Source organism: Gymnodraco acuticeps, unplaced genomic scaffold (assembly GCF_902827175.1).
Source record: "Gymnodraco acuticeps unplaced genomic scaffold, fGymAcu1.1, whole genome shotgun sequence".
Taxonomy (NCBI): Eukaryota; Metazoa; Chordata; class Actinopteri; order Perciformes; family Bathydraconidae; genus Gymnodraco; species Gymnodraco acuticeps.
This window is the reverse complement of record NW_022990884.1, coordinates 44,855-116,943: the sequence shown is the minus strand read 5'-3', so window position 1 is coordinate 116,943 and position 72,089 is coordinate 44,855. Positions and strand designations below refer to the sequence as shown.

Here is a 72,089-nt window from a genome sequence, read left to right as displayed (position 1 = left end):
TATAGCGGTCCCATGCGTCCAGGCAGGGGTAGAGGAGCGGAGGGTTTTCCTACCTCTGAGAGTGAAGGTCATCCTGGCTGCAGGCTTGGAGGTCGCCCTCGGTCAAAGTGTGAAGGCGGGAACATAATGTAAATAAAGTTTAAATAACAAGAGAAGCATTCTTCCTGTGAAATGTGTGAGGCTCTGCTCGGAAACACACAGCTGCAGTGCAGAGAGGTAGTGCGTTTGACTGCATTTTTAAGCTCCACCCCCCAATAAGCATTAACCAATCACATGTGTCTTAAGTATGTCTTTAAAATGACATACTTTATTTATTCATTTTTTAAAGGCAATTAATATTCATATGGAAATCGCCAGTATTCTGAGAGGAAGGAGTACATTTACTCAATGTGGAGGAAACTTCTGTGTAGCAATGCAGTGGGAGTCACCGACTCATGAAGGAGACACGGGACGAGCAGGAGTTCGATATGGGGTCAGTTCAGTCTCAAAAATAAATAAAGGCACACAAAAGGATACACAAATGTAATTCCGGATTTATATATAAATGTCTCCGTCCACAACACATATTTTTCAATGCACCACACAAACTTATCATTTTATAAATGTAAAAAAGTTTCACAAATATATTTCTCATCCACACACAAATAGTTACATCAAAAACACATTTGAGTGTTGTTACATTTATATAAAAAAACGCTTTCTGTGTGTGAATCTCTGCATTTGTGTGTGGATTTTTGAGACTCCCCTGACGCAGCTAGATTCACACCACACACTTTTTTTAAGAGGCGAGTGTCTTCGGCCAATCAGATGTCTGCTTAATTTTAAGACAATCACATGCGTGTGCCCCCACGAGGGTGTGCCTAATGCGTTTCCAACGTAGTGTAACATCTACCCGATTTGCGGAGTCTGGGGGTGTGAAAGTTCAGCGTTCATCTCCAACAACATGGCTTCTGGAAGTGGCGCTCCCGAGATATATATATAGGCTAGAGCAGGGGTGCCCAACCTTTTTTGAACCAAGAGCTACTTTTAAAGTTGCCAGTCTGCCGAGATCTACCAGACCAAATAGAGAGGCGTAGCCATTACTGACAGCTACTATTTACTAGGTAAATACACACTTCTACTTGTATAAAACTGACCTTCGTACGATTAATACTTCATAAAATAATGCCTTTATCTTACCTCTTTCTAATCTACACACATACAAGTATTTAACTGAAGTTACACAACAGTGTTGTTGATACAGAGTTGGTGTTTATTCACACGTCACGTGGGTAATGTTTTCAAGAAACATTGAACAGTGCTGCCTAGTGCTGCGTACCGGTACGCAGCACCGGTACTGGACTTGTAAAAAGTTTCGGTTCAAGTCCGGTTAAAACCGGAACGTCGGGAACCGGTACTTGGTACGTTTAAACATTCCCTGATAAACGTTATTCAGCGTCAATAAATGAGTGCTAATCCCAGTGTGCTCAGTGTACAACATCACATGTCATTTCACCTTAGATTCACGGTTTGAAAACGTAGCATTTCGCCACATGCTAATGCTAACCGGAAGTGAATAATTTTCAGAATAAAAGTATTAAGTTAATAGTGTGAACTTCCGGTTTTTTCAGAATAAAACTGATTTAAATTAAATAGTGTATTTAATTCAAAATTACGCTATATCAACATTGATTTTAATTTCTAACAGTATGTATGTACATCACTATGTATGTAGTATGTACTGTATAATGTACACATGTAGAGTTGTAGAAAATACATAGTGTACAGACAGTACAGTACAGTACATTTGTACTTTGTAGAGAAATGTAGACACAAGTTGGAAGGGAGCACAATAAACCTGACGAGTTTGAATTTGAGTTGATTATGAGTTAATTTGTAATTGATAATTAGCTCACAATAAGTTCACTTTAGTTACTCACACAACTTGACACAAGCCATGGGTTCAGGTCCGGACTTATAAGTCCGGACCTGAACCTGAACCTCTGGACTTGAGTCCAGACCTGAACCTGAATGTGAGTCCAGGTACGCAGCACTAGTGCTGCCACATGCCACAGGAAAAAAAGAAAAGACTCTGAACCCTTTATTAGCCATTATATAAAAATAGTGTTGCTACAAAAGTATAAATTAGGCTTAATAATAATAAGACAACTCAGATCTGAAGCTACACAGGAATCTGCTGCAACAGTGCAATAAAAAAGACAAAATTAATAGAATCAAACAATTTTTTTGTTGCATTTTAGTAGATTATAAAAAGAAATGCCTTTAAAATAGGATGCAAGAAACACTAGTTTCTTAACCTGAATTGATAATAGACTATAATCAATTTAAGTTTGCATTCTTATCTTATACCATTTTGTACAATAATTATAATGAATAAGTTCAAACAAACTAAAACTTACAGCTGATTAATAACGTATCTAACTTGAGTTTTTATTATATCAAAAACCTGTTGAAATGTTACTGTTATTTTTACTGTCCCCCAAAAGCGCATCGGCAGCCTCCAGGAATGCTTATTTCACAACTTCGCAGTCTTTGAAAGACTTCATGTGTTTCGCAAGAACGTGACTGACACGTTAAGATGCTCTGGTAGCAGCCTTGCTCTTGTTGTTGGGCCTGGTGAAAATGGACTGCTGTGCATTTAGCTGTCCTTTCAGGCCCCTCCCCTTTTGGAGCGTAGGGCAGAATTAGGAGGGAATTCCGTCTCGTAGCGTTTGTGCACTGTTTTGAAATGCCGCTCCTTAATTACCCTTCTTCGATAAAGCCACGCTCGCATTGCAGATGAGACAGATGGACTTTCAATTGGAATAAATACAAAAATAATCATCCTCCCACTCGGAGTTAAAATTATATATGTTAACTTTTGCTTCTGCCATAATTGCGGTCTTGTTTGTGTGCGTACTGTCACTCCTGTTGATACGGACAACGTTAGCGAATTAGTGCACTGCCCACTAGCCACGCCCCGACACATGTGGTCACGGCGGCCAATCACAAAGCTTTGATGCGTTCAAGTGCATTATTCTGGCACAGGAAGATTATGTTATAGGACATTAACGATAAAACAGAATATTGTTGTTCTATTTTTAGACACATCTCGCGATCGACTGGGAATCTCCCCGCGATCGACCGGTCGATCGCGATCGACTGGTTGGGCACCCCTGGGCTAGAGAGATATATATATCTATATATAGATTGATATATCTAGATATAGATATATATCTATATAGATATATATCTATATCTCAACAGTTTTTACACCTGCAGCTTTTTTTCTTTAATAAAAGAGTTTTGGTAGAATTATTTTTAGCTATTATCATTGTTACACTTTTACACTTGCCACTCCCTTGAACACAAGCAGTACATTCAATGATGTTCTTTATTATTCATATAGTAAATCAAACTCAATTCAGTTGCTAAAAAAACTGTATTTGACAATTAAATATTTAAAGTAGCCTTTGGTAAACAAATTATTTTGTTCCCCAGATTGAAACAACGCCGCTTTCCTTTTCACGATGAGGTTAAAAAAGGTTGATAGCTAATTATTATATTTTAAAGGGACACTGACCAATTATTGTATTCAATACTGAAAGGGGATTTTTGGAGAATTATTACATTAGAAATGTATAAATCATAACCATGTACTCCTGATGCAGCACCTGCCATTTCCTTAACAGTACACATGATATTATCCTGTCTTCTCACATGACAGCTTGCTAATTACAACCTTTTGTTTATCAACCTACAAATCTGAGAGACTCGTTTAGCGTCTCCTATTACCGCCAACACCTCACTGAAAAGTGAACTCTTACATTTCTCTTTTACAATTCCAATCCAGCAACTGCAATTTGAGTTAAACCATTTTAATTTTAAGTTGCAAGTACAATTAAGGACAATACATGTTGATCCTCATTATCTGGCTTCAATGAGGTTCTCAACGTATTGGACAGTCTCGAGATAAATGTCAACTCCAAAACAATCCGATTCTTGTAGTGGATCGATTGTGTCCTGCAGCAGCATCATTTCAGGATCTGAGAGAGGACTTTCCAGTGTAGGGACATTGACCCCAGGATGATGCTGATTTGAAAATCCACTCTCTTCCCACTGGATCTCTGGTATGAGAATACCCTGACAAAGACAAATTGTGTGTATATATATATATGAATAACCTTTCATATGCATTAATACATTAAACAAGCACCGTCATTATCACAAATTAATACAAAATAAGATAAAGAAAAGGTTATGCAATGTTCTATAATTACAAGTAATGATTGTGGAATATGTGAAGGTTATTATGGAAAATACTTGACTTTACACATGTGGTGAAAAAGAACCCTAGTCTTGATTGCACCAAGCAAAGGCTTTTTGAATGCAAGGGTAGTGTGATTATAGTTATGTGTAGAGAATAAGAACCTAAATGTAAGGATGTTTGTTTTTTTATTGATTGAGGATCAACAAGAGATTGTGATAAGATTTTTTAACACATTTGGAATTAACCTCAGGATCAGGATCTGCCACCGGATGCAGGGCTTGGCCCACCTGCCACAACTGGTTTGGAGTCATGTTTAGCTCTGTCCTGATTGGATGGTTGGCCCATGCCTCAGTGAAGACATCAAGGTTGGCCTGGATGCGTGGCAGGAAAACATAGTGGCAGCAGAATATGTGCAGGATGCTGCTGATGTCAAGCAGGTGTTGTTCCTCAAGAGAGTGCAAGGTGTTGTAAAACACACCCGTAACACTTGAACACATCACGCCAGAGACGTTCAATTCTGTATTTGAAAAAAAAATGGTCATAAGTTGTAGTTACAGATGATTTGAACAAACTGTTCAATTTTCAAAGTTGAAACGTAATATTGTTATAATTTGGCAATAATCCATTGAATGACACAAGAGTCAGTGCACCATCATAAAGTACATTTTGCTTGAAAATGTTCATGACCTTGGCCTTTAAATTCCTTTTAAAATTAGAATTTTCTTCTGAAAGTTTGTTAAAGGGGATGTTAAGAATGAATAGTCTCAAAAGCTTCCAAAATTAGGTTTGACTCACCGTTGGTTGTGTACGCTTTTCCCTGCAATAAAGCTGTTAATGTCAGTTCCACGAACTGAGAACATTAATTCTGCTACTCTAACATTTTCCCCTCCATGATCTCCTCTCACTCTGAAAAACAAATCAATTATATGCTTCAGGAAAATTACACAATTAAAATATATGTAGTATATAAAATATATGACACTACAGTATACTCCCAATAATGTAGTGCCATAAAAATTGAGGAGAGGCCCACAGTTTTAAACCCCTACTGTACACAGTTGTCATCTTTAACAATTATAGTTGTGTCAGCAAAGCTAATACATGTTTCCGAGCACACTTTAGAGGCCTGGAAAGGTATGTGATGGCTATTGTTTTATCTTGTCGGTTCAAACATATGTTCAAAATATGCCTCTTTTAACTAAGAAACAATGTGCAGCTATTTGAGGGGAGCATCTACATACTATGGATAGGTCCACAATCACAGTAAAAATTACATTTGGAATGATATGAATACCTCAGTGGATACCCATGCTCGTTCACAGCTTCATTGAAGAAGACCAAGTGGGTGTCAGACCGGTTGTTGTCTGCTACCTTCAAGTACATAATCTACATACAAGTACATATATAATTAGGGCCGGGACTCGATTAAAAAAATTAATCTAATTAATTAGAGGCTTTGTAATTAATTAATCGAAATTAATCGCATTTTTAATCGCATATAAATATTTGACTTGAGAACAGTGAGAAGCAATTTTTTTCACATGGATTTTAGTATACCATTAGGCGCATTCACACCGCAGTACTTTTCCCACAAAGGTTCACGAGAACTTAGTTCATGAGAACAAATGAAGCCGCTGACGTCACTTCTTCTTCTTCTGCTTTGGGTTTACTGGCAGGCCGCAAACCACTTCACGGCGTATACTGCCGCCCAAAGTCCCCGGCCGGAAGTCCCCGGAGTTGGGGACTGGCTTCAGTAGAAGCTGCTGGGAGTCCCAGCAGCCTTCCGAGTAAATCGCCAGAACGCCGACACCTCCTCATCTCCACCGCTCCCATGTTTTATTTTGTGTTGCCATAAGTTAGTCTCTCTGCGTTTCTGCGCTGGGCTAATGCTAATAATGCTAATGCGAGGATAATAAAATGGCGGCTTCACCAAACTTTTTGGGAGTTTTACGGGGCGTGGTTTGCAATCCGCCCAGCCAATCAGAAATATAGCTCTTTTCTCACAAAAGAGCCGTACGAAAGTCCCTGCTCTCTAGCAGCTCTCTGCTCTCTAGCAGGGACTTTCGTGGGGGTAAAAAGGTTCTCATGAACTAATTTTAGTACCGGCTCTTTTTGGTGTGAACCATAGACTGTATGGTGTGAACGCGATAAAAGAGGCTAACGTCCACGCTAGCTGCTATATGTTTTGCATTGAGGTGATACTTGAGGCTTGATGTGCTGCGGTGATATGCGAATTCCTTTTTGCATAATTTGCACACAACCGTGCTCTTATCGACGCTTCCATCCGTCCGTTTTTTAAAACAATATTTCCCACTGTTGTTCACTGTGGTTTGTTGTTGTCTGAAGTCATGAACGTTAGTTGGTGCTCCAGTATAATCGGTACGCCTGAAACTCATCCAGTGAGAAACGTTCCGCGGTGCAAAAATAAGTGCGATTAAAATGCGTTAATTTTTTTAACGCGTTAATTTTTGTGTAATTAATTAATCTTAATTAACGCGTTAAAGTCCCGGCCCTATATATAATATAACACATTATCAACTTGATCAATTAGTATTCATTGCAACATAAATCAACTGACGAATGACATGAAACGGTAAGAAAACTAGACACCTCAGATGTCTGCTTAATTTTAAGCCAATCACATACGTGTGCCCCCACGAGGGTGTGCCTAATGCGTTTCCAACGTAGTGTAACATCTACGCGATTTGCGGAGTCTGGGGGTGTGAAAGTTCAGAGTTCATCTACAACAACATGGCTTCTGGAAGTGGCGCTCCCGCTAACAGTGGAAGTGAAGTATAATACTTTCACATCTTGTCGTTAGTCATGCAATAATCTCGAACTATACAATATTACTTTTGCTTAATTATGAAGCAATATTTGGAACTTGTTTAGTAGGTTTAATTGTGATGTAGCTAATAAGCTAACATTAGCTAGCGCTGTTAAGTCTGTCTAAAGTTTCTGTATGCTAAATTGGTTGTACTGCTATCAAGTATTATGTTGGCGCAGCAGCCATTACCAGCAAAGGTCTAGATAGCCTTGGACTAATACTACGGAGGAATAAACGACGCCACACACTTGCATTGTAGTTCACATGACACTGACTGAGTTCTAATAAAGGGATCATTGCTGGCTCACTCGGAGAACTCAGTCAGTGTCATGTGAACTACAATGCAAGTGTGTGGCGTCTTTTATTCCTCCGTAGTATTAGTCCAAGGCTATCTAGACCTTTGCTGGTAATGGCTGCTGCGCCAACAGGTTATGGGCCCAGAAAGGATTTTGTAAACCGATGGAATCGTTTGTGCTTTGACGGAGATGAGAAAAACTATGAGTTGTGGGAAACAAAGTTTCTTGGCCACCTGCATCGACAAAGGCTGAAAAGCACCATATTGAAAGAGCCTGACAGTGGCGGAGGCGAAGAGGATGCAGAAGAAGCCGCGGTAAGAGCCGCAGAAGACGCTGATAAAAATGAAGAAGTCTACACTGAACTTATTCAATTGTTGGACGATACAAGTTTGTCTCTGGTCATGAGAGATGCAGCGGACGATGGGAGAAAGGCGTTGAAGATTCTGAGGGATCACTACGCAGGTACAGGAAAACCGCGTGTGATCAGCTTGTATACAGAGCTTACATCTCTCCAGAAATATGCTAATGAAAGCATCACAGACTATATTATACGAGCAGAGACTGCTATCACAGCACTGAGGAATGCAGAAGAGATTTTGAGTGACGGCGTATTGATAGCTATGATTCTGAAGGGGCTGCCAGCGTCATTTAAGCCGTTTTCTATCCACACTACACAAAGTGATGAGAAGATCACCTTCGCCGAGTTCAAGACCAAGCTGAGGAGCTACGAGAGCACTGAGAAGTTCAGTGGGAGCTCAGTTGATGACAGCGTGATGAAAGTAAGAGGCAAAGACTTTGATGTGAAGCTGCTGACCTGTTATACTTGCGGCCAGAAGGGTCACAGGGCCCGCGAGTGCAAGGCTGCTGGTCACGGGGAACAACAGAGACAGTGGTGCCGTTTTTGCAGGAGTTCCACGCACAGAGATGAAAACTGCAGGCGGAGAGGACGACGAGACAACGTAAAACAGGCCATGGACGAAGAGGACCACGACTGAAGGTGACGATGGACTGAAGCAAAGAGGGCTTATGGTCGACACCGGTGCTACATCGCACATAGTGACTGACATGAACAAATTCAAAGATTTTGACGAGAGTTTCGAGCCACGAAAACATGTCCTGGAGTTGGCTGACGGAGTGAGGGCCTCTGGCATAGCGCTGAAGAGAGGTGCAGCCAAAGTTTGGCTGAAAGACAATACGGGTCGATAGGTGGAGACGATGCTGACGGGGGCGCTGTACGTCCCATCCTTTCCCCAAGACATTTTCTCGGTCAAAGCAGCAACGACCAATGGAGCCACGGTCGTATTCAAAGAAGGACAGAAAAAGCTCATTCACGAGAACGGTACGACATTTGATATTAAGGTGTATGATAGATTGTTTTATTTAAACACAGTTAATGATGAAAATGTTGATGAATGTTATGGGTGTTATGATATCAAAACATGACACGAAATTCTAGGTAACTGTAACTACGAAGATGTGTTGAAATTGCAAAAAGTCACAGAGTATATGACAATTAAAGGCAAAACTGATACATCTAATTTGACATGTGAAGTGTGCACAAAAGGGAAATTTGCTCAGAGCAGGAGCAGAGAGCCAGATGAAAGGGCAAAGGCTGCACTGCAGCTTGTACACACAGATTTGTCTGGACCTATAGATCCTACAGCTAAAGATGGGTTCAGATACACATTAGCATTTACTGATGACTATTCATGAGCAGTTTTCGTTTATTTTTTTAAATCTAAGAGTGACACAGTCAAGGTTACTGAGAAGTACATTGCTGACGTTTCACCGTATGGAAAAATCAAATGCATTAGATCTGATAATGGTACTGAGTATACTTCTGGTCAATTTCAGTCATTGCTAAGTAGAAATGCCATCAGACATGAGACCTCAGCTCCTTATTCACCCCATAAAAATGGGACAGCTGAGAGAAATTGGAGAACATTGTTTGAAATGGCAAGATGCATGCTAATTGAGAGTAACCTACCAAAAGAGTTGTGGACATATGCAGTTATGACTGCTGCTGTCATTCGAAATAGGTGTTACAACAAACGTGTAGGACAGACTCCATACTACATGTTGAAAGGAAAGAAGCCTAACCTTTCAAAAATGAGAACATTTGGGTCACCATGCTATGCTTACAAGCAAAACAAGAAAAAGTTGGATTCAAGATCTGAAAAGGGTATTTTTGTAGGCTATGATAAGAACAGCCCTGCTTATTTGGTGTTTTATCCTGACACAGGAAAAGTACTCAAAAATAGGTTGGTCAAATTCATCACCAAGTGTCATTGAGAGTCAGACTCAAACAGAGCAGGAAACGGATGATGAAGACTTCAGTATGAGGAGAGCTGTAAACCACCTACCAAAAATTGAAAAGGCAAATGTAATCCCAAAAGAGTCACAGGAAAATGAGACTGAGATTTGTGATAACATTCAGACAGGTGAAGGCCAAAGTAGCCAGAGGACATCTTACCCACAAAGGGAAAGAAAACCTCCTCAATATTTGAAGGATTATGAGTGTAAAGTCGAATCTGATGACCAAGGAGAACTAATCCTTGATTACTGTTATAGAGTTATTTGTGATGTGCCCCAAACATTGAAGGAGGCTATGACATCACCAAATGTTCAATGATGGGCTAAAGCTATGGAGGAGGAAATGGATTCACTAAGGGAAAATGACACATTTACCCTTACCACACTGCCAGAAGGTAAACATGCAGTGGGGGGCAGATGGGTTTACACAGTGAAAGAGAACCCAGTTAAAACATGCAAAGCCAGGTATGTAGCAAAAGGCTATAGTCAAGTGTCTGGTATTGATTATAAGGAAACCTTTTCTCCAACTGCAAATATGACATCTGTACGTAGTCTAATGCAAATCGCAGTACAACATGATTTAGAATTGCATCAAATGGATGTTAAAACGGCATATTTACATGCTCCTATAGACTGTGAGTTGTTTATGGAACAACCTGAAGGATTTGAGGTTAAGTCAGAGAAGGGGGATAAACTGGTCTGTAAACTTAACAAATCACTGTATGGTCTGAAACAACGAGGACGGAATTGGAATAAAATGCTCCATGATTATCTAAGTGAAAATGGTTTTATTCAAAATCCGGCTGACCATTGTGTTTACAGTAAACTAACATCTAAAGGTGAAAGGATTATTTTTGATAATCTGGGTTGATGATCTTATCATTGCAGGAAGCAACAGTCAAACAATCCAAAATGTAAAAGACATTTTGGGAGCCAAATTTAAGATGAAAGATCTTGGCAAACTTAAGAACTTTCTAGGCATTGATTTCACACAGACAGATGGTGAAATAAAGATGAACCAGAAAAGGTACATCATGAAAATATTGCAAAGGTTTGACATGTCTGACTGCAAGGCAAGATCGACTCCATGCGAGTATAAACAACAATTTGACAATGAAGGTGAATCTGTTGATCAAAAGAGGTATCGTGAAGTGGTAGGCAGCTTGATTTATGTGATGACATGTACTAGACCAGGGGGGTATACTACGAAGCAGGATTTCCGCTTAGCCGGCTAAATTCAGGGGAAACTTCGGCTTTCCGGTCCTACGAAGCTGGTTCTCTTTTTAGCAGGCTAGATCTCCATGGTAACTTATGCTTAGCGGCTAACCTGGTCGGGACCAGGTTAGGTTGCAGGCTAAGAGCTCAACTCAGTGAAAGCACCGCCTGCTGACCAATCAGAGCTCAGTGTGCGGAGTTTAAAGCGATCAAGTCATATTACAGGAGAAAGGAAATACAGAAAAGCTGCCGTCGCAGGAAAGACGGCCGGCAAAAATCACCGACTGTGTGAACGTGAACATTAATAGAATATCACCTCCATCTTCAGAGCAATCTGACTATTATAACATTAGCGTTAAGAACACTTACCACATATCTACCACAACATAAGTAACCGGATCAGAGTAACATTAAGTACAGTCCGCGGCATATCACATCATAATGTATTATATATTTTCTTATCTGAGTCAGCTGAGCCGTATCTGGCCGTGCAACACTCACAGTGTCACATACTGTATGCAGAAGTATTATTTTAAGCAACACATTAAGTTGACGAAACACTCGAGTCAAATGTAATTAAAGTCAGATCGTGTCTTAGACGGGGCAGTGATATCATAAACCTGTTAATGTATGCATTCAAACACTTTTTCTGTTACCAGCTGTATTCACCTTGCAGGTGCAGCTCTGTGGCTTTGATCCTGGATAAAGTGTTTAAGTCATGGATGTTTAAAGTTTAACTTCTTCATATGTCTAATATTATAGTTGACTTTTCATTCAGGAAGTATGACGCTGCGCTGTCAGTGCGCTTCTCCATGTTTGTGATTGGTCGAATGCTCCAGATACCACCCCTTCTATGTGAACGCGCACCTAACTAGATAGGACACGGCTGGCTTGAGCGATCTACTTCATAACCAGCGTCGTAGTACAGTTTAGCGAGAGCGCGTATGTTTTGGATTAGGCCAACCGGCTAACTCAAACATATCCAGGTTAATGTTGAACCAGCTTCGTAGTACAGGCCCCTGGAGTTGTGTTACAAGAGAAGTGATTCAAAACTAAAACTTGTTGCATATTGTGATGCTGATTGGGCAGCAGATCAAAATGACAGACGGAGCACAACTGGGTACTGTTTTAGTCTAAGTCAGACAGGACCTGTTATTTCCTGGAAATCTAAGAAACAGCCTACAGTTGCTTTATCCACATGTGAAGCAGAATATATGGCATTGGCAGCTGCTACACAGGAACGTTTTTATCTTGTGCAATTATTAAAAGGAATGGACAGTGGAAATGATTATGCACCAGTGACAATCTTTGAGGACAACCAAGGGGCAATTGCACTATCAAAGAATCCTGTGTGTCGTCAAAGGTGTAAACATGTTGATATCAAATATCATTTTGTTCGATCTGCAGTTAGTGATGGAAACATTATTATTGAATACTGCCCAACAACAGAAATGGTAGCTGATATTTTAACCAAGCCTGTAACAAAGGGCATGATTGAAAAGTTTGTGTATTTCATTTTTGGTGTTGAAGGTTAAAATGAAAAAAAAGTGTAAATGTATGTCAAAGGTTGTCAGAATAAGATCAAGTGGGGGTGTTGAACTGTTGTGAACGATTCATCTCATGAATGCTCTTATGCTGACGTCATATCTGTCAATCTGTCAATCACACAGCTGGTTCTAATAAAGAGATCATTGCTGGCTCACTCGGAGAACTCAGTCAGTGTCATGTGAACTACAATGCAAGTGTGTGGCGTCTTTTATTCCTCCGTAGTATTAGTCCAAGGCTATCTAGACCTTTGCTGGTAATGGCTGCTGCGCCAACAGTAACATTACGTCGCCTACAGTCCGCGGCACTGTGAGTGCAGACGTCGATATGTTCCATTATCATTCATATCACATCATAATGTATCATATATTTCCTTATCTGAGTCAGCTGAGCCGTATCTGGCCGTGCAGCACTCACAGTGTCACATACTGTATGCAGAAGTATTATTTTAAGCAACACATTAAGTTGACGAAACACTCGAGTCAAATGTAATTAAAGTCAGATCCACTCGTGTCTTGGACGGGGCAGTGATATCATAAACCTGTTAATGTACGCATTCAAACACTTGTTCTGTCACCAGCTGTATTCACCTTGCAGGTGCAGCTCTGTGGCTTTGATCCTGGATAAAGTGTTTAAGTCATGGATGTTTAAAGTTTAACTTCTTCATATGTCTAATATTATAGTTGACTTTTCATTCAGGAAGTATGACGCTGCGCTGTCAGTAGCTTCTCCATGTTTGTGATTGGTCGAATGCTCCAGATACCACCACTTTTATGTGAACGCGCACCTAACTAGATAGGACACGGCTGGCTTGAGCGATCCACTTGATAACCTGCGTCGTAGGACAGTTTAGCGAGAGCGCGTATGTTTTGGATTAGGCTAACCGGCTAACTCAAACATATCCAGGTTAGGTTGAACCAGCTTCGTAGTACAGGCCCCTGGTGACCTGAAGCTCATCAAACCAAAAGGTACAAACTGGTTCATCAACACTTTGACCAAGATAGCTAAACTATGTTTTAATCTTGTATACATGAGTTTATTTGATCAACTTGGAACATATGATGCATGTATATTATACAAAACAAAAAGAACAACACACGTTCTTAAATTATTGGTTTCGTTATTATTAGGTCCACCATTTTGTACACAACAGGAAAGCATGGATTTGATCAACAATATATAGACATATTTAAAGTGGGGAATCAGAAGAGCTCATCGTCATCTCGTTATACATCCAAGGACCTGAGGAGAGAGGAGAAGGAGACATGTTCAGATGAGAGGAAGTCAAAAGCAAAATCATTCATGAGCTGCTGCACAATTTAACACACATTAACTTCCTAAATTCAGAATCAAGTTTATCACCAGGTACACAGAGGGATTAGCTCTGGTGTGTTGTGGTGCAAACATAAACAACTTCAGACCATAAGTTGTAAAAAGAGGTCAAACATATACATTTAAATTAGGGCTGTCAAACGATAAAAAATTTTAATCAGATTAATCACAGCTTAAAAATTAATTAATCATGATTAATCACCATTCGAATTATGTACAAAATATGCCATTTCTTTATGTATATTGTTGTGGGAATGGAAAGATAAATGAAAGAAGGCGGATATATCCATTTAACATACAGTAGGCCATGGGTCGGCAACAGGCGGCCCGCGGGCCACTGTTGGCCCGCCAGCAATAATATTTGGCCCGTAATTTTGAGAATCAAAAATAAAATATTATTTTGAGATTTTTTTTTTTTTTTTTTACAACATTGGACCGACAGTCGCACATCAGGGTTTCCGTGAGCGGCCGATCGATCGGCCGCCGGTCATTATATACGATTATAAACTGAAGCAATATAAAAATGAGCCCCATTAACTGAGTTTTAAACATCAGCATATCCGGTCCTAGTCCGGTGATTACCTGCTAACGGAAACTCTGCTACACAATTCTTATTATTCAAACATGACCGGTAGTTTCAAATTTGTCCGGTAAAATAAATTCAGTCCCGACATATCTGCTTACATTCATAATGTCAGCGGAGGGAGGGGAAGCGGCGCTGTGGAAGAGCAGAGTGGCGAGGGAGAGCTGTCATCTTCCCTTTACAAGCTTCAAACATGTATTTATCGTGTGATTTTGGAAATAAAAGTTCCATATTCTGAAATCCAAGACTTTGTTTATTTAAAATCAAACAAAACACCCGATCCCCGAAAAACTATTTTTTTACGCAAATCCACGTTTATTTTGAAATGAGCCGTTGCGACTTCCGACTGATTTCGATAGAGCGGGTCTGGTCACATATGGCAAATGTGTGGTTTGGGGGAACCAGGCCAATTAAAGTACTTATTTAACTATTAAATACATTGAGTTTGAGTAAAATACTTGGTTACTGATTAATTTAGGTTATAATATATTACATTGCAAAGCAAAACTGCTGTAATTGATTTATTTTGTCCTTTGATATTTTTTAAAGGTTTTCAACCTGAAAGAATCCTAATGTGTCCTTGAAATGTTGAAATAAAGAAAAGGAAAAAGGATTCCAGTTGTCCCTCAAGCCTCTCAAATGTGTGCAAACACTCAAATAAATGCCAAAAACCCAGAGAACTTGACTATACTTATTAGAATAAAAGTATGTTAAATAACACTGCTAGTTAATAACTGTACTCAGTGGAGGCTCGTCCATTGAGGAAAGGGAGGACCATCCTCCCTACAATTTCAGAGAAAAATAAACTTTGAAGAGAACAATAAATACACCTCAATTTAAAAGATAAGTCTGTTAAAATACAGATAATAGCCCTGGCTTTGGGACTGAAATGGGGCTAGAGAGGACGAGCCTGGGCGGGTCTAGCCAGAGGCTCTGGATTGGGCGAACAGGGGCGCTGCGCCCTCTTACCAAAATCAATTCCTTGAATTAGGCTTTGATTATGTTCTGGCCCGCCATCTTGCGGCTCAGCAAAAAATTGGCCCACGGCCAAACTTACTTGCCTACCCCTGTAGTAGGCCTATGTATATTTATTATAACATTGTTCTGTGTGTCAAAATGAAAGACAGCCCACACACCTATCAATCATCAAACCGTGGGGTCTTATTTCATTACGTGTTGATTTCTATCAACACGTAATGTTTTATCGATGTATATTGAGATGTACTACAGCAAAAGTATTCTCCGTCGGGACTTCCTGCAACAACACCACGCCGTTATCTTGATTCTGATTGGCCAGAAGACATTATCAAAGATGTTCTATTGAGAAGACGATTACTACGTGACAAAAGTTTTCAAAACCGTTTCTAGTCTTCGGTATTTCCAGACAAGTGGCTACTGACAGTGTTGGGAAAGTTCATTTTCTACATGAACTAGTTTAGTTCACAGTTCACACATTTTAAAATGAACTAGTTCAGTTCATAGTTCATAATTCAAAATGTTGAACTAAAGTTCATGGTTTCAAAAATGAACTAATTTATAGTTTATAGTTCTTTTTTCAATACGTTGCTGCGAGCTATTATTTGTCAAAATGATTGCCACAACCCATATAGAACCACAGACAGCAATCAGAATACTGGCCTTTCCATAACGCTTTGCTGCCGCCCATTCAGTCCACACTAGTAGCAGCTGCAGCTTTCATCTCTACAGTATATTTTCAAAAACATGAGGAAAAACGTGCTGCTTGAATGGTCTTTATTAAGTATAATAATCTAAATATACTTAAAGTACCAAAAGTGAAAGTAGTCATTGTGCAAACATATAACATATAAACATGTGCCGACATAACTCTGTACTAACACAACACGAGGTAGGAACCAGGCTGAGGTATGAAACTAAGGTTACAGGCAAACGTTAGATTTTTTCCGTCTGAGTCAGTACTGACTTTAACGTAAAACTCTTTTAAATGCTCATACGCCGACACCGTAGAGTCTGACTCTGAGCGAGTGCTGCTGCAGCTGCTCTCGGCTTCGTCCATACATATTAATTAATTAATTAATTCAATGCTCGCCGGTTCCGCGGTTCCACATTGTTTGTTGTGAGGAGTCTGATGACGTATATTTTAGTGTGACAGGCGCGTATGCGTCACTGGCAGCTTGCTGTTGCCAGATTGGGTGGTTTTCCGCATTATTTTGAAGCCTGTGTACGGTGTGTTTTAACTGGGTTTTCGGCTGAAAGGCATATTAAATCTGGCACACTTTTGAACGCCGTTATAATACAGTGCTGAGAATGAACGCACTTTTGAACGCCGTTATACAGCGCTGAGAATGAACGCGTTCTCAATTACGTTCATCTAGCGGAAATACAGTACGTTCAGTTCACGTTCGCCCAAAATATGAACGCGTTCAGGTACATCACTGGCTACTGAAATCAATCTTACTAACTGCTGTCTGTGCAATTTACTCCGCGCGAGTTGGCAGACTTTATTTTGCTTACTTTAACATCATTTTTCATGGTGGGGCTAAGCCATTTCTTGGTATGGGTGTAGCCTACCCCAGCCATACCCTGCCGCTGCCACTGGTGGGATGTATGGGGCGGGCCATTCTGCACATGCGTTAAATGCGTTAAACATTTTTAACGCAGTTCATTCAAAAAATTAATTACCGCCGTTAACGCGATAATTTTGACAGCATTACTTTAAATACAAAATAACCTAAAAAAACTAAAAGACTTAGAACACTGAATATATGTCAGACTACAGTGTGCAAAGAAGAGTAATTAGTAAATAGAGCAGGGGTGGCCAAACCTTTTTCACTGAGGGCCACACACAGAAACATATACAAAGGGCTGGGCCCCTCAGTAGAGGTTCATTGCCTCATAAGTGAAGTTATAAGTTAGCAAAACCAATCAAATGTAGGTAAATGATGCTCGTGAGTGTTGGCAGCTCATCCCTTAAAGCAGAAGCTTCAGATTGATTAAAATAAGGAGGAATAGGAACGGTGTATTTCAAGCTTGTTATGGAAATAAGTCATTGCACTTTTTCTTATCAACTAAGATTTGTTAGAAAATGTTTCCAGCTTTATTAGAAAAGTGGTTTCATTAACACCTGAATACTACTGTGTAATATATTTGTACATATATATTTAAGAAGTACAATATAAGCCGAGCACACGTTTTATTTGTGGGCCGTATGCCATTCTACTTTTATTATTTGCTGAGGTTTGGAGACCCCTGATGTAGAGTCATCTCTGGGATGAAACTGTCCCTGAGACACGTGTGCAGAGATGTGCTAAAAACACATGTTGTAATGAGAGCATCGTCACCTGGAGGGTCTACAACTTGTCCATGCCGAGCTGTTCTGGAGTCGAGACGCCGAGCTCTGACAGCGTGGGCTGCAGCTCCTGGATCAGGTACGGGTAGATCTCTTTGTGGGGGCCGGCTTTGTCCTGAAGGACACAGAGGAAATAACAAATGAAGAGGATTTTGTTACGGAGAACACAGCTTACACTACTTACAGCGATCAGCAATACGTATGGACTGAAGCCCTCCTTTATGATTGGTTTAAAAACAATTAGCATCTACTAATCAAATAAACAACAAGTCTTTCCATTCACAACACATGGGAATACCACGGTGATAATATTGTTCTCTACTTCAATCCATTATATTGCACCATAAGATTATTAAACACCTGCACTTTTTAAAGACCATCCATAAACATTCATCTGTTTGCATCTTGCTAATTATTTATCTAATATATCAGATTCCATTTACTTGTATATAGACTCTTCTTGCACTATTTCTATTCTATTTGTATTTACTTGCACATCTCAAATCATTCTCTCACACTATTTTATTCATCTTTCACTCAGAAATGTTCCTAACAGAGTGAATTGACCTAGAAGTCTCTCAGTGGGCACCTTGCTTCCCTTGTTGTCTCCTTAAGGAAACACAGGACCATCCTTTACGAAAGATACGTTTATGTATAAATATTCCATAGAGTATTATTTATTCAAAGCCGTTATATACAATGATACTAAATGGCTTTCATGCAACCAATTAGCTTCACACATTTATGAAACCCTCAAGAAACAACATGCTATGCACGGACTCAAGTATCTAGATGTGCTTTTAGTCGCTTTGTAGTTTTCCCACAACAGAGGCACATCAAAAACACCCTCCGTCTCATCATAACGTCTCCCAGTGTCCTGACGAATTCTCCTTCACTACTTCCTTTAATCCCAGATCATTATGTTATTATACCAGAACAGCTTCATCCCACAGGCCATCAGACTGTTCAACACCTGAGCTTTTGAAAGAACATCCATATATATATATATATATATATATATAAATAAACTTGCCTTGCACTATTTTATCTGTTTCACTGTGTTTCGCTGTTGGAGGAGCCTCAGATTTAATACATATCTAAACTGTAGCTATGTACACATGACAATAAAAGCCTTGAATCTTGAACATTTTCATGGACATTAAGTAAGAGTGGTTAGGAGGAGACATAGGGCCTCATTTCTTCCACAATTCGATAAGTGATCTCACCTGAACGGCCTCCAGGATACGGATGGCGCTGGCCAAGTCGTTCAGTCTCCGGCACGCTCTGAGCGCTGAGTCCACGATCTTAGCCTCGGGCACCAGGTCGTACCCGATCAGGGTGTTCATGCCTTCACATTCATTTAAAAAACAAATGTATTACTTGGAAGAATTAGCAATCATTAACAAGAGTCGTCTGAATTTAAGGTTCATAAAAAATACATTAAGACAATTTCTTGTGGAGAAGATATTCGTCAGCTTTATTGAAGAGACTCAAGGTCCATTTTTAAAAGACATACAGTTCAATATAAATGAAAAAGGCAGTTATACCAATGTTTCCACAGAGGTGACTGGTATCGTACTGAGACGAGGATTTGACAGCAGCATAATGACACATTCATAATATTGCCTCAAACCATTACAAAACATGAAATGGGACAATACATATGATATGCATATCGTATGTTTGTGTCTTTGGTTCTTGAGTGTATTGGACCGTCAACTTAGTTATTTAAATTTTTTGAAGGGATCCTTTTTCAGAGTGTGGTGCGTTCAGGGACCCTCTGTAACTTTAAATATATCTGTGTGTAGTTCAGAGTGTGGTGCGTTCAGGGACCCTCAGTCACTTTGCATACATGTGTGCGTAGTTCAGAGTGTGGTGCGTTCAGGGACCCTCAGTGACTTTGCTTATATCTTTGTGTAGTTCAGAGTGTGGTGCGTTCAAGGACCCTGAGTAACCCAGCTGTGTGTGTGTGTGTGTAGTTCAGAGTGCGGTGCGTTCAGGGACCCTCACTCACTGACTATATATGTGTGTAGTTCAGAGTGTGGTACGTTCAGGGACCCTCGGTAACTTTGCTTATATCTGTGTGTAGTTCAGAGTGTGGTGCGTTCAAGGACCCTCAGTAACCCAGCTGTGTGTGTGTGTAGTTCAGAGTGTGGTGCGTTCAGGGACCCTCACTCACTGACTATATATGTGTGTAGTTCAGAGTGTGGTGCGTTCAGGGACCCTCGGTAACTTTGACTATATGTGTGTGTAGTTCAGAGTGTGGTGCGTTCAGGGACCCTCAGTAACTTTGACCATATCTGTGTGTAGTTCAGAGTGTGGTGCGTTCAGGGAACCTCAGTAACCCAGCTTTGTGTGTGTAGTTCAGAGTGTGGTGCGTTCAGGGACCCTCAGTAACTGATTATATCTGTGTGTAGTTCAGAGTGTGGTGCGTTCAAGGACATTAACTAACCCTAATTATATGTGTGTGTAGTTCAGAGTGTGGTGAGTTCAGGGACCCTCAGTAACTTTGCTTATATCTGTGTGTAGTTCAGAGTGTGGTGCGTTCAGGGAACCTCAGTAACCCAGCTTTGTGTGTGTGTAGTTCAGAGTGTGGTGCGTTCAGGGACCCTCACTAACTCCAAGTATATCTCTGTGTAGTTCAGAGTGTGGTGCGTTCAGGGACCCTCAGTAAACCAGCCGTGCGTGTGTGTAGTTAAGAGTGTGGTAAGTTCAGGGACCCTCAGTCACTTTCCTTATATCTGTGTGTAGTTCAGAGTGTGGTGCGTCCAGGGACCCTCAGTAACTTTGACCATATGTGTGTGTAGTTCAGAATGTGGTGCGTTCAGGGACTCTCAGTAACTGATTATATCCGTGTGTAGTTCAGAGTGTGGTGCGTTCAGGGACCCTCAGTAACCTAGCTGTGTGTGTGTGTAGTTCAGAGTGTGGTGCGTTCAGGGACCCTCATTAACGGATTATATATGTGTGTAGTTCAGAGTGTGGTGCGTGCAGGGACCCTCAGTAAATGAGACTATATCTGAGTGTAGTTCAGAGTGTGGTGCGTTCAGGAACCTCAGTAAACCAGCTTTGTGTGTGTGTGGAGTTCAGAGTGTGGTGCGTTCAGGGACCCTCAGTAACTTTGCTTATATCTGTGTATAGTTCAGAGTGTGGTGCGTTCAGGGACCCTAAGTAACCCAGCTGTGTGTGTGTGTGTAGTTCAGAATGTGTTAAGTTCAGGGACCATCAGTAACCCAGCTGTGTGTGTGTGTAGTTCAGAGTGTGGTGCATTCAGGGACCCTCAGTGTGGTGCGTTCAGGGACCCTCAGTAACCCAGCTTTGTGTGGGTGTAGTTCAGAGTGTGGTGCGTTCAGGGACCCTCAGTAACCCAGCTGTGTGTGTGTGTGTAGTTCAGAGTGTGGTGCGTTCAGGGACCCTCAGTAACTTTAATTATATCTGTGTGTAGTTCAGAGTGTGGTGCGTTCAGGGACCCTCAGTAACCCAGCTGTGTGTGTGTGTGTAGTTCAGAATGTGTTAAGTTCAGGGACCATCAGTAACCCAGCTGTGTGTGTGTGTAGTTCAGAGTGTGGTGCGTTCAGGGACCCTCAGTAACCCAGCTGTGTGTGTGTGTAGTTCAGAGTGTGGTGCGTTCAGGGACCCTCACTAACTTTGATTATATCTGTGTGTAGTTCAGAGTGTGGTACGTTCAGGGACCCTCACAAACTCTAATTATATCTGTGTGTAGTTCAGAGTGTGGTGCGTTCAGGGACCCTCATTAACTTTGCTTATATCTGTGTGTAGTTCAGAGTGTGGTGCGTTCAAGGACCCTCAGTAACCCAGCTGTGTGTGTAGTTCAGAGTGTGGTGCGTTCAGGGACTCTCAGTAACTGATTATATCTGTGTGTAGTTCAGAGTGCGGTACGTTCAGGGACCCTCATTAACTTTGACTATTTATGTGTGTAGTTCAGTGTTTTGTTTTGGGTTATTTATTTAATATTAACCATTTATTAAATGTAGCTTGACCTGGTGTTCTCATCTAAATGTCCTGCTGTGTCCTTTATTTGCATCTCTTGCCTGTACTATATTTAGAATAAGCAATAATAAGAAGAGCAACCATGATATTGTACAATTGTATCCAAACAATACATACAGTTTTGTTAAAAGTGGGAATAAAACCCAACTCCTAGAAACATCGGGGCTTATAACAACCAGAACACTTTTCCAGATTTACTGAAAATAGGTCTAACTTTTGACAGAATGTATTCTTTTGTCCACACTTTTCAATGAAACCCAAACTACAACCATAACATGAACCACACTATTAACAACAGAGCGAGGACACATCCTCAGAATATATTTAAAAAGCACAAAGGTACCTTTCCTCAGCTCCCAGGCATCGATGTCAGGTTTGCTGAAGTACGTCACCCAGCCGGCGTCAAACTCCTCGTCCGTCTCCACCCGGCCGTGGGAGTAACATCTGGAGGCCAATGGAGCTGAAAACATGACATCCAGAGGTTCATTTACAATGTTTTTAAATAATACAAGCAACACAAATATTCGACTCATTCGCCTATTGATTTGAACACGATCCGTGTATCCATCATGTCCTCAACAAGAAATTCCCCTCAGATTATTTGTTAAGAACTTTAAAAGGTACATGCAGCAAAATATAACATTTGATCAGGTTCATAGACACAAGGAGGTAAAAGGTATGATAGTAAATAATGATTTCTCTCCGACAGATAAGACACAAGACGACTGAGTCGATGCAACAATATAAAATATATAAAACCCCATAAAATAAAGTGAGCATATCGGTACAACAATAAATAAACCAATATAAAGGTAGGTGAATAATAAAGACTAAAAGAACATTTAAAGTGGGCGGTTGCTAATAAAAAGATAATCTAAAAAGATGCGTCTTTAGCTGGTGTTTGAAAATGCCTTAAAATAACGAAAAAAGACAATTATATAATAAATAAAGGACATCACGTGTCAAAGGACAAGGGAATAAAGTGTTTAGGGGTTCCTTAAAAGTCTTAAAAACTATAATTCCAATGCGTTTAAAATATAATTTCCACCTTTATGTATTAAATCAGCGAAAGTGTGTCTCCAGTGTCATCGGTGGGATCAAAGTGCATTCACACCAATACAATTATGAGGTACAAGTACTTCAGTATTTACATTTCCTGCTACTCTGTTCTTCTCCTAAAATATAATCCAGAGGCAAATAATGTACTTTCTACTTAGGTTACTTTGTGAATGTATATTATTAATCTAGCAATAGCTCACGACAGGCCGTGGTATATGGTCATTATATCACAGCTAAGGGGCGTTGTTCGGCCCGACGCGACCACTCCTCCATAGTAAGCAAGTACCCGGAGGTCGAAGTTAACCCTAAATATTTCCATCTTAAGCTTTAGTTAGTTCGTTTCGTAACGGACGTAATGTAACAGTTGTAACTTTTTCTCAGACGCGGAGGGATACTGACTAAGAACCAATCAGATTGCTTGATTTGACTTATCCGTTTTATAAATCAAATTCTACATGATAATGTGATGAATGGATCCCTGTCTAATTCTCCTTGATAGCGCACATTTCACAGCAAAAAGAGAGAATTCAATCAACTTATTAATCATCTAAAGGTTCATCTTTTAAACCCTTGTGTAATTCAAGAAAGATAAATAGTTATTTGAATCTAAAGCCTTATATTAATAAGCCAAATATTCAAACCATAATGACCTTAAGGCATGGGTCGGCAACAGGCGGCCCGCGGACCATTGTTGGCCCGCCAGCAATAATATTTGGCCGGTAATTTTGAGAATCAAAAATCAAATATTATTTAGATTTTTTTTTTTTTTTTTTTTACAACATAGGACCGACAGTCGCACATCAGGGTTTCCGTTAGCCGCCGATCGATTGGCCGCCGGTCATTATCGGCCGCCGGTCATTATCGGCCGATATTCACTCTTAATAGTTTGATCGGTGCTCTCTATAAAGGCCGATCAGGAGAGCTGGATCTGATCGATATAGACATAAACGCGAGTGAAGTATAACCGGACCCGAGAGAGAGATCAGATCAGCTGCTGAGTCTGATGGAGACACGCAGCTCTGCATGATCACCTGAAGCCCCGCCCACTGTTTAGCGAGCTGCATGAGAAACTGACGGGCTGTCAGGAGAGAGAGGGAGGGAGAGGGGAAAAGAGATGATCCGTTTCTCCCGTGTTATTATTCAAAGTTAATGTAAACTTTTTAATAATGTACTTCATCTACTACAAGTAGTTTGTTTGAATGTAATAATTATGTTGTTTGTTGTTTGTGGAATCATTTATAGAAAAATGAATCTGAATATTTTTATCTGTCACGATTATAAACTGAAGCAATATAAAAATGAGCCCCATTAACTGAGTTTTAAACATCAGCATATCCGGTCCTAGTCCGGTAATTACCTGCTTTGACGGAAACGGAACGGAAACGGAAACTCTGCTACACCATTCTTATTATTATTATTGAAACATGACCGGGCGGTAAGTTTCAAATTTGTCCGGTAAAATAAATTCTGTCCCGACATAAATATTACATTCATATTGTCAGCGGAGGGAGGGGAAGCGGCGCTGTGGAAGAGCAGAGTGGCGAGTGAGAGCTGTCATCTTCCATTTACAAGCTTCAAACATGTATTTATCGTGTGATTTTGGAGAAAAAAAATTCATATTCTGAAAGCCAAGACTTTGTTTATTTAAAATCAAACAAAACACCCGATCCCCGAAAAACTATTTTTTTACGCAAATGCACGTTTATTTTGAAATGAGCCGTTGCGACTTCCGACTGATTTCGATAGAGCGGGTCACATATGGCAAATGTGTGGTTGGGGGGAACCAGGCCAATGAAAGTACTTATTTAACTATTAAATACATTGAGTTTGAGTAAAATACTTGGTTACTGATTAATTTAGGTTATAATATATTACATTGCAAAGCAAAACTGCTGTAATTGATTTATTTTTGTCCTTTGGTATTTTTTAAAGGTTTTCAACCTGAAAGAATCCTAATGTGTCCTTGAAATGTTGAAATAAAGAAAAGGAAAAAGGATTCCAATTGTCCCTCAAGCCTCTCAAATGTGGGCAAACACTCAAATAAATGCCAAAAACCCAGAGAACTTGACAATACTTATCAGAATAAAAGTATGTTAAATAACACTGCTACCTAGTTAATAACTCTACTTTACTCAGTGGAGACTCGTCCATTGAGGAAAGGGAGGACCATCCTCCCTACAATTTCAGAGAAAAATACACTTTGAAGAGAACAATAAATACACCTCAATTTAAAAGATAAGTCTGTTAAAATACAGATAATAGCCCTGGCTTTGGGACTGAAATGGGGCTAGAGAGGACGAGCCTGGGCGGGTCTAGCCAGAGGCTCTGGATTGGGCGCCTATATCATCAGTGAACCAATCAACGGATCTGACTGCGCATCAGAGTGTTGATGGGGAGGCTTATCAGCGATATCAGAGTTTTTTCTGAACCGGGGAACAGGGGCGCTGCGCCCTCTTACCAAAATCAATTCCTTGAATTAGGCTTTGATTATGTTCTGGCCCGCCATCTTGCGGCTCAGAAAAAAAATTGGCCCACAGCCAAACTTACTTGCCTACCCCTGCCTTAAGGCAAGGCAAGTTTATTTATATAGCACTTTTCAGGCAATTCAAAGTAGTGATGGCAAAATGAAGCTTTGAATGAAGCGTCGAACCACTTGGACAATTGTGTCGGAAATAGGTTCATTTCTCGAAGCTTCAGTTACAGCGACCTCTCCTGGCGAAGTGCAAGGCTGCAGTGGGTTTAACGTATCATTGCCTTGAAAAATATTCGATGCACACACACACACTAACGGAGCGTCCACACAGCAGCGTGCGTTGACGCTTGGAGGTGGGCGTATCTGAAGCTTGGGGATTTTTTGCGAGCAACACGACCAACAACCAATCACATGAATCTCCCGCCCCCGACATACAAAGCAATAGCAATGTTAAAACGAAGTAAACTGGATATAAAATCCCCAAACAGGCGAAAACCTACCAGTTTCACCCACTGTCTCTGCCTCCTCCCTCCATGCCTCGCTCCTCCGGTTTGTATCCCGGTAGATGAACAGAGACTGATCATACAGCACCGGGTGATTCACTACCGCTATAATGAATTTTCCCTCAATTTTTTTGAATATGAGGAAATTACCTGCGTAGTCTCTCCCAGCATACACGCGGTTTGATTGGCTAGCGATTGTACTGGCAGATTTGAATACACGGGATTTCATTGGCTGACGCCTCCGTCGAGGCGTCAAAAGTTGAACATTGCTCAACTTTTGACGCCAGCTACGCCAGCAACGCTCCACGTCGCTTCCCAAAATGCAGTTCGGCTAAAAGTGACGTCACCCCATTCAAAGTGAATGGGCAGAAGCGTTGGAAGCTTCAACGCACGCCGCTGTGTGGACGGGCCGTAACGGAGCGTCCACACAGCAGCGTGCGTTGACGCTTGGAGGTGGGCGTATCTGAAGCTTGGGGATTTTTTGCGAGCAACACGACCAACAACCAATCACATGAATCTCCCGCCCCCGACATACAAAGCAATAGCAATGTTAAAACGAAGTAAACTGGATATAAAATCCCCAAACAGGCGAAAACCTACCAGTTTCACCCACTGTCTCTGCCTCCTCCCTCCATGCCTCGCTCCTCCGGTTTGTATCCCGGTAGATGAACAGAGACTGATCATACAGCACCGGGTGATTCACTACCGCTATAATCAATTTTCCCTCAATTTGTTTGAATATGAGGAAATGACCTGCGCAGTCTCTCCCAGCATACACGCGGTTTGATTGGCTAGCGATTGTACTGGCAGATTTGAATAAACGGGATTTCATTGGCTGACGCCTCCGTCGAGGCGTCAAAAGTTGAACATTGCTCAACTTTTGACGCCAGCTACGCCAGCAACGCTCCACGTCGCTTCCCAAAATGCAGTTCGGCTAAAAGTGACGTCACCCCATTCAAAGTGAATGGGCAGAAGCGTTGGAAGCTTCAACGCACGCCGCTGTGTGGACGGGCCGTAAGACTGAATATCATGTTCTATTTGCAATTAAAGATTGATAATTGTGTGTATTGGGTTATTGAGAAGAGACTAGAGAGTGCTAGACATGTTTTTGGGTGGAGAGGGCCTTTTATCAGTTATTAAAGTTGAAAAGCAATGATTAAAATACGTCCATTCCGGGATTTGAACCAGCTGCGCGGAGGACATCGCCGCATTCGGGCCGCCGGCTCTACCCACTGGGCTATCTATTCCTTAAATTATTGGACTGTTTTTATATTACTGATAATTGTCTTTTTGTTCACAACTTCTCCACATTTCGAAGTGTTTCCCGAGCCAGAACGACCTATCTTACTTCCTGGCTTGCTCTATAATGATACTACAATTCAAATGCAATACCAACAACAACTCAACAGCAACAACGCAAACTACGACAACAACCCACACATTGTGCATTGTTTAGAGCGGTCATAAAGTGTTGAAGCGCTCAAATTTGAAACTGTTTCAACCTGTCAGAATCGAGACGAGGCAGTGCATTGAATCGCGTGAATAGACCGCGAACCAGTCAAGTGATTCATTCAGGAAATGAAGCAGTTGCTGCTTCGGACGTCACATGTCACGTGATTTGAAGCAGTTGCTGCTTCGGACGTCATATGTCACGTGATTTGAAGCAAGCTTCGAAGCACTGCTTCTATGGAATAGGAAGTCCAGGGTTGAAGCTCCGTTCGAAGCTTCAGTGTCAAACTGCCATCACTAATTCAAAGTGCTTTACAAAAAATGAAAGACATTACGAAAATGGCATTTAAAATCAGTCATTAAAAAGAAAAGCTAATAAAATAAATATTAAAGTAAACATTGCTCTAACAAACACTGTATGCATCGTTTAAAATAGCTCTTCTTTTACCAGCTGCCATAACTAATGCTTAAACAAATTAAAATCCAATTTGTTAAAGTAAACAGTACCAGTACCTGTACAAGCTGGGATGATCATTGATACACATTCATGTATATAACTTTAAAATGGGACATAACACACAATAAGTACTTTTGAGGCAATCATTTTTTAATTCAGGACTTTTACTTGTAACATAGTATGTTTTCTATTAAGCTACTTTTACTTAAATTAGATATCTAAGTAGTTCTTCCACTTCTACATAAGTTACTCCATAACGGTCTCTAAAAAAGTGAAAACTCCTCCAGATGTCCCCAGCAGTTCTGTTTATGGAATAAGAAAGTATAACACTGTAGGTGTTTATGGGCCAACTATATAATGTCACTTAATGGCAATCAAACTCAATCTTAGCATTGTAATACGAGAAAGAGAAACACTTCATTTTGTAAACGCGACTAATATAAACAACTGTCAAAATCACATGCTAAGCTAACCAGCTAGCAGCTAGCCTATGGATGAATAAAGAGAGAGAGGCGTTCATTCCTATGAGAGTTGCTCAGTGGCGCATGAAGCCAAAAATAGAGAGACTGTAGGTTCAGAAATTACACAGATGTGAGCCCATGGCGCATGCGCAGTCTGAGTTTATTATAAACCTTAGCCTTTGTGTCGTTGTTCCACATAACTTGCCCGGATTTCATTATTTATTGTGCTTTATTAATTATTATACTTCAGTTTGCTGCTGTAATATAGCTGTTTTTATACCAGTGACATCCTTGGAGTTGTAGTACCGCCATTAGGCCACTACGCCCATTCATAAAAACCGTCTTCAACTAGCCTCCCAGTTTCTATTTACAAGTTAGCGTTAGCCGGGCTATCTTTAGCAGACATTACCGGGAAGACTTGCGGCTCCAGCAGAGTGTCCTTCTCCGGTTCCTCTATGATGTCGTTCATCATCTTGTCGGTAGTTGTCACAATGTATTCCACAAAACAGCCATGGTGGGACTTTGTTGTTCTTCTCCTCGGGAACAGGGATGCACTTCTGTCAGCTAATGCATGAGTGAAAAGGTTCCATACTACTTCCGGGAGAAGTTTTTCAAAAATAAAACATGAGAATAACTGACGTAGCATGGAATTGTAAGGAGGATTATTTCAACCAATCAGAGGTGGAAGAAGTACTCAGATCTTGTACTTGAGTAAAAGTAGAAGTACTCAGATCTTGTAATTGAGTAAAAGTAGAAGTACCAGAGTGTAGGAATACTCTGTTAGAAGTAAAAGTCCTGCATTTGTACTTTTACTCCACTACAAGTATTTAATACCTTTAGTTACTTTACAGATTTGGATGAATGATTTGAAATATAATCAAGTGTTAAATCAGACTTTAGTTCCACCTGGAGTAAATTCACAAGCTACCCTGCAGTATACACAGTCATTTAAACTAGCTGCACCTTTACCAGCTTTGAGAACACTTTAATGATCAATCATTAAACACATCATATATAACTTTATTTTGATGATAATACTTTTCTACTTTTACTTGAGGAACATTTTGAATGCAGGACTTTTACTGTAACAGAGTATTCCTACACTCTGGTACTTCTACTTTTACTCAAGAACAAGATCTGAGTACTTCTACTTTTACTCAAGTACAGTATCATAACTAAAATGGGAAGGAGCATAGCTGTGACGAGAAAATGTACAAAGTATGTAACACCAACCACTTTGAAACAAGTCATTCAGTCTCTGGTTTTGTCACATCTTGAGTACTGTCCGGTCATATGGTCATCAGCAGCAAAAACACATATACAGAAATTACAAATAGCTCAAAACAAGGCTGCCAGACTAGCTCTCCACTGTTCGAAGCGCACTCATATTGGAGTTATGCATACAAACCTATCATGGCTTCCGGGTGAGAAAAGTCTGCAATCTTGTGTTACCACTTTTCTAAAAAAATTCCAATTTAGCTAAAGACCACTGTATTTTTATGATCAAATAGTTTACACAAGAGACGAGCATGACCATAGGACTAGACAAGCTACATCAGGCCATCTACGGGCACCTAAACCCAGGACAAATCTTCTGAAATCTTCTGTGTCTTATAGAGCTATAAAGGAATGGAACTTATTGCTAAACTACCTTACTGAAATAGAGTCCAGAGCCTCTTTCAAGAAGAGATTGAAGGGCCATCTACTAATGACCATGTACCCTTGTGAACTGTGAACCCTAATTAAATTTAATTTAATTTAATTTGATCTCATGCTTTGTACTGGTGGGTGTCTTGTGCACTCATCCTTGGCTGAGATTGATATTGAAAGTGGATGAGATTGTTGATGATGTTGGAAATTGTTGATGATATTGGTGATGTTGTTAATGATGTCAGGAATTATGTCTTGAATGTTGTTGTATTATTGTTGTATTATTGTTGTATTATTGTTGTATTATTGTTGTATTGTTTTAAGTGTCGAACCCCATGAAGAGTAGCTTTTGTCAAGAGCAAAAGCTAATGGGGATCCTTAATAAACATAAACATAAGTACAAGACCTGAGTACTTCTACTTTTACTCAAGAACAAGATCTGAGTACTTCTACTTTTACTCAAGTACAAGACCTGAGTGTTTCTCCCAGCTCTGCTGATAAACAGAGGGAGGAGCTGCAGATAAGGAGGGACATCGAAAGGGATGAAATCAGACTCCATTTTACACTTCGACAGAGGAGGAGCAACAGGGTGAGTGTTGGTTAAAACCTATGGTTAAAACCAGTCTCTGCTGGGTTTTTAATACGTTATTATTACTCTGTCATACTGTAGGCCTATGTCACAAACAACTATTTTTACTGACGTGATACAAAATCAGCAACGTAGAGTTGAGTGTGACTTTTTCAAATATATTTAACTTTTTCATTTCCTGGACCGACAATATTTTCACTGACCGGCCTTCAAAGTATGGGGGGGGGGGGGGATAAAGGGCTGTAGTGCTGATGCTCCGGCTCCGTTTTTGCGTGCTCAAATCAACTGCTGTGAACGTCCTTTGTTGAAAGTAGTTTAACTTTCGAGCAGCAACGCGCACTGCTTGTGAAGTGACGACAAACACCAGATCACAGACAGCCGGAATATCTCTTTCCTGTCGGCACCAGAACTCAGACAGTTGAGTAAAGTTAGAACGATATTGGCAGATTCGGATTTCACGGATCAATAACTCATGAACAAAACGTTATTCAGACACAAATTACGTCTCCCAAGTAGGCTACCGTGGTAAGGTTGACAACGAACTACAATCACATTTTGATTAAAAAAAAAGTCAATATGCGCTGTCCTCCGAGCTGGACACATTACATTGGTCTCTATCCGCAGCCGGAGAAGAAACAAGTGCTCATAGACCGTCTGCAAAGTGCATTCTCCGAAAAAAGAAAATACAATAATATTCAATCACTTCACTATTATACAGTATATTTCTACCAAACTCACTACACACATCAATAGTCTCCTGGTGGTCAGACTACAGCAGAGAGTTTGGAAGAATGTGGTTCGGAATAATTTTGGGGAAGATTTATAGTGTAAAATCTTCAATAAATATGGTATAATCTTCAATAACGTTACTATTATACAGTGGAGTGCTACCAAACTCACTACACACATCAATAGTCTCCTGGTGGTCAGACGTGTGTTGTGAGATTGGTAGAAATATACTGTATAATAGTGACGTTATCGTTATTGAAGATTTTACACTTTAAATATTCACCAAAATTATTCAAAAGCACATTTTTCCAAAACGTCAGGGTTGGTCATAAACGTCAAAGGGCAAAAATTATGGATATCCTGTGTACTCTTGCCCTCTCTGATTTTATCCAAAGCGACAGGATTTGGGAAAACCCATGTCATGCTGACTGCAGTAATCAGAAGTTCAGCGCACTACCTCACTGAGCCACAGCCTCCTATGATAGTTACATGAGCAACCTGTGAGAAGTCTGACTTATGGGTTGTATTGAAATCAAAGTTTGTCATTATGATGTTTTTATTAAATGATGATGTCAAATTGTGTGTGTGTGTATGTGTGTGTGTGTGTGTGTGTGTGTGTGTGTGTGTGTGTGTGTGTGTGTGTGTGTGTGTGTGTGTGTGTGTGTGTGTGTGTGTGTGTGTGTGTGTGTGTGTGTGTGTGTGTGTGTTGTGTGTGTGTGTGTGTGTGTGTGTGTGTGTGGTGTGTGTGTGTGTGTGTGTGTGTGTGTGTGTGTGTGTGTGTGTGTGTGTGTGTGTGTGTGTGTGTGTGTGTGTGTGTGTGTGTGTGTGTCTGCAGTGTTACTGGTGTATCTGTCAGACTGGAGAAGATGAGTGATTCAAAAGATGAGGAGGAGGACACATCTTCCGTCTCCAGCTGTCTGTCTCTGAAGAGTGACGGGTCTATTGACTTACCTCCAGCAATCAGTAATCTACCACAGCCCTCAGACCGGAAGTAAGAGTCTGTTTCTCGTTCACACTGACCTCTCTTGATACGTTTTGCATGGTGGTTTGAGCCTGGCACAAGAGTGAAGGGAGTACACTAAAGAAACGCAGTAAAGTACACTAAAGAAACGCAGTAAAGTACACTAAAGAAACGCAGTAAAGTACACTAAAGAAACACAGTAAAGACAGAAGAGTACTCTAAAGACACACAGTAAAGACAGAAGAGTACACTAAAGAAACACAGTAAAGACAGAAGAGTACACTAAAGAAACACAGTAAAGACAGAAGAGTACTCTAAAGACACACAGTAAAGACAGAAGAGTACACTAAAGAAACACAGTAAAGACAGAAGAGTACTCTAAAGAAACACAGTAAAGGACAAAAGAGTACACTGTTCCAGGGAACTCACCAAGTGTCAGAAAATACAACCCTCTCTCTTTTCTTCCGTACCCAAATCTTTTAAAAACGGGGCAACAACGAGCGGATACAGATTCCATCCGACCCGACGTCAGCCCGGAATAGTTTCCGTTCAAACGAGACGTGTCCATTCACACGAGACCGCTCGAAAGCGCTGGAGAGATTGTAGTACATATGCCAGGCCTGTAAGTGGCGCTGTAGTCTGCCACAAAAGCAGCGAAGAAGACGAAGTGCATGGTTGCCATGGTTGCCCTTCTGTATATTCTCCGCTGTGGCTCTTTTTCTCCCTCCCCGAGGCAAGCGTTTGCTCCTGCTACTGTCATTCTCTCCAGTAGTCCACCAGCAGATGACAAACACCCACCTTTCCGCCTCTTCCAAGGGACGAGGGGACCGTGCGGCAGAGTTTCAGTTCGATTTTTTATCGACGGTCAACATGTCCATTAAAGTTTAAATCTTCCTGACAAAATTAGAAAAGTGCCGGTCAGAGGGTCTTCTTTGTTATTTATTGACCTTTAAAACAAATGAATAATGACTCTAGGTAATAATATAAGAATAAAACACCGAGGACGGAGCCTCTCTTTTCCTCCCCCTCTTCTGAGAGCCCAGCAGCTGATCTCAGAACACGCTCCCCTCTCCTGCAGGGGGGCGTGGTCAGCTGCAGCTCATTTGCATTAAAGCTAAGTCACAGATTCGGCCCTTGCAAAAACAAGGCTGGAAAAGAGCAAATAGAGCGAAATGAGGCATGGCTAAAATGCATGATTTGTTTGGTATTTTGAAAAAAAAACTTCACAGACATTTTTTATATAGGTATGGCCCTACAATATATGTTTCAAATATAGCATGATAGGTCCACTTTAAGTTAAGTGAATAAAACACAAACATGTAAAACTATTGATCCTCACAAATGAATTGTAAAGACTGAAACCTACAAGCATGACTCAAAAACAGAAAGTTCAGAGCAAGTCCAAACATATTTAATCAGGTTCAGTTGCTCTTTTCAAAATCCAATGATGTGTGTAAAACATTTTCTGTTTCTGCAGACGGAGAGCAGAGTCTCCAGTCCCCAGCTGCCTGTCTCTGAAGAGTGACCAGTCTATAGACAGATTTATGGACTTCCGGGATCAACCTGGACCCTCAGAAACAAAGTGAGAGTCTGTTTCTCCTGTGAACTGACCTGAAGAGGATTCAGTGTTTATGTTATCTGATCATCTAAACTAGAGTAAGAACTTGGAGGGCATGATGTTGTTAATGGTGTCCAATACGTTTGAGACCCACTGAGACTGATGTAAACCATCTAAACACTCAGAGAGAAGAGTACACTAAAGAAACACAGTAAAGGACTGAAGAGTACTCTAAAGAAATACAGTAAAGGACTGAAGAGTACACTAAAGAAATACAGAAAAGGACAAAAGAGTACACTGTTCCAGGGAACTCACCAAGTGTCAGAAAATACAACCCTCTCTCTTTTCTTCCGTACCCAAATCTTTTAAAAACGGGGCAACAACGAGCGGATACAGATTCCATCCGACCCGACGTCAGCCCGGAATAGTTTCCGTTCAAACGAGACGTGTCCATTCACACGAGACCGCTCGAAAGCGCTGGAGAGATTGTAGTACATATGCCAGGCCTGTAAGTGGCGCAGTAGTCTGCCACAAAAGCAGCAAAGAAGACGAAGTGCATGGTTGCCATGGTTGCCCTTCTGTTTATTCTCCGCTGTGGCTCTTTTTCTCCCTCCCCGAGGCAAGCGTTTGCTCCTGCTGCTGTAATTCTCTCCAGTAGTCCACCAGCAGATGACAAACACCCACCTCTCCGCCTCTTCCAAGGGACGAGGGGACCGTGCGGCAGAGTTTCAGTTCGAAACACTCAGAGAGAAGAACACAGTAAAGAAACACAGTAAAGTGTTAAGGATAGTGAGGATAAGACTGCGCTTATTAAAACCACGCTACGTGTAGGGTGAGTACCAAACGCTGTCTCCTGGTACTCATCTGAGTAAGTCACTAAAAAAGTTATGTGAAACCCTGGATATACAGTCTAGGGATGCTAACAACAATCCCTGTAACCAGTGCCCTCTCTCTGTCTCACTCCCTCACACAAAATGTGCTATGCCACACGCACACAGAGCCGAGGATGGAGACAACATTTTGAAAAAAAAATGTCTTCCCACCCTATTTGCGGGTGGATTCGCCTATACTCATACTTGCCAACCCTCCCAATTTTCGCGGGAAACTCCCAATTCCATTGCCCTCTCCCGGTTTCCTCCCGGGGTCATATTTCCGTTTGTAGCCTTTATTTCTCCCGCATTTCTCCCGATTTCTGACAAAATCAGATTTACTCACGACTGTTTCCACTCGGACTTTAATAAAGCTACACCATTGTTTGGTTTCCATGGTAGCGCGTCTCTTTGGTAGCGCGTCTCTTTAGTAGCGCGCGCAACTGAAAGTCTGAGAGGGTGTTCAGCATGGTGAGGAAGATAGTCACAGAAAACAGAACAAGAATCTACCCTCTGCTCACTCCTTTCCTGTAAAATACAGGTCCCACACATATGCTCCATCAAGGATGGTGCTACAGGCTGCAAGGCATTGCACTTAATAAGCATGTTAATGTTAATCTAACAGCTCCGGCGATCCACTACCACTATACCACTATACACTACCCGCGTATAGCTGCAACTTGAAAATGTCAACTTGATCGAGATATTTGTGTGACGCTCTGACGCACAAACCTGTCAGCATTGAGATTCTGCTTCTGTCGTCACTGACGTGCTGACGTTGAATCAGTAAAGGAAAACATCAGCAGCCAGAGCTTTACAGTACCTCATATTAAATCAGTGTTTTTCATTTATGTGTATGAACCATAGACTCTGTATGGTACAAACAAGAGACCTCACTGCTTCCCCTAGCGGCCTGTCCTCTACAGTTTATGGCTGTCCTCAGTGCACGGGTCTGCGTCCGGAAAGACCCTCACCCGTCTTTACCTCCGAGCCCGTCTGGTTCAGCATTATTCCCGAGGAGGAGCAGGGTTTTGTGGACCAGACTGAGCGAGCATTTGTGTGGCTACTGTGTTTGGTGTTTTGAAAGTTCCAACGTGATCCACGATATACAATAGATGAAGACAAGATGCAAATTATCATGAATAGCCCTTAATGTCTTAATTTAACAATCCTCATACTGGTGTATTGGGTATGGAACGGGATTTCAAAATATCGCAATTTATATTGTGTATCGCGATACAGGTTAAAAATATTGCAATATTATTTTCAGGCCGTATCGCCCAGCCCTAATTTTGATGATGTGTGAGTTGCTATATACGATGAACTTGCTGTGTCCAACTTTGAATTATGTTATGAATCCAGACAGGAAGATGTTTTTATTATGTACATATACCTGCGCTATAAAGGTTGTGTTCATCTCAACAGAGGGAAGAGGTCCAGAACAAGAGCTGGAGTGCAGAGAGCCAGTCAGACCAGCACTGTACGAAGTAAGTCTAAATATCTGTCTGCTGGGGTCTTCATGTCTGAAAACAGGGTTCTTCCTGGTTTATTTGTTAAAGTAAAGACATTCATTCTGAACCCTTTTATTTATTTGTTTTATTTGTATTACTCACACGTTTCCTTCTCCTTCAGCAGATAGTGGTCTGCAGGAGGTTTTAGATGAACATCGCATCAGTCTGAGGAGGAGATGTGAACGTGTGACTGAAGGAACTGATCAAAGTGAAACCCTCCTCAACAGGATCTTCACTGAGCTCTACATCACACAAGGCCTGAGTGAAGAGGTTAATACCCAACATGAGGTGAGGCAGCTGGAGACAGCTTCCAAGAACAAGCCCCTCCATGACACTCCAATCAAGTGCCAGGACATCTTTAAAGCCTTACCTGACCAACAGACTCCCATCAGAGCGGTCCTGACCAACGGAGTCGCTGGCGTTGGAAAAACCTTCTCAGTGCAGAAGTTCACTCTGGACTGGGCCGAGGGTTTGGGAAACCAAGATGTCAGTCTGGTGATCCCGCTCTCCTTCAGGGAGCTGAACCTGATCAAAGGTGAGCAGTACAGTCTTCTCAGGCTGCTCCATGTTTTCCATCCAACCTTACAGAAGGTCACAGCAGAGCAGCTGGCTGTCTGCAAAGTGCTGCTCATCTTTGACGGCCTGGATGAAAGCAGACTTTCTCTGGACTTCAGAAACAATGAGGTTGTGTCTGAGGTCTCTCAGCAGTCCTCAGTCAACGTGCTGCTGACAAACCTCATCAGGGGGAAGCTGCTTCCCTCGGCTCTCGTCTGGATAACTTCCCGACCTGCAGCGGCCAATCAGATCCCTCCTGAGTGTGTGGACAGGGTGACAGAAGTACGAGGCTTCACTGACGCCCAGAAGGAGGAGTACTTCAGGAGGAGATCAAGTGATGAAGAATGGTCCAGCAGAATCATCTCTCACATCAAGAGCTCCAGGAGCCTCCACATCATGTGTCTGATCCCAGTCTTCTGCTGGATCACTGCTGCAGTTCTGGACCACATGTTGACTACAGACCAGAGAGGACAGCTGCCCAAGACCCTCACTGACATGTACTCACACTTCCTGCTGGTCCAGACCAAGAGGAAGAAGCAGAAGTATGAGGAGGGACATGAGACGAGTCCACAGCAGCTGACGGAGGCTGACAGGGAGCTTCTTCTGAAGCTGGGGAGGCTGGCGTTTGAACATCTGGAGAAAGGAGACATCATGTTCTACCAAGAAGACCTGCAGCGCTGTGGTCTTGGTGTTACCGAGGCCTTGGTGCAGTCAGGAGTTTGTACAGAGATCTTCAAAAGAGAGAGTGTGATCTTCCTGAAAACAGTCTACTGCTTTGTTCATCTGAGCATTCAGGAGTTTCTGGCTGCAGTCTACATGTTCCACTGTTACACCAACAGAGACACAGCGGTACTGAAGGACTTCCTGCAGGGAGACTATAGCAACAGGTATAACAGTGATCAGGATTACCCATCCCTGGATGTCTTCCTGGAGGGAGCCATGGAGAAATCCCTCAGAAGTGAAAATGGCCACCTGGACCTGTTTGTCCGCTTTCTCCACGGCCTCTCTCTGGAGTCCAACCAGAGACTGTTAGGAGGCCTGCTGGGTCGCACAGACAACCGTCCAGAAACCATCCAGAGAGCCATCAACAACCTGAAGAAGATGAGCAGCGATAAAATCTCTCCTGACCAGAGCATCAACATCTTCCACTGTCTGACAGAGATGAAGGACCACTCAGTCCATCAGGAGATCACAGAGTTCCTGAAGTCAGAGAACAGATCAGGGATCTACTTGTCTTCTCTGGCCTACATGCTGCAGATGTCAGAGGAGGTTCTGGATGAGTTGGACCACGAGAAGTACGAAACATCAGAGGAGGGACGACAGAGAGTGATTCCAGCTTTGGGGAACTGCAGCAAGGCTGTGTGAGTCCAGATGTGATTAACTTTATAAACTAATGTAGATATTAAGTTTAGTTTTCGAATAAACACTATACAACTTTTTGCTGTTTCAAATACTGTGACTGCAGTTTGTTAATAGTTAAATCAGACACAGAGTAATATCTGATTTATGTTGACTCTTTTAAAACAAGATCTACATAATCCCACCAATAACAGAGGTCAGATTGTGTTTTAACGCTGATACATAGATAACGTCTTTTTCATGGTGTTTTGTTGAAAATAATGGAAACCTATTGGTTTGTTCAATATGTTTGTGTGCATTATACATTCTTAGATGCTTTGAGAAATACATTATGCATTCCTTGTCATGCACATCCAAATATATTAACATTTCATTATGTAAATCTCTTATTTTGTCGATTTGTTTAATTTCTGTTCACTGACAGCAGAAGGTAGGTCCGACGGGACAAACATGGGATCAGATCACACTGAAAACTCAATAAAATATTCATTGTACTAACATCAGAGTTATTCAAAACATTATATTCAAAATGTTTTTTCAACAAATGCATGAAGTAAATGTAATGTTTCCCCTTGTTTTATAGCATATGCTGTAATATATGTGTCATTGCAGATTTCATAACCGTGGAATCTCAGACTCTGACTGTGAAGTCGTGGCCTCCGCTCTGAAGTCCGACCCCTCCCACCTGAGAGAGCTGGACCTGAGAGCCAACAAGCTGCAGGATTCAGGAGTGGAGATGCTGAGTTCTGGACTAAAGAGTCCAAACTGTAAACTGGAGACTCTCAGGTCAGATCTCTGGCTGTAGTTCATGTGGATTATTATTTATTTATCATTTATATTATTTCTAATTCCAGAGTTTAGTACTAAGAGTACAAATACATTTAAATGTTTATATTTCTTTCTCAATGGCTGAATATTTTAAAGAACAACAAAAAGCAGAGAAAGTAAATGTATGACTCTGAAGTCCAACCGCTCTCATCTGAGATATCTTTTCAGCCGTCACTCTCACTGTGCTCCATAAGTTAGTGAAGATGCTGTCAGTACTGATGAGCTGTGAGGGAGATGAAGGAGGTCAAATATGTTGCTGAGAAAAACTGCTGCAGAGAATTTGAGCTCATCAATTGTTTTGAATCTACATCCTTTGAAGAATATGGAGGGTGGTGAGGGTGGTTGGTTCAAGGATTAAACAGTCAACGCAGTGGATTTAAAGATGAGTAATTTGTTGATTCTTGTTTGTCTTAATTGTTGATCTGGTTGGAAAGTACAACACATCTTAGTTAGTTCAAACTTAACATTCATATTTTAAATGATATTCCAGCAAAGCAGTTATCTTTCTACATTATTAGAAATAAAGTAACCAAATCTAAACGGTACAGAAAATAGGGAGGTAAACTACTCGAGCTGCTATGAACATACAATACAAAGGAACACTGATTATTTACTCAGACAAACAATTGGTTCTCAGGAGCTGCATTAGGCCAGCCAGCTTCTTTGTTCATGGGGGAAAGGATTTGCCACAGGTGAGCTGGAGGAGGGAGCAGGTAGAGGGAGGCCGGAGTGGGAGAGGGATTTTCCACATCATTGCTGACATTAAAACCATTTTGAGCTCTGAACCGATTATTAAACCTTACCAGGTTAGTCTAAACCGGGTAACAGGGGCGCTGCGCCCTCTTACTGTCAGCGTGCGCCCGCATACCAACATGCTGATTTTCCCTGTAAATTGTTAAAGTGATGCCAGAAAACCATATTTCTGTTTTTCAAAAACTGTACAATTCCTCCAAAAATATGAAAATGGTGTCAAATAGAGCGTCAGACGGCAGAGACAGCTTTGGTTTTACTCTGAATAATTATGGGATGGATGTCCGGTGGGTCTGCAGCAGGTTTACACTCAAACTGAGATTTCTCAGTTTCTTTTTCTGTCCTTTTTTCTGTAGAGGAAGTACAGAAACTGTAGCTCTGGATGTATTTGTTGTTTGAGGTGCAGTATATGACTCAGCAGCTTTAAGACATGAAGACACTATTATTTTCCACTTCGCTCTAATGAAAGTAGGCGGGGCCAGAAATGACGTTGGACGCCCTTTCTAGGAACATTGCTTTCTAAAGTTACATCATGTTTTCTTTATTCAGGCTGGAGCGCTGCAGGTTGTCAGAGGTCAGCTGTTCTGCTCTGGTCTCAGCTCTGAAGTCCAACCCCTCCCATCTGAGACTTCTGGACCTGGGTTACAACAAGCTGCAGGATTCAGGAGTGGAGCTGCTGAGAGATCTTCTGCAGAGTCCAGACTGCAGACTGGAGGCTCTCAAGTCAGTAAGGGGTCGACTCTCTGCTGGTTCAGCAGTACTGTATTAAACACAGGGAGGTGGAGGTGTTCCTCTCACTGGGGAATCTCTCCAGTTCCACCTTCCAGGCGTAGCCTAGCTTAGCACAACAAATCATGGATGTTACCATTTGTCTGCAGTTTCTCCTTTTGTTCATCTTTCGTTTCTTTTCTTTCATTCTCCCAAGAACAATATAATGCAAGCTGACAATGCAAAGCCACATGTTAGTCAGTGCGACTTGTTACCAGACATATGGGATTCTACAGGAAATGTGTTGACTGTGGCAGACTGATGTTGAGCTTTAAATTAAAATATAACAAGAAAGTCCTACACTTCATAATTCACTCTGAACATTGAAACACCTGGAGTTCATTGTATATTCTCGATCATGTTTCTTTTATAAATTATATAATAAACAGTTTAATACAGTTAATACATATTTCTGTCAAAACTATCAAACACTAACCAATCATTTTATTTTTAAACTGAAGATGCTTTGGATGTATGGCTCCACTATTTCTGAAATAAATACTTTCTATTTATTCTTTATCACATTTCTTCTAAATTCATCCCGACATATTTGTCATATGTGTAAACTGTGTGATCTTCAGTTGAATCAGTTTCAGTGGGTTGTTATTAGTCTGGCTAGTCATGTTTTCTTTATTCAGACTGTGGCGCTGCAGGTTGTCAGAGAGCAGCTGTTCTGCTCTGATCTCAGCTCTGAAGTCCAACCCCTCCCATCTGAGAGGTCTGGACCTGAGTAGCAACGCTCTGCAGGATTCAGGAGTGGAGCTGCTGAGAGATCTTCTGGAGAGTCCAGACTGCAGACTGGTGGTTCTCAGGTCAGTTCTCCATCTTTAACTTCTGTGCTGAGATTAATATGTGAGAGTTGTGTTGACTCTGAGCTGCAGACATCAGGCTGATATTATCCTGATCCTCTCTGAGTATCTTGATGCTAAAGTCTGTTTTCTTCTTCTGTGGTTTCTTTCCCTGGCAGAGCAATGTTAAGGAAGAATCAAACTCTGCATAATTCACTCTGAACCTCCAACAAACCTCAAATGCATCTTATATTCTCCATCAGGTTTTTTTTTTTTTTAAATAAATGACTTTATAAACACATGAATACAATAATTAAACATTTATATTAAAACTATCAAACACTAACAAATATGTTCAGTTTCAGCTGTTTCTCACATGTGTATGAAGCTACATGATGCTCATACTGACTGAGCAGTTTAAACTGAAGATGCTTTGGATGTATGGCTCCACTATTTCTGAAATAAATACTTTCTATTTATTTTTTATCACATTTCTTCTAAATTCATCCTGTCATATTTGTCATATTTGTAAACTGTGTGATCTTGAGTTGAATCAGTTTCAGTGGGTTGTTATTAGTCTGGCTGCACATCATGAGTTAGTGTAGATGGAGCAGAGGTTCAGATGTGAAGTCTCCACTTTTTATTGAAGGAGAAACACGTTGTCTTTCATATTAATGAGAGCTCTTTTCTCTTTCTGTATCTTACAGTTTTTAACCTGTCAGGATGTCCACTTGATAAACTCCTACATTCTCTACTTCTCCAGCTATACACAGATTATTGAACCTTGAATATTTTAAGCTGAAACTTTGTTTTTCTAAAGTTACATCATGTTTTCTTTATTCAGACTGATGAGCTGCAGGTTGTCAGAGATCAGCTGTTCTGCTCTGATCTCAGCTCTGAAGTCCAACCCCTCCCATCTGAGAGATCTGGACCTGAGTGACAACGCTCTGCAGGATTCAGGAGTGGAGCTGCTGAGAGATCTTCTGGAGAGTCCAGACTGCAGACTGGAGACTCTCACGTCAGTTCTCCATCTTTGACTTCTGTGCTGAGATTAATATGTGAGAGTTGTGTTGACTCTGAGCTGCAGACATCAGGCTGATATTATCCTGATCCTCTCTGAGTATCTTGATGCTAAAGTCTGTTTCTTCTTCTGTGGTTTATTTCCCTGACAGTGGCAGAGCAATGTTAAGGAAAAATCAAACTCTGCATAATTCACTCTGAACTTCCGTATAGTTTTATTTTACTACATTATATAAAAGACACATGATTACAATTAATAAGTATATCCAATCAAACACAACAAATATATTCAGTATTTGCTTCTTCCAACATTTGTATGAAGCTAAAAGATGCTTATACTGACTGAATAGTTTGAACTGACCATGTGATCATGTGTTCTTTATTCAGACTGATGGGCTGCAGTTTGTCAGAGATCAGCTGTTCTGCTCTGATCTCAGCTCTGAAGTCCAACCCCTCCCTTCTGAGACATCTGGACCTGAGTAGCAACGATCTGCAGGATTCAGGAGTGGAGCTGCTGAGAGATCTTCTGGAGAGTCCAGACTGCAGACTGGTGGTTCTCAAGTCAGTTCTCCATCTTTAACTTCTGTGCTGAGATTAATATGTGAAAGTTGTGTTGACTCTGAGCTGCAGACATCAGGCTGATATCATCCTGATCCTCTCTGAGTATCTTGATGCTGAAGTCTGTTTTCTTCTTCTGTGGTTTCTTTCCCTGGCAGAGCAATGTTAAGGAAAAATCACACTCTGCATAATTCACTCTGAACCTCCTAAAAACCTCAAATTCATCTTATATTCTCCATCATGTTTATTTTAAATAAATGACATTATAAACACATGAATACAATAAATAAATATTTATATTAAAACTATCAAACACTAACAAATATGTTCAGTTTCAGCTGTTTCTCACATGTGTATGAAGCTACATGATGCTCATACTGACTGAGCAGTTTAAACTGAAGATGCTTTGGATGTATGGCTCCACTATTTCTGAAATAAATACTTTCTATTAATTTTTTATCACATTTCTTCTGAATTCATCCTGTCATATTTGTCATATTTGTAAACTGTGTGATCTTGAGTTGAATCAGTTTCATTGGGTTGTTATTAGTCTGGCTGCACATCATGAGTTAGTGTCGATGGAGCAGAGGTTCAGATGTGAAGTCTCCACTTTTTGTTGAAGGTGAAACACGTTGTCTTTCATATTAATGAGAGCTCTTTTCTCTTTCTGTATCTTACAGTTTTTAACCTGTCAGGATGTCCACTTTATAAACTCCTACATTCTCTACTTCTCCAGCTATACACAGATTATTGAACCTTGAATATTTTAAGCTGAAACTTTGTTTTTCTAAAGTTACATCATGTTTTCTTTATTCAGACTGATGGGCTGCAGGTTGTCAGAGATCAGCTGTTCTGCTCTGATCTCAGCTCTGAAGTCCAACCCCTCCCTTCTGAGACTTCTGGACCTGAGTAGCAACACTCTGCAGGATTCAGGAGTGGAGCTGCTGAGAGATCTTCTGGAGAGTCCAGACTGCAGACTGGAGGATCTCACGTCAGTTCTCCATCTTTAACTTCTGTGCTGAGATTAATATGTGAGAGTTGTGTTGACTCTGAGCTGCAGACATCAGGCTGATATTATCCTGATCCTCTCTGAGTATCTTAATGCTAAAGTATGTTTTCTTCTTCTGTGGTTTATTTCCCTGACAGTGGCAGAGCAATGTTAAGGAAAAATCAAACTCTGCATAATTCACTCTGAACTTCCGTATAGTTTTATTTTACTACATTATATAAAAGACACATGATTACAATTAATAAGTATTTCCAATCAGACACAAAAAATATATTCAGTATTTGCTTCTTCCAACATTTGTATGAAGCTAAAAGATGCTTATACTGACTGAATAGTTTGAACTGACCATGTGATCATGTGTTCTTTATTCAGACTGATGGGCTGCAGTTTGTCAGAGATCAGCTGTTCTGCTCTGATCTCAGCTCTGAAGTCCAACCCCTCCCTTCTGAGACTTCTGGACCTGAGTGACAACGATCTGCAGGATTCAGGAGTGGAGCTGCTGAGAGATCTTCTGGAGAGTCCAGACTGCAGACTGGTGGTTCTCAGGTCAGTTCTCCATCTTTTACTTCTGTGCTGAGATTAATATGTGAGAGTTGTGTTGACTCTGAGCTGCAGACATCAGGCTGATATCATCCTGATCCTCTCTGAGTATCTTGATGCTAAAGTCTGTTTTCTTCTTCTGTGGTTTCTTTCCCTGACAGTGGCAGAGCAATGTTAAGAAATAATCAAACTCTGCATAATTCACTCTGAACCTCCTAAAAACCTCAAATTCATCTTATATTCTCCATCAGGTTTTTTTAAATAAATGACATTATAAACACATGAATACAATAAATAAACATTTATATTAAAACTATCAAACACTAACAAATATGTTCAGTTTGAGCTGTTTCTCACATGTGTATGAAGCTACATGATGCTCATACTGACTGAATAGTTCAAACTGAAGATGCTTTGGATGTATGGCTCCACTATTTCTGAAATAAATACTTTCTATTAATTTAATTTTTTTCACATTTCTTCTAAATTGAAAATATGACATATTTGTCATATTTGTAAACTGTGTGATCTTGAGTTGAATCAGTTTCAGTGGGTTGTTATTAGTCTGGCTGCACATCATGAGTTAGTGTAGATGGAGCAGAGGTTCAGATGTGAAGTCTCCACTTTTTATTGAAGGTGAAGCACGTTGTCTTTCATATTAATGAGAGCTCTTTTCTCTTTCTGTATCTTACAGTTTTTAACCTGTCAGGGTGTCCACTTTATAAACTCCTACATTCTCTACCTCTCCAGCTATAATCAGATTATTGAACCTTGAATATTTTAAGCTGAAATTTAGTTTTTCTAAAGTTGCATCATGTGTTCTTTATTCAGACTGATGAGCTGCAGGTTGTCAGAGATCAGCTGTTCTGCTCTGGCCTCAGCTCTGAAGTCCAACCCCTCCCATCTGAGAGAGCTGGACCTGAGTGACAACGATCTGCAGGATTCAGGAGTGGAGCTGCTGAGAGATCTTCTGGAGAGTCCAGACTGCAGACTGGAGACTCTCGGGTCAGTAAGGGGTCGACTCTCTGCTGGTTCAGCAGTATTGTATTAAACACAGGGAGGTGGAGGTGTTCCTCTCACTGGGGAATCTCTCCAGATCCACCTTCCAGGCGTAGCCTAGCTTAGTACAACAAATCATGGATGTTACCATGGGCCCTTCTCACTTCGGTTAAATGGAATCCTTGCTTCCCTCACTTGCGTCGTTTCCCTGTGACTAGTCCCTCCCACCAGGGAAGCACGGAGAGACGCAAGGAAACCACGAGAAGCAGGGAAATGAGTTTTAAGAGCAATGGGACGTCCTTTCCTCCGGAGCGTCACGTGAAGCGACGTCCGTTTGTGATGACGCTGCACAGCTGATCGTCTGACAGCAGCTCTGTCCCCGTTATTTCCACACACACCCCGCCTCTGTTAGTACACATTTACTGACACAAACATGTGTATCATCTGTTGTAGACTCAAATAAATAAAATAAAATAAGAACTCATTCTCAAAAAAGATAAACGCCATTCTTAAAATGTATAAACGAACAATAGTTTGATTAATATTGATTAGAGTCCACAATAGAAATAAAATAATTGAGAGAAGAAAAAGAGATATGTTACCTATGTTTGTTTGGATATGTAGTAAATTAACATTTTAAATAGCACTTAATGACTGACTGAATGGAACGAAAAAAGCGATCATGAAAATGTTTCCAAAAAATGAATAAAATGATTTTTGACCACTTTGTTGTTCAGATATATCACATATGTGACCCGCTCTATCGAAATCAGTCGGAAGTCGCAACGGCTCATTTCAAAATAAACATGGATTTGCGTAAAAAAAATTGTTTCCGGGGTTCGGGTGTTTTGTTTGATTTTAAATCAACAAAGTCTTGGCTTTCAGAATATGAAACTTTTATTTCCAAAATCACACGATAAATACATTTTTGAAGCTTGTAAAGGGAAGATGGCACCTCTCACTCGCAATCTGCTCTTCCGCAGCGCCGCCCCCCCTCCCTCCGGCTGACATTATGAATGTAATCGTAGATAACACGGCAGGGTCCGTTACAGTTGGTTTTCATCTGATTTCAATTAAACAAAGTCTTGGCTTTCAGAATATTAAACTTGTTTCAGCAAATTCAGGTGATAAATACAACTTTGAAGCCTCGGCATAATTACAAGCGGAGAACGGAGTAATTTAACGTCACAGCAGGCATAACAACAGCCGGTGTTTCTCGTGAGGGTTTTCCCCGGGAAACAAACACAATACACACAAACGCAAAATTACACAAACACACACATGTATACACACACACACACACACACACACACACACACACACACACACACACACACACACACACACACACACACACACACGCGAGCTTCCCCTCCAAACGAAAATATCTTCCCTCCGTATTATTTTGATCATTTGCTAATAACCAATCAGATCGATGGATTCCAGAGAAGAGAAAACTTTGAAGGCCTTTTTCTCAAAATGATGACTCGGTGACAGTCATTATATAATGTGACATATTTTGCTTAATATTTGGAGTAGAGCAACAATCCTGATATCATTAGAAAGCTAGGAATCTCCTCTTTCCAGCAGTGTATACAACTCAAAATGTGTCTTCGGGTCAATGCGACTGATTTTAATAGAGCAGGTCACATATTTGTAACTAAATGAAACATGAATTGAAACAAAACATGGTATACACTGAGGAGTGACTCCCGTGAGGTTCATGTGTTTTCTTCACTCCGCTGGGAAACTGCTCTCATGTCAAGAAGCATCAGATCAGTGCATGCACTGCATCGTCCAATCAGTGAGCGATACACAGTAAGGGGGCGGGGCGAGTGTCTGAGGATTTCATCGGAGGATTGTCTGGTGGTTCCTCGGTTATAGCTCCTCCATTATCGCTCCTCGCTCCTCCGGCAAAAATAAGGCCATTGGGACGCTACTCAAGATGGCGCAGACAAATCAACTTCCGGTGAGACCGAGACCGAGGAGCGAGGAAATGAAAAATAAGAGAAGTGAAACGCAGCCCATGTGTCTGCAGTTTCTCCTTTTGTTCATCTTATGTTTATTTTCTTTCATTCTTATCTAGCGATATAATGCAAGCTGACAATGCAACGCCACATCTCAGTCAGAGCAACTCATTAACAGACGAATGGGATGTTACAGTTAAAAAGGTAGTCTGTTTGTTTTTCTAAGTTCCTGGACTAATGCCTAGTGAATTCTCTAATGCAGCTGAGAGCTGTGGGCAGTCAGTCGTAGTGTTTGCAGAGAAGATATGATGTGATGTAAAGCATTGGATCAGTCAGGACTCTGAAGCTGACTAACTCAAAGAACTAACTATTATTTTAACTTGATCTAAAACTGTTGGATTGTGTTCATCCCTGCAGGATCAATGGAGAGACAATCAAAGCCAAGATACAGAAGAACTGTGAGTACTGAACCCATACCCTCCATTCATCCAGATATTGTACAATAAATCTGATCTTAAAAGGTATTTATAGTACAATAATTATTATTGTTTTATTTATTGTTTTCTCTGTCACCTCTTCTCTCCATCAGGTGACTCCGATGTGGAACAGGAAGTGAAGACAGACAGAAAGGTGAGAGAGGAGCAGTTGAGAGTTGAAGCTAGAACTTAACTTTATTTCTAGTAAAATAAATAACTTTGTTTGTCCCAGGCTCCTGAATCCTTCTCACCTGAACACACAACTGAGTCTTCATACAGGTAATTTTAAACACATTAAAAATATATATTCATTTAATTTGGTTTCATTTCAAGTCTTTCACCTTGAGGTATTGCATCCAATCTCTTTCCAACAGACATGAATAAAATAATGCCTCCGTGGGATTGTTTTCTTGTAGGCCTACCGTCTAGATCCTCACTGGACTAGAAATGTTGTTAATTTAATGAAAATGTGTTAACACACATTCTGATGCATGTGGACACATCTTCAGTGATGTTCCTGTAATCATCAGGGGCCTCATTTCTAACGCCGTGCGTAGGATTCACGTGGGAAGGTTGCTTACGTAGTAGAAATCCAAAAAATAGGTACAGAAATGCTCCGACATTTTCCGATTCACCAAACATTGCGCACCGGCGAGGAAAGTGCGTACAGCACTTCCTACGCCGGTTTCCCTTTATAAATCACAATCGACTCGAAATGCGGTGCAGCTTTTGCGGGCTTCACGTAACGCCCATATTTGCCTATAAATAGTTAAAGAAACGCCCATTCATTCATTCTGACTGACTTTATGAAGAAGATCGCAGGAAATGACGACAGAACAGCTAAAAAAGACATCTCACACCGTGTCAGATTTTGGTTATTTTGGGGAGGTGGAGATAAATCATATTGTTTGGTGGATGCAGTTTGAACCAGAGTAGCAGCATGGAGGTCGGATCGTCACCAAAATAAATAAATAAGTGGTCCGAAAAAGGTTCATGACAAAAAAAATACACATAGCCTTCCTCAGGCAGTGTGTTTGTGCCGGGGACAGGAGACCCCCCCTTGATGAGAGACTGTAAGAAGTGATCGGGGAATCCCTCCGGAGTGGAGTCATGACGACTGAATCTGAATTATGTTTTCGTATTTGGTGGTTTGTGTCCTAGCTGTCGATCAGCTGTGTGCAGTGTCTCCACTGCAGCCTGTGCACCTCAACCCCCCCCCCCCCCCCACCCCCCGCAGCAACTCTATATCCACCAGTTAAAGGAAATACAACTAATGTGTTGTGTTATATCACCTGTACAATTTACCACATGGTGTTCTTAGTTTCCATACCTCCTGTGTTTTATGAGCGACTTATCAAGTCTTAGCAAACGGCATAAAACATGATTAAACATGGTAGTATATAAAACCATGCTCGTACAACCTATAGAAATGCAAAACCGCATCATTTGAGAAAACATTTCATAACATTAACACCACATATTCGAGGTGGTTTTAAATAACATATCTATATATCATTTATTTATTTCTCCAAGTTATGTTTTTGTGTGCACTGAGGAGTCTCGAACAGGCGTTTGTTTAATCATTTTAAGATTGGCTTCAATCAATGTTTGAAAATGAATTCTTCATATGATAAATGAGAGGTAACTGTTACGGTGTGCAGGAAGCAGGACCCAAATGCAGATTAGAGTAAGAATAATTCCTTTATTTCAAGGCTATACACAATGACAGAACAGGACACTCACGAAGACCACGTCAACACACAAGACGAACCAACACTGAACACAGGAAGAGACAAGACTAAATACAGGGAGGGGTAATCACAAGACGAGACACAGCCGGGCAGGGGAGGAGAAACACAAGGGCCACAGGTGAACACAATCAGACAACTAGACACACCAGGGAAACTAACGACGGGAGGAAAAACACAGGAAGAAGGACCAGACAATAACCCAGAGGAAAAAATGACAGGGAGAACAGCAAAACACCCAAACCAAGACATAGAAAACGTGACATAACACAATAATCGTAACAGTAACATTTTGTTTATGGTATTATTTCCACATATTTCTCTCCATTCTTCCTTCTGCCAACGATGTCGCAGTTTCTCGTCTCTCCCGTTTTTGTGCTTAGTGCGTGCGCATGGGTTAGAGTTTGCGTGGAGGACCGCACGTTTTCCCATCAAGTTAGTATTTTATAAATCGCAAACATTGCGTAGTAACTGGCGTACGCCATTTTTTGAGCGTATATCCCTTTATAAATGAGGCCCCAGGTGTTTCAGATCTTTCAACAAACCCTCCTCCAGGTCAGACTCCAGCTGGATGAACACCTGTCAGTCAGAACACAGGCCAGTGAAGGCTTGTTGTAGTAACTTGTCTCTTGTGTGTCTACAGGTTCAGGTGTCCTGGTCCAGGTGAGTTCCAGTGTGCTTCGACTGGCCTGGTGTTTGTCATGGCTCAGGAGGCGGAGCTTCTCTACAGGGTGGCCACTTGGGATGAGAGCCTCCTCCAATCAGCTGGCAAGCAGGCAGCAGGGCCGCTGTTCGACGTGAAGAGTTCTGATGAAGCTGCCGTCTGCCAGCTCCACCTGCCACACAGCGAGACAGAGGATGGTAAAGACATCTGCAGTGTTAACAAATACACTTATATAATGCTTAGCACCTTATACCATCCACTACTGTTCAAAAGCGAACTAGTTTAACAAAGACAATAAGACTGTTAACCACCAGAACTGTTGAAGCAAAATCTGTTAAACACCTGAACAGTTGAAACAACATCCCTAATATTCCTCTCGCTGCTACTTAAAAAAACATTTTGAAATTATGTATCTATTTACCTATACATCCTATTTCAATAACTTGCATATAGACTCTTATTGCACTATTTCACTATTCCACTTTTTTAAAACTATTTTTCTTTTTGTATTACTCTTTACTTGCACTATATTTTTCTGTGTATCTGTGTTTTGTGTTGCTCTGTTGGAGAAGCCTGTGACTTGTAATTATTACTTTGTTATTCATCTCTTGCTCTTTCTGCTCTTTACATTGTCAGTCTGGCTGAAGCATGTACAAAACAAAACAACAGACAACAACATTTATAAGTTAGACTTTCTATGCCCTAAAAGCTTTAGAAAACTCTTCACACATCTAGAGAACCACTCAGACATGAGACCGGACACAGTCAAGCTGTTCTGGCTGCAGATTACAAACATTTCAGCAGTCTTGTAAATTAGACAATAATTACGCATGCTCACATCCAGAAAGTTCACAGGGGGACGGAACAATAATTAAACATTACAAATAAAAGGTGAAGGATATAAACTGGTACATCCCAGTGAGGCTCCGAAGTGAATGACATTAGATGAACATTAGCTCTGAGCTAAAGTGGTGTGACATTGAAGATGATGAAGCTGTTTTAGCAGCAATGCAACAGATGACCAGCTCTTTGCTCCACAGCGCTGTTCCTGGACGGCCTGTTGTCTGTCGTCCACATCACTGATGAAGGCCTGAGCATCTTGAAGCCGCTGGAGGTCACACACACTCACGTGGTGGTGAAGGTGCTTCACCTCTCTCTCTTTGGCCTTATCATCGATCCATTGAGAAGGCTTCTAAAGTGGCGAATAAAGGGCAAAATTCTGCTGTTCCTACGACCCCCGGGCCGAGAGGAACAAATACTGGATGTATTTCTGCTGCAGAACAACGTCCTTGAGGAGGAGGTAATGTGTTCACCATCAGCCTAAACGCTTGTTTTAAACCACAGCTGTTTCCACAGAGAAGTTTTGGCCCCAAGCTCCCTACTGAATAGAATATAATATAATTGGAGGGATGAAACCCTGTTTAATGGTCACACATAAATGCACAGACAGTGAAATGTGTTCTCTGCTTTTTACCCATCCTAGTACCAGGAGTCTAGTACTAGGTGTGGGGGAAACTTCTGTGTAGCAATGCAGTGGGAGTCACCGACTCAGGAAGGAGACACAGGGCGAGCTGGAGCTCTGATGTCAAACACTGATGGTTTATTAGGAGCTTCGGCCGGAGAATTCACATCACAAGTCCAAGAGCCAGAGGTTCTGACTTCACGGTAGAGTTGCCACGTCAATTCTGCAGCGCCTCTCTCTTGCTAGACCTTTTAACTGGTTTCACAGAGAGTAATCAACATATTTGAGAAGATAGCCTAAACATTACATTGCATTTAGCTGACGCTTTTATCCAAAGCGACTTACAATACATACATTCGACCAGGAAGATACAAACTTGAAGAAAACAGAATCATATAAGTACATCAGGTTTCATAGAGCCAAACATTTCAAGTGCTACTCAACTGGCTTTAGATAAGCCAGTCCTGTATTAGTATATAAGTGCTCTGTTAGCAGTTCTTTGTTAGTAATTCTATCGCTCGAAGTGGAGTCGAAAGAGATGAGTTTTTAGTCTGCGTCGGAAGATGTGCAAGCTATCTGCTGTCCTGATTTCAATGGGGAGCTCATTCCACCATTTTGGAGCCAGGATAGCAAACCCACGTGTTTTTGCTGATGGGAACTTGGGTCCCCCTCGCAGTGCGGGTGCAGCGAGTCGTTTGGCTGATGCAGAGCGGAGTGCACGTGCTGGGGTGTACGGTTTAACCATGTCCTGGATGTAGGAAGGGCCAGATCCATTCGCAGCATGGTACGCAAGTACCATTGTCTTGAAGTGGATTCTAGCAGTTATCGGAAGCCAGTGAAGGGAGCGGAGGAGCGGCGTGGTGTGGGAGAATGTAGGAAGGTTGAAGACCAGACGAGCCGCTGCATTCTGGATGAGCTGCAGAGGTCGGATGGCACATGCAGGTAGACCAGCCAGGAGGGAGTTGCAGTAGTCTAGGCGTGAGATGACGAGAGCCTGGACCAGAACCTGTGTTGCTTTCTGGGACAGCTGGGGACGCATCTCCTGATGTTGTAAACAGTTGGGAACACTGAGTTACTTGCGTCTGACACTTATGGCCTCGAAGAGTTCACACCTTGGAGTCCACAAACACCGAGAAGGAAGTGTTCCAGTGTACCCACAACAATAAACCATCTGTGACCTAGAGTTGCCCGGTCATAAAAATGGGAACAACAATATATGGCTGAATCAGCGTATATTTCTTGTGCAGATTTTGTTTAGAACTCAGACACTTAGGAGGTAGGACCCAATTGCACGACCCGGGAGACAGAGGTAAAGTATTGGAACGATACTTTTATTTGTCCAAAAGCAGGCAAGATGAACAAAAAAGTCACTATTGAATCTCAGGTTGAGATGACAAAAAAAATAAGAACAAAATGAAAATCGCTCATATGGTGAGGAACAACTTTTCAATAGCACAAAAAGAGCATAGACCTGACTGTGGGAAGAGACAAGACCTTACCATGGCAATAGACCACACGCATAGACCTGAACATGACAAGAGACAAAAACGAACTGACACTGAACACTGGGAGACAGGGGAATTTAAACACAGGGTAACAAGACACAGGTAGGAACAATCAGGGGCGGGGCTGACACTGATGAGCAAAGGAGACACAGAAGGGGTGACAGGTGAAAACAATCAGGAAATTAGACACACCAGGGAAACTAACGACAGCCGGGAAAACACAGGGGAAAAGACCAGACAATACACAGGGAGGAAAACATGACAAGGAGAAAAGCAAAACACCCACTACCAGACACACAAAACTAAAAACGTGACACAACACAAGAATCGTGACAGATTTCATAATGAATTCTTAATTATTTACGTGGAGTACCACACTCTACTGGTTATCAAACTCGAAGTTTACCTTAATACTTTAAAATACGTAAAATAAACGTTAAGAAGTTGTGGCCCCAAGCTCCATATTGAGAGAGATGAGATGATAACACGATTAGTCTCATCATCTGAGAATCTGAGTTTACTCTGTGAACATAGGCTGATTTACTTCACACACAAAATAGGATGGTTCTTTATAAATGAAATAATCATGAACTGCTAAGAATATATAAACTACAGAATAACATAAGTCTTATATCAATAATGTGATGATGAATGTATGAATGGCAGGTTACATAATTAACATCGACAGTAAATCAGATGGTTAGCAAATACTGAAAGGCACAGTTGAAACACTCAACAACTGAAAGAATGAAGGGAAGTATTTTGGGAGTCCAACCCTAATCGAGGCCTTAAAGGTCCCCTATTATACTGTTTCTCATCAATATGTCACAGGTCTCAGATATATACAGAGCCTGTCTCTGATTGGCTGAAACACCAAACAGATCATTGCTGCATCCCATAATCCCCTCTGTTTCAGGCCTGTTTCCAAAGTGCTGATTCTCTGTCTGTTACTTTAGATCAGTGGTACTCAACCTTGTCCTAATCAGGAGCCACATTGACGAAAAAATATTTTTGCAAGAGCCACAATCCAAAAACGCTCCTTTCCTCCCTGAAACCATTGTGCATTTGAGAATATGGATAATAGTAATATGTTACTAAGGAATGAAAAGCATAATGTACAGTGCAATAACTGTGATTTATTATTTTCACTGCAACCACACATTGCTGATCATCACTGCCCATAACAACAGATAACAGACAGCATGTTTACCGATGATCACAGTCCATATAACAGCAGATTATAGACAGCAGGGGCTGTCAGAAGAGTAATGTTGTACTTACTTCACACTCAATGTGATTTCTGACACTCCTTCTGCCGCACAAGTGATTTGAACGGCGATCCGAAGGGCCTCTGTTGTGTGCTGCAGACTCAATCTGTTTCGGTTGCGACATTTTATTTATGAGAGCGCAGAGAATGCTGCTTCACACCGGTATGTGGACGGAAACATTGAGATGATGCGTCTTGCCAGTCTGGAGATATTTGGTAGATGCCCCACCAGTTTCCAAAAGTCCACGACATCTGTAATCCGAAACTGACGCTGAAGTTCATCTGAGCTCTTTAACTCCACGAACTCCATTTGAAGCTGCACAAGTCCGAGCTGGTCGCTTATTTGCTTCATTTCATTGACCTCAATCAGGAATGGGTTTTTCACAAGTAGAAAAATATTGCTATGGTCCTTGAAGTCGTGGAATCTTGATGTGTAGTTTTGCTTGAGCTCAGTTAGCACGTCACAGAATTGTGATTGACAGGGCAGGAGAGCGTCTGCATGCATCGCCATCACTTTCTGCACGGTGGGGAAGAAACGGTAATCAGAACCACGGACACTTTGTTCGAGTACATCCAGTTTGTCATACACGGTCTTGTTTCTTCCCTGCATCTTGAGATTAAGTTCGTTCAAGTGCTGCGTAATGTCATACAGGAACGCAACAGACAGCACCCACTCTTTATCATCCAAAAAGGAAAATCGGGAAGTCTCCCCTTTACCGACAATGAAGGATTTCAGGGGTTCAAGCAGGTCCATGAAATGTGCAAGCATACGTCCTTTAGACAGCCATCTGATCTCGGTGTGTAACACCAAATCTCCATAGTTAGTGTCAAACTCCTCACACAGCAGTTTAAAATTTAAGTGGTTTCTTGCACGGGCCCTGATATAATTAACCACTTCGATTACATTTGCCATCACTTCATTCAGACATTTGAACTTCGCAAACAAGGCTTGTTGATGCACAATACAATGGTATGAGAAAATACCCTCAGCAGCAACCCCGCCGTTTTTCAGCGTTTCTTTCAGCAAAGCCACGGCTCCGTTCCTCTTACCAAGCATCGCCGGTGCGCCATCTGTTGTGAATGCTGTGATTTTTTCTGGTCCAATGTTAAACTTTTCTAATGTTTCCAGCACAGCGTTTTTTATTTCAATGCCTGTTGTTCCATTTTTCAGTGAAACCATGTCAAGCAGTTCTTCTGTAATGTCAAACTTACTGTTGATCGCTCGGATAAAGATGAGTAATTGTGGCGTGTCATTGATATCCAAGCTTTCGTCCATTGCAAGGCTGACAAACTCAGCGGATGACAGTTTGTCCTTAAGAGTATGCAATCCTTCACCATTTCATCAGTATATGGCTTCATCTTTTTCATCAGTTCATGTGTGATTTTGTAGGATGCTCTGTCGCTCTTTCACTCGTATTAGTGTGGAATACGTTTTTTTGAGCAGTTTGGTTCTGTTTGAATCTCGCCAGCTTTTCCGCCCTCAGCTCTCCACCTTTCGGAAAGTCGGTACTGAACTTCGGGTGTTTTGTGACGTGATGGCGCTGCAAATTGGACCTTTTAAATTGTGAAATGACGTTGTCACAAAGCAGGCAGATGCATTTTCCCGAACCGGTGGAGACGAAGAAAAACTCGAGTTCCCAGTCCTCTTTAAATGTTCGATATTCCTCTTCATATTTTCGTTTCCTATATTCCTTTGCCATTTTTGCATAGTGCTGTAAGCTAGTTTCCCCAGTGTCCCAGCAATTATCTCGCGCACCTGCAATCAGAGCGCGAAACCTGAAATAATTTGTGATTGGTTGTTCAGAGGGATGGGGGGGGGGCGGCTTAATAGACTGATGTGTGTGATGACTGATGTGTGACTTGTGAGTGATAATGAAATGTTGATTAATTCTGCTGACAATATTTTTCGTTTTTTTTTGATTTTTTTTTTTTTAAAGTGGGACTTAAAAGAGCCGCAACTAGTCTTAAAGGAGCCGCATGCGGCTCGAGTATCGCTGCTTTAGATGAAATGAAGGAGCCCCTCCCCACGCCCCTCTGAGAGAGATTTGGTTACAAAGAACTCAATGGTGCTCTAGGAGGAGATTCAGGTGAAAAGGGGGGGGGGGGGTTACCTTGGTTGGTGATTGGCTAATGGTTACACAAGCCAAAACATCGTTATGACATCACAAAGTGGCCAAAATCTGATCACCTCATTTTCAGACAGGTTTTTATAGAAATGGATCAAAAAGAGAGAGAATCTTTGTTCCTGAAGCTTTCAGAGTCTCTTTCCACAGAGGGGACACATGTTGATGTAGAAGAGACATGGAGAAGAGGGGACACATGTTGATGTAGAAGAGACATGAAGAAGAGGGGACACATGTTGATGTAGAAGAGACATGAAGAAGAGGGGACACATGTTGATGTAGAAGAGACATGAAGAAGAGGGGACACATGTTGATGTAGAAGAGACATGAAGAAGAGGGGACACATGTTGATGTAGAAGAGACATGAGGAAGAGGGGACACATGTAGAAGAGACATGAAGAAGAGGGGACACATGTTGATGTAGAAGAGACATGAAGAAGAGGGGACACATGTTGATGTAGAAGAGACATGAGGAAGAGGGGACACATGTTGATGTAGAAGAGACATGAAGAAGAGGGGACACATGTTGATGTAGAAGAGACATGAAGAAAAGGGGGACACATGTTGATGTAGAAGAGACATGAAGAAGAGGGGACACATGTTGATGTAGAAGAGACATGAGGAAGAGGGGACACATGTTGATGTAGAAGAGACATGAAGAAGAGGGGACAATGTTGATGTAGAAGAGACATGAAGAAGAGGGGACACATGTTGATGTAGAAGAGACATGAAGAAGAGGGGACACATGTTGATGTAGAAGAGACATGAAGAAGAGGGGACACATGTTGATGTAGAAGAGACATGAAGAAGAGGGGACACATGTTGATGTAGAGAAGACATGAAGAAGAGGGGACACATGTTGATGGAGAAGAGACATGAAGAAGAGGGGACACATGTTGATGTAGAAGAGACATGAAGAAGAGGATTTTTGCTTAATATGTGACCTTTAAATCAATAACTGAAAATGACCATAACCAAGCATACGGACCGCATTGTCTTACTGAACCGATGAGCGGGGTGGCTGCTGTGCTGCATAAAGGAGGGAACACAGCGGTGGACCTGGGGGAGGTGGCCGGAGGATATACTAGTTACAAAAAAAAAATGAAATGTTTAATACTAACTGAGAACTAATAAAATAAAATGAAAACGCTGATAAGGATTTGAGAGAATAAAAAAAGGGGGTTACAGGGATGAGAGGAAAAGAGAGGAGTTGGCGTCTCCTATGTCCTTTTGTCTTCCTCAGGTAGGGGGATGGGTATAGTAACCCGCCCAGGTAATAAACCTTCTGGCTACATTTAAACTTTCCTATCTGAAACAAATAGTAATTGTTTCAAATATGTAACTCTAGTACTTTTTTAGATCAGTGAAGCAAAAAGTCATTTGCTTGTCTTCAGGTCAGAGCCGGACATTAAGTATTAAAACTGGGGAGTTTTGTCCTTGATCTTCCATTAGACCAGTGGTTCTCAAAGTGGGGGGGGGGGGGGGGGGGGGGGGGGGGGGGGGGGGGGGGGGGGGGGGGGGCCAGGAGGAAAAATGGTTATTATAAAAAAAAAATCATAAATTGAAAAATTATTGATTCGAAAATAATATGATGCATTACAGTACTATTACGTCTGGGTCTCTGTGTTTCATTAAAGCTCGACTGTGTGTGTGTGGAATGAGCCATTTTGTGTGCGCGAGAGAGAGCGCACCGGTACCAGAGATCGTTGTTGTTAGCTTCTGGTGCTAGCGAGCTACGATAACGGATATAAGGAGTTTTTTCAACAACAAAGTGGAGGAGAGTCCTCTCCTGTCAGACTGAGAGACTCAGTGAGCTAAAGGACTCTCTCAGCGTTATCTCAGTGGGTCTCAAATGTTTTGGTCACCATTAATGTAAACAATTATTTCCGAGGCACACATTTATATGATCATTATAGTTATACAAAAATAAGAGCATAAATGAAAAACAGGTATGAAATACTATATGATAGTAAAACAAGAATAAAGTTTAAAAGGGTGATTTGTAAAATATCCATAAAGAAAAAGTAAATCTGTTTACAGTTCTGTTTCATATGGGTGTTGAGAGATGTATCCATAGATCTCTTCATTTTGCTCTCAAAGTGCACCAGATTGATGCTTTTAACTTTTTTTTAACTTCAATATTTAAAAATAAATCTTCCCGGGGGAGCTTGCCCCCGGACCCCCCTATGTGAGGTCCACACACCACCTATAAAAATAGCACTTTACCCCTGCTTACACCTATATGCCGTGAGCTGATTATCGAGCCTTCATTGTAACAGTTGCGGGTACGTTGTGTATGTGCGTGGGGAATGTTGCAGTAGAACATTCCACTGTAGCGACCGTTACATTAATGGGAAACCCTAAATGTTTGAGCACCCTCTATGAAACGTCAAGCTACCCCACAGCACCCCCAAAAGAAGTCTCTGGCGCCGCCACTGAGCCTGACTATTTGTGTTGGGGGGGCCCGACTTTTCTTTTCCTCCAAAGGGGGGGCCTGACAGAAAAAGCTTGAGAACCACTGCCCTAGACTGTCATAGTGATGTTAGCCATGGCTAGCCAACCCTCTGGTAGTTTTTAGGGATTAGAGCCGGCATCACGTGTGATCGCGTTACAGGAATTAGTCATGTGATTAATATGCATTCATTATTTTAACGCGTCAAGGTTTCCAGATTAATCGCGACTTTTGACACGTTTAATGTTGACAACTACGGAGCCCCTAAAGGGTCATGGAAAAACAAAAAGTATCTTGTGCGCACTATATACTTTCTCGTTTGCACGATATACTTTCTCGTTCGCATGAGAAAGTGACCGGTGCCCCAAGTAGGAAGTGGAGCACACAGGAGACGACCGTTTCTGTTATGTTTATGTGGGGAAATGGCATTGCATATATTATTTGAGATGTATTTCGAACGCAGACTTAATTTTAAGGACATTTCGGCCAGGGGTGTAGAGATATTTGTTTAAGCACCGGATTCACATAACAGGAGAGTCTGTGGACCAGTCTGCCTTGATCTATGAATGAAGAGATGTGCCTTCTATACACCGCCTTCACTTCATTAGAACAGCTGAAGAGAGACGAGGGGCTGCTACGTTTTAACCACACACACCTCTAAACACATCGAACTGCCCGATTATTCCCCCTATTACTCGTTTTATGAAGGAGATGTCCGGTCACCAGGGCGCATGATGTGTGTGTGTTTGTGTGTTGTTTATGTTGTCTGTCCTATTGCCGTGTTTTTAGTGTTATGTATGTGTTTGTATTTTTTGCACACCAGGACAGAGTTGCACTCTAAATCTCGTTATACTCTGTGTATAATGACAATAAAAGGCTTTAACTTTAACTTTGTGCTCTGCTCAGCTCCGCTCTATGTTTGTGTGTTCAGTGTGTTTGTGTGTGTCCGACACCAGCATTTGTTTTCAAATTACCATGAACAGTAATTTACACACATCTGGCCAACTCCATTGGTCCATAGATCTGTGTTCCCAAGTGAAAGAAGTTTGTTTAATCTTAATCTTGATTTAGTGCTTAGTCCTGTCGGAGTGCACCGGAAGAAACAACACTATCATAATATCTTCTGAAAACAAATGCCATTGACACACACACACACACACACACACACACACACACACACACACACACACCCACACACACGCACACACGCGAGGGAAACTTCTGTAGCAATTGGAAACTGAGGGTTTATTTGGAGCTTCGGCCGGAGAATTCACAAGACAGGTAGCCACGAGTTGACACAGGTTGAGATGCAAGCACTCTACCCCAGACCCATGTATTTAGCTAGTTCTGAGAAGAGAATCAACATTATGCATAACAAGATAGAACTATAACACCTCTATCAGCTGACGCCAACAGGCAGGAACAGGGAGACAAAACACTGAGAGCACAGCAGCCAAGGCTACAGGTGCCTGTAAGACAAGACAAGGCAAGGCAAGACAAGGCAAGGCAAGGCAAGGCAAGGCAAGGCAAGTTTATTTATATAGCACTTTTCAACACAAGGCAATTCAAAGTGCTTTACAAAAAATGAAAGAGATTAAGATAATGGCATTTAAAATCAGTCATTAAAAAGAAAAGTTAATAAAATAAACATTAAAAGAAAAAATACATGGATAAAAGTTACAGTGCAGTCTAAGATATGAATAGTTCAATTAAAAGCAGCGTCAAAAAGAAAAGTCTTCAGCCTGGATTTAAAAGTAGTCAGAGTTGCAGTGGACCTGCAGGTTTCTGGGAGTTTGTTCCAGATATTTGGAGCATAATAACTGAACGCTGCTTCTCCATGTTTAGTTCTGACTCTGGGGACAGAAAGCTGACCAGTCCCTGAAGACCTGAGAGATCTGGATGGTTCATAATTTAGCAGGAGGTCAGAAATGTATTTTGGGCCTAAACCATTCAGTGCTTTATAAACCAGCAGCAGTATTTTTAAATCTATTCTTTGACACACAGGAAGCCAGTGTAAAGACTTCAGAACAGGAGTGATGTGATCCACTTTCTTAGTGTTAGTGAGGACTCGAGCAGCAGCGTTCTGAATCAGCTGCAGCTTCCTAATAGATTTTTTAGTGAGACCTGTGAAGACACCATTGCAGTAGTCAAGTCTACTGAAGATAAAAGCATGGACACGTTTTTCCAAATCCTGCTGTGACATTAGTCTTTTAATCCTAGATATGTTCTTTAGGTGATAGTAGGCTGATTTAGTAACAGTTTTAATGTGACTGTTGAAACTCAGGTCAGAGTCCATGACTACACCTAGATTTCTGGCTTTATCTGTTGTTTTGAACATTGCAGACTGAAGCTCAGCGCTAACTTGTATACGTTCTGACTTGGCTCCAAAAACCATTACCTCAGTTTTATCTTTGTTTAATTGGAGAAAGTTCTGACACATCCAGTCATTGATGTGTTCAATGCACTTACTCAGTGTTTGAATTGGAGCATAGTCTCCTGGTGAAATTGTTACGTACATTTGTGTGTCATCTGCATAGCTATGGTAACTTATGTTGTTGTTTTTCATTATCTGAGCCAGTGGTAGCATGTAGATGTTAAAGAGAAGAGGCCCCAAGATGGAGCCTTGAGGAACCCCACATGTCATATTTGTCAACTCAGATGTGTATTTACCTATAGAAACAAAGTTGTTTCTGTCCTTTAAGTAGGATTCAAACCAATTTAGAACTGTTTCCGAAAGTCCCACCCAGTTTTCCAGTCGGTCTAGTAATATGCTGTGGTCAACAGTGTCAAACGCAGCACTGAGATCTAATAATACTAATACTGAAGTTCTGCCACTGTCTGTGTTTAAGTGGACGTCATTGAAGACCTTTACAAGAGCAGTCTCAGTGCTGTGGTTTGGACGAAAGCCTGACTGGAACACATCGAAACAGTTATTTAAATGCAAGAAATTGCTCAACTGTTGAAAAACAACTTTTTCAATGATTTTACCTAGAAATGGCAGGTTTGATATGGGCCTGTAATTGTTCATTACTGAAGCATCTTGATTATTCTTTTTTAAGAGCGGTTTAATGACTGCAGTTTTCAGGGCCTGTGGAAAAATACCTGAGTGAAGAGATTTGTTTACTATATGAAGTAGATCTGAGGCCATGCAAGGCAAAACATCTTTGAAAAATCCTGTTGGAATAATATCAAGGCAGCAAGAGGAGGATTTCAGAAGTTGTATAATGTCCTCTAGGTTTTTATCATTAATCTGATGGAATTTTGTCATGATGTCTGAATTGATGTTAAGTGGAGATAGGGACAACACATTTGCTGTTCCTGATGCAGAGGCACTGACTGCTTGTCTGATTTTCTGAATGTTGTCAGTGAAGAAGGCAAAATCATTGCACGCCCTGGTGGATAGAAATTCAGAGGCTACTGACACTGGGGGGTTAGTTAGTCTGTCGACGGTAGCAAACAAGGCACGTGCGTTGTTTTTGTTTTTGGTAATGATGTCAGAGAAGAACGATTGTCGTGCGTTTTTCAATTCCAAATTATAAAGGCCAAGTCTCTCTTTATAGATTTCAAATTGAACCTGGAGATTTGTTTTTTCGCCACCTGCGTTCAGATTTTCGACATTCTCTTTTTTCTGTTTTCACGCTCATGGCCTTTCTTCATGGAGATATTTTCTTGCCAGACACTTCCTTTACCTTAGTTGGAGCAATGGCATCTATAACATTTTTTATTTTTGAATTAAAATGATCTACTAGCTCATTTACTGAGATGTTAGCAGGGGCAAGTGTGGAAGAAAAATTCTGAGTAAACATTTCTCTAGTATTTTCAGTTAAATATCGCTTTGTGGTTACCTCTTTTTGAACATTTTTGTGAACAGAAATAGAGCTCTCAAAGAAAACACAGGAATGGTCAGAGAGTGCAACATCAGTCACCACAACTTTAGAGATATTCAGACCCTTTGAGATAATTAAGTCCAGAGTGTGCCCCTTATTGTGCGTGGGCTCCGTCACATGCTGAGTCAGTCCATAGCTATCAAGAACACAAAACAGTTATTTTGCCCCTCTGTCCTGGGGGTTGTCAACATGGATGTTAAAATCACCAACAATGACTAGACGGTCAAAGTCAATACACACTATAGACAGCAGTTCAGTAAAGTCATCAAAAAAGCTTGCACAGTATTTGGGTGGTCTATAGATATTTAGGAACAGAGCTCGAGAGGAGCATTTCAGCTGAAGGGCCACATATTCAAAAGAATCAAAGTTCCCATACGATGTCTTCCTGCATTGAAGGGAATCATTGAACAGAATAGCAACTCCACCCCCTTTCTTATGCATTCTTTCCTGACTCATAAAACTAAAGTTGGGAGGGGTTGATTCGATAAGAACAGCTGCACTGTTATTTTGTTCAATCCAAGTTTCTGTTAAAAACATAAAATCGAGATTGTGCTCAGTGATAAAATTATTGATTAAAAATGTTTTTCCTGCCAAAGACCTGACATTTAATAAAGCTAGTTTAAGTTTGTTAAACACACTATCAGTCATGTTTTTTGTAACAAGCTGTGGCTGACATGGAATCACTGCTAAATTAGATAAACTCACACAAACGTTTGAGCACTTCCTGTTTCTATGATTCACCGCTCTTAATCTATTACCTATCAACACAGATATCGGCAAAGCTACTGGCAGGCAGGGCCCCGACATGTCCTGGAAAGAGTTGAGAGTGCCATACATCCTTGAGCCTGGACCCATCACATATCAGTAAGAGTTTGTTGTGTTTTGTACACACACATCCTTATCAGGCTTCGGAGACTGCAGATGCTTTCTTGAAGGGAGGGGAGGTGGTTGACGTAGGCACGGTGATGGAGACGGGCGAGATGGTGCGGGGGTAGAGGACATGCTGCCAGGGGGGGGAGGTGGTTGACGTAGGCGCGGTGATGAGGACGGGGGAGATGGTGCGCGTCTCTGCAGTGATTTTGGTGGGCGTCGTTGAGGAGCGGGGGTAAAGGACATGCTGCCAATCCTGCGTATCGCCTTCGTTTGGTCTTTGAACTCCAGGAAGGAATCGGTGCCAACCCTCTGTATCTCCTTTGTGTGTTCAGCGATCTCCAGGAGGGTGGGCGAGGGTGAAAGGGTGAACGGAGTATCCTCAAAGGTGTTGACAGGGGGGGGGGGGGGTGATGGGCAGTGGAGACTCCTCCATGTGTGTCATAGGTCTCCCATAATCAGAACATTCCTCAGGCGGGTGCAGTGATAATTCTTCAGGGTTTTCTGCGTGATGTGTTGTGTCTTTCTCCTGTTTTGATTCCTCTTGTTGCTTGTCCTTGGTAGAGGGAACAGATTGATGACGCAGGCAGTTGAATATGTTAGAGATAAACAATTTCACTCCTGACTTGTTCAGGCAAACTCCATTTGCCTTGAAAAGATGTCTGCGATCCCATAAAAAGTTAAAATTGTCAATAAAATGAACAGAATGGTCAGTGCAGGCCGTTGAAAGCCAGGTGTTCAGTGCAAACAATCTGCTGAATCTCTCCACTCCTCTTCTGACTGGCGGTAGAGGGCCACTGATGAACACCTCTGCATTTAGAGAGCTGGCAGTTTCCAACAAACATTTAAAGTCTTCTTTCAGCACTTCTGACTGTTGTTTCACAACATCATTTGTTCCAATGTGCAGTACCACATTCTTCACAGTCGGATGTTCAGCCCCAATATGCAGGATCTTCTCAGCCAAGTCAGAGACCACATCCTTGGGAAAACAGAGTACTTTGGTGTTGTTCTTATTACACAGACCTTTTACATCTCTTACAGCAGAGTCACCCACAATCAGAGTTTCAGGCCCAGTCGTTAGCTTTCCCTCTAGCCTTTTACTTTTGGAGTAGCTATTGGTCCTTACCCTGCTGCGTGAAGAGGACAGGTTATCCAGGTCATCAGATCTCCGGTTCTCGGTCAGCGGAGCGTATCTGTTCTGGATTGGCACACTTGGTGGTTTAGGAGGATTGTTTGTAATTCTCCCTTTAGCAGCTGTCCACTGCTGTTTCCTAGTATGAATAGGGGTTGATCCTGGGTGATAACAATGCAGGCCAGCCGGTCGCATCACAGATTTCGGAGCTCTGGGCTCTGCCTGTTATCCGTCCTCCCAAATCCCATGGAAATGATTTACTCTTAGGCTTTGCACCCAGAGAGTTCCAGGGAGGACTACCACTTGTAGATTTATTACCCGGTACACAGCCCTCCTGTTCCTTGGAATCCTTTGTAGCTGCTAACTAGCTGTGAGTTAGCATACCCTTCTCCATTATTTTGCAACACTGGTAAAGTGGTGTCATTCCAACCTAGTCCATTCACTTCCATGTTAACTTCCAACCGTTGCATTTTCATTTCCAACACAGCCATCTTCTGTATAAGTTTCTGGAAGTCATCTGTAGAGAACGGAGGCATTTTGCTACCAACTAGCTAAATAGCATGCAGCAGCCTACCAGGCTTTAGCTGTTGCTAGGCCACGCTACTGTAAGACTGACGTCGTTGTAAAAATGTTGAAATATGGCTGAAACCCTCCGTCTATTTACGAAGATGAACTGTCCCAGTGATAAGTTAATGTCCAGGAGCCGCTGCTCGAAGTTTTCAGAGAATAAGAATAGGAAAATCAGCATAAAAAGTAAGCAGAGGCAAGAGCAAGCAGAAAAGCGTCTGCACTGTAAGAAAGATAAGCAGAGACTGTAAAAGGCACATCTCTCCTACTTGGTGAACCGGTAACTTTTTCGAGCGCACAAGATACTCTTTTTATTTTTTTTCATGACCCTTTAGGGCAGGGGTGCCCAACCTTTTTTTGACCAAGTGCTAGCGAACTGTCAACTGGGAGGGAGGCTCGCTGCGGGGAAACGGCGGACCTCTGTTGGTGCAACTTTTAAAAACATAAAAAATGTAGAGCGGCACTTCCGTCAGCGAATCGAGCATCGTCGACCGTGCGTTGTGTGATTCTCCAGATGGCCTGTCCGCGGAGGGTGGAAAATATATACCGGAAGTAAACAAAGACGTGCAACGGGAAGGTGTTCCCACGGGAAACAAAACTTAAAATATTAAATGAAACAATCTCTTCTCTTAAAATTCACAACTTATTGTGAATGAAACATTCACGAACTTATAATTATTTATTCACATGTTTAACTCTGTTACAACTTACATATGCACGCAACGAACAGAAGAGCGTAGGGCAGAATTAGGAGGGAATTCCGTCTCGTAGCGTTTGTGCACCGTTTTGAAATGCCGCTCTAAATTACCCTTCTTCGGTAAAGCCACGCTCGCATTGCAGATGAGACAGATGGACTTTGAATTGGAATACAAATTAATCATCCTCCCTCTCGGAGTGAAAATGATATATTTTGGGCTTTTTTGCTTCTGCCATAATTGCGGTCTTGTGTGTGTCCGTGTCACTCCTGTTGACACGGACAACGTCAGCTAACTAGTGCCCACTGCTCACCAGCCACGCCCCGACACATGGGGTCACGCCAATCACAAAGCTTTGATGCGTTCAAGCGCATTATTCTGGCACAGGAAGATTATGTTACAGCAGTGCTTCTCAAAGTGTGGTCCGCGGACCACTGGTGGTCCGTGAGCGCCCCCTAGTGGTCCGTGAGTATATTGGTAACATTTCACATTTGAAATTAATTAAGTAATTTAAGTTTTTCGCACTCTCGCGGGAATATCTCCGCAATGGAGCAAGCTTAAGTTTCACTTTCGATTGCATGATATAGCCCAGATAAACACCTTCATCACACGTGTTGCCACTTGTTGGTACCATTTTCAGGCGATTTTTAAAAAACGATGTGTTTTTGGATATTTGTGGAGTTAGGTGGTCCTCGAGTGTTTTTTTATTGGTTAAGTGGTCCTTGGTATGAAAAAGTTTGAGAAACACTGTGTTACAGGACATTAACGATAAAACTGAATATTGTTGTTCTATTTTTAGACACATCTCGGGATCGACTGGGAATCTCCCCGCGATCGACCGGTCGATCGACTGGTTGGGCACCCCTGCTTTAGGGGCTCTGTAAACAACCCTAATACATATATTAAAACATGTGTTGGAGAATTGGAATTTCATCCAAAAATATGTAACCAATACACTTTAATTAATCTACTCACATATGTCCTCAATCTGTTATTCTTAATTGATTGTAATTCAAATATCTCTGTAGAGCAGGTCTGTCAACATGTTGTTTTAAATTGATCAAAATGTCCTGTTTCTGAAGGTTGTTAAACACAGACGTGCTGTGAACATCCCAATCTCCTCCGACTGTGTGCTGGACATTGATCGAAGTTACAGTGTGCACTGTGAACCTGAGGGCTTCTTCATTCAGCCTGAGGTGAGTCACTGATACTCTTCTAAAGAAACACAATGATCATTAACACACATTTATCTGCATGTGGATTCACAATCAGGAAAGATCCAGATAAACATGTAACTTCTGCTTCTGGTTTCCAGAGTAAAACATTTGATTCCAGGTTTGGACCAAACTACTACCCGACATTTCTAGTTTCCCTGACGACGAGCACAGAGAGAGTGGTTTTGAAGGTCAAGGACCAGGGTGGAAAAGTAGTCTGGTATTGTCGCGTGTCACTGGAAGGTAAAGACTCCACCTGAGCTCAGACCCAGAGATAGACTGGATAACTCTAAAGCTCCATCTCATAGCATTCTCCATTAAAGCTCCATGGCAGCGCATCATTACTACATTAAACACACAACCTGTAATGTTCTAAAACCATAATAAAACCTAGTGTGGTGCGGTGGTGAAACAGCATGGCATTATGGGAGTTGCAGTCTTCAGCTTCTCATGCTTAAGTGGATAATAAATAAATAATACAGGTGTAGGAGTTTTTATACATTTTAATGAGGAAATGTTACATAATATAACTTTAAGTGAACAGAAATCCACCTCAGGGAATGTCGAGTAATTTTTAAGAGATCTGTTTAATGTGATTGTTCGTTAACAAAAGTATATTCCCTGTTTATCATCCAGATACAAGGCATGAATTGTCCCAGAGAAATGTCCCATCTGAGAGCAGAGTCTCAGCAGAGAGCCGAGTCCCAGCAGAGAGCCGAGTCCCAGCAGAGAGCCGAGTCCCAGCAGAGAGCCGAGTCCCAGCAGAGAGCAGAGTCTCAGCAGAGAGCCGAGTCCCAGCAGAGAGCCGAGTCCCAGCAGAGAGCCGAGTCCCAGCAGAGAGCAGAGTACCAGCAGAGAGCAGAGTCCCAGCAGAGAGCCGAGTCCCAGCAGACCAGAGGTTGCGCTCAGTTCGGACAGAGTTCATTCAAAGAGTGACTCCAACTGTCCTGAACGACCTTCTGGATAAACTCTTTGAGTCTGAAGTGATCACCGAATCTGAAATGACGTCGGCCAGAGCCAAACCCCAAAATGAAAGTGCACGAGAGGTGGTGGACGCGGTGCGAAGAAAAGGAGCTGCAGCCAGCAGGGTTCTGATCAATACTCTCCATGAGCTGGACCGGTATCTTTACGAAGAGCTCAACTTGAGCTGAGGCTAAACCAGTAGTGGAGTGTGTGTGGCAGTTGAAGTCTAGTCCTCTGTTTTGTCACCTGTACATTTTTCCACTTGTCCTTGAAGGTAACACAGATTCTGAGCGAAGGCCGCTTTCCTTCTCTCTCTTCTCCTGGACTCCCTCCTGAGAGCAGCTACCCGTATCGGCCTTCCTTTGGTGTTATCCTGAGTTTTTTTCAAGTACATGTTTACTTTATTACATAAAATACTTTAATTTACCAGCATCCATTGCATCCTTTCACATTTATGTCAGGCATAGGAGCCGGGTTATGACAAAAATAAGGGCTTGTTCTTATTTTACCAATTGGTACTGACTGCTGGGTAAGATTTGGGATTTTGGGGCATTTGGTACCGAGGCATGCGATTTGGAGTTTTATTTGTTTTGTATTATCAAACTGTAAAAACCTGTACCTGTTTGTGCTGATGAATGTAAATATAATATACTTAGGGAGTGAATTAAACCCAGTGGTGTTCAGTAACTAAGTACATTTATTCAAGTACTGTACTTAAGTACAATTCTGAAGTACTTGTACTTTACTTGAGTATCTCAATATTTTTGCTACTTTGTACTTCTACCCAGTGGCGGCTGGCCCATAGGGGGCCATAGGGCGCCGCCCTCCCTAAACCCAAGCCCCCAGGAAGTGCGCCGGACTCTGTGCCCAAAATTTGTTGTGTCCCAACGGCGGCACTGCAACTTCCGTATCAATCCGTGACGTCACCTGGCCCAAAACATTTTTTTCCCATTGACTAACATGCAGAAAGAGACGTCTGTAAATCGGTGGATACTTTTTTTTAACTAAATAAACTACCCAGTATGAACTATTGTATAGCCCTTATTAGAATCATTCGGTCCTTAAAGTTATAAAATGCACTAAAAGCCGAATCAAGATTTATATTCTCTCTCCATTCATTCAAGTGAGCCGAGAGTGGGAGCTCGGGGGGCGGGGCTTAAGGGGCGCATGCTCTGTGAGCGCACATCCGGTTCTTCTGCTTTGACAGCCAGGCATGATGGGTAATCTGTGACGTTTCGCTCTCTCAAAAGTTTGGTCATTTTGTCTTCATGCGCCAATGAGCAGCTCTCATAGGAAAGAACGAGACCCCGCCTCCCACGCTGTTTCCAGTTCTTATTATACATCCCTGCCTAAACCACACACACAAGGAAATGCTTTTCTATTTTTAAACTTATTTTAAATTGCTTTTCCTATACTGTGGCTGCTTCTCAATGTCAAGGAAGGATCCTTCAGAGCCTCCAAATAAATAATTAAAATGAATTGTTTTGACTTTGCCTCTTTTCTTGATATTTGTGGTTTATGCTATAATGTGCACCAATATGTTTAAAAAAGGGTTGCAGACATCAAGTATGATATATGAATAAATACACATTTTATTATTGATTGGTGATGGTGATTTTATGATTTTTTTATGGCTGCTTATCCTCCAGGACTTTTTCAAGGCTGCAAACAGAAGGAGAACGTTTTATGTTAGTGTAGTGGTTCTGTCCTGGAGAGATGATCCTTTTATAAAATACAGTTACTCAAGTACATCTTCGATCTTCGCAAATCAGTTATGAGTCTTCAAACAAATCGCGCTCCTTTTAAAGCGGGGCCTTGCATATGTGACGCACACCTGCACACTTGCTAGCCTATTCCATTCTTCGTTCTCCGAATGCTAGGAAGGATTCTTGCGTAGCCTCAGAAGGACCTGAAGGACATGTCCTACGAAGGAAGCATCCTCGACTTTGTAACAGCCCCTGTATGAGTATGACTGAAGCAAAGCCCTATAAAGAGACCACCACGAGAAACATATTCTTCCTGAACGAGGTTGGAATTGAAATAAAAAAGGAAAGTGAAACGTATGCTCGTCACCCTCTCCCTCCGGTCCACATTAATACAAATGATCCCGATACATATGATGGTATGAAAAGATCTTAAAATAAATATAAATGTATTTATTATAAACGTGTTAGTCCTTAACATCTATCACTGTGTATATCACCATTCAAACATATTTTACAAGTTGAACAAACTCCACACAGCTCAGTAAAGACTGAAATGTTGACTTTATTTGATCATTTCAGTAAAAACTAATGTTCATATGTCTCTTTTTGATTATAATACTGATGAACGTTCAAAACAAAGCACTTTGGCAACTTACCACATAAGTTGTAAAATGCTTTGAAGATGGGAGGTGATATTCTATTAATGTTCACGTTCACACGGTCAGTTGATTTTTGCCGGCCGTCTTTCCTGCAACAGCAGTTTAAACTGTATTTCCTTTCTCCTGTAATATGACTTGATCACTTTAAAGTCCGCACACTGAGCTCTGATTGGTCAGCAGGCCGTGCTTTCACTGAGTTGATCTCTAACCCCCAAAACACACCAGGAGCGTCTGCGTCGCGTTACGGCCGCGCCGCGGCGGTCGTAAGGATCGCGGCCACTCTAGTCAATGGGTGCTGTTACACCACACGCGACGCGTTACGGCTCAGACGCGTCCCAGAAGCGGCTCGGCGCAGCGCTTCTCTAAAATTAGGATGAATCCTATTTTTGCCGCGGCGCAGCCGTAAGGTAAACTCCTCCCCCCATCCCCCCGTAGTCTTTCAAGTAGGAGAATACATGCCAGCGTTCTCCTCCGGTTTACAGGCACTGTAAATGATATATATAGAATAATTATGATGATGAATGCATATTTTTTTACCACTAAAATACAGCAACACATCTTTGATTCATGTCGTTTATAACTGGAATATTACAATTATTATTAACTGTGTCTGTAGTCTACAACACAACAAAATAGGAAATAACAACAATAAACACGATTTAAACAGACACAAACATAAACCATTTAACTACGTATAGCCTACTTACTTGTAGAAGTACAAATGTCCAGGAAATATTCCAAAATCAACAACAACTGCGAGGCTGCACACACGACGCTCCGCTTCCGCAACGTTTTGAAACGCGTCTGGTGTGTGTTGACGCAGGAGGAGGTCGCAGCGTGGCGCAGCCGCAACGTAACGCGGCGCAGACGCTCCTGGTGTGTTTTGGGGGTTAGCCTGCAACCTAACCTGCTCCAGAGCAGGTTAGCGGCGCTCAGCATAAGTTACCATGGAGATCTAACCCGCTAAAAAGAGAACCAGCGTCGTAGGACCGTAAACCCCAAGTTTTCCCTGAAGTTAGCCCGCTAAGCGAAAATCCGGCTTCGTCGTACAGGCCTCAGGTGACTTGAAGCTCATCAAACCAAAAAGGTACAAACTGGTTCATCAACACTTTGACCAAGATAGCTAAACAATGTTTTAAGGCTTGTTTGAGACGAGCGACCGACTCAGACCTGCGCAATTGCGATCGCCGTCCTGCTAGTGCGTTGCATGATGTGTATTAATAGATTTATTTATTTTTCTTCTCAAGAGAGTACCAGAATGTGTATTTTATGTTAGTATTTCAAAAAATATAGCGATATAGCGTGTATGTAATTACATTGCAAATACTGACTTGAGCCCCACCACTGTAGCCCTACTATTCTTTCACACACATACGGGTATTGGGCCGAGCGCGACACCGTACTTCCGGTCTGCGCCGTTTTAAGCGAGGTGCAAGCAGCCGTACACCGTCTAGGTGTTGCTAAACTTCCTGTACTGAATATATAGTCTATTGCCTTAATCAATATCTAGTCAACTCTAAAATACCACATATATGCAATGGCATGATAATATTATTGTGACAAGTGGGGTATTCACCTGGTGTTTCCAGAAGA

At 41.6% G+C, this 72,089-nt stretch overlaps 2 protein-coding genes across 7 annotated transcripts; one reads left to right on the top strand and one right to left on the bottom strand.

Annotated features, from left to right (window-relative positions):
• Positions 1-13,455: 13,455 nt before the first annotated feature.
• LOC117557579 (cytochrome c oxidase subunit 5A, mitochondrial-like) lies at positions 13,456-28,658 on the bottom strand (the record flags this gene model as incomplete). The annotated part of the gene is made up of 5 exons (XM_034233464.1): positions 13,456-13,687; positions 17,681-17,803; positions 18,915-19,036; positions 22,040-22,156; positions 28,508-28,658. Coding segments are annotated over 4 exons (504 nt in total), but the record flags the coding sequence as incomplete, so codon positions are not given.
• A 1,651-nt stretch (positions 28,659-30,309) lies between these two features.
• Positions 30,310-69,619, top strand: LOC117557582 (NACHT, LRR and PYD domains-containing protein 12-like). 6 transcript variants are annotated; one of them, XM_034233467.1, is made up of 21 exons: positions 30,310-30,337; positions 31,902-32,057; positions 33,505-33,609; positions 35,880-35,941; positions 36,090-37,881; positions 38,492-38,665; positions 40,007-40,180; positions 40,864-41,037; positions 41,858-42,031; positions 42,421-42,594; positions 43,409-43,582; positions 43,973-44,146; positions 44,972-45,145; positions 47,524-47,564; positions 47,696-47,736; positions 47,815-47,861; positions 49,974-50,191; positions 51,035-51,294; positions 67,037-67,150; positions 67,270-67,411; positions 67,805-69,619. In XM_034233467.1, exons 2-21 carry the CDS (start codon positions 31,933-31,935, stop codon positions 68,317-68,319), a joined length of 4,854 nt encoding a protein of 1,617 aa, XP_034089358.1. In that variant the 5' UTR covers positions 30,310-30,337; positions 31,902-31,932; the 3' UTR covers positions 68,320-69,619. The 6 variants fall into 6 exon arrangements, with proteins under 6 accessions (XP_034089358.1, XP_034089357.1, XP_034089361.1 ...); XM_034233466.1 differs by having other exon boundaries at positions 36,087-37,881; XM_034233470.1 differs by lacking the exon at positions 40,007-40,180 and having other exon boundaries at positions 36,087-37,881.
• The last annotated feature ends 2,470 nt before the right edge of the window (positions 69,620-72,089 follow it).

Coding starts and splice junctions, on each gene's coding strand:
- LOC117557582 (XM_034233466.1), top strand. CDS start 31,933: ATGAGTGATTCAAAAGATGAGGAGGAGGACACATCTTCCGTCTCCAGC. Junction 37,882..38,491: donor GGGAACTGCAGCAAGGCTGT/GTGAGTCCAGAT, acceptor GTGTCATTGCAG/ATTTCATAACCGTGGAATCT. Junction 44,147..44,971: donor TGCAGACTGGTGGTTCTCAG/GTCAGTTCTCCA, acceptor TTCTTTATTCAG/ACTGATGAGCTGCAGGTTGT.